The sequence below is a fragment of the Trichomycterus rosablanca genome, chromosome 1 (genome assembly GCF_030014385.1).
Source record: "Trichomycterus rosablanca isolate fTriRos1 chromosome 1, fTriRos1.hap1, whole genome shotgun sequence".
Lineage (NCBI taxonomy): Eukaryota > Metazoa > Chordata > Actinopteri > Siluriformes > Trichomycteridae > Trichomycterus > Trichomycterus rosablanca.
In genome coordinates this window covers 21,115,351-21,176,298 of record NC_085988.1, presented here as the reverse complement: position 1 = coordinate 21,176,298, position 60,948 = coordinate 21,115,351, and the positions used below count along the sequence as shown (strand labels likewise).

General features: G+C 38.9%; 1 protein-coding gene across 1 annotated transcript; it reads left to right on the top strand.

Annotated features, from left to right (window-relative positions):
• The first annotated feature begins 2,559 nt into the window (after positions 1-2,559).
• Positions 2,560-26,502, top strand: kif3a (kinesin family member 3A). Its single transcript, XM_062990105.1, has 17 exons — positions 2,560-2,721; positions 5,605-5,887; positions 6,649-6,793; positions 8,567-8,651; positions 8,981-9,086; positions 10,412-10,551; positions 10,637-10,834; positions 11,954-12,128; positions 12,623-12,721; positions 16,340-16,496; positions 17,763-17,943; positions 18,141-18,251; positions 18,608-18,733; positions 21,716-21,769; positions 21,860-21,928; positions 22,019-22,146; positions 25,853-26,502. The coding sequence occupies exons 1-17, from the start codon at positions 2,716-2,718 to the stop codon at positions 25,899-25,901; spliced, it is 2,112 nt and encodes a 703-aa protein (XP_062846175.1). The 5' UTR covers positions 2,560-2,715; the 3' UTR covers positions 25,902-26,502.
• Positions 26,503-60,948: the final 34,446 nt, after the last annotated feature.

The following is a 60,948-nucleotide window of genomic DNA, read 5'->3' as shown; positions in this document are numbered from 1 at the left end:
AGGTGAGGCGGTCCGGGTCCTTTCTGTGTGGAGTTTGCATGTTCTCCCCGTGTCTGCGTGGGTTTCTTCCGGGTGCTCCGGTTTCCTCCCACAGTCCAAAATTGTCCATGACTGAGTTCGATATAACCTTGTGAACTGATAAACCTTGTGTAATGAGTGACTACCATTTCCTGTCATGAATGTAACCAAAGAGTTTAAAACATGACGTTTAAATCCAAATGACCAAACAAAACAAAAATAGGGACTCCTCATAACTGATGCAATTACAACTTCTGCTGGGATAATGCGTTGATCAGAGTGTGGCTCTCCATACACAAAGCTGATCCGCATATGAACTTGCATCATGCAGGGGAAAAGATGCAGTCGGCTACTGCATGCGTGTCGGAGGGGGCGTGTTTCAGTCTCGCTCTCCTCAATCAGGACGGGGATCGGCAGCAGTAGAGAAGAAGTATAATGCAATTGGGTAATTGGATGCACTAAAAGTCGGGAGAAAAAGGAAGAGAATGCATAAAACAAACAAAAAATATATATATATACTGTATATACAGTGTATCACAAAAGTGAGTACACCCCTCACATTTCTGCAAATATTTTATTATATCTTTTCATGGGACAACACTATAGACATGAAACTTGGATATAACTTAGAGTAGTCAGTGTACAGCTTGTATAGCAGTGTAGATTTACTGTCTTCTGAAAATAACTCTAAATAGCTGGCAACATAAGTGAGTACACCCCACAGTGAACATGTCCAAATTGTGCCCAAATGTGTCGTTGTCCCTCCCTGGTGTCATGTGTCAAGATCCCAGGTGTAAATGGGGAGCAGGGCTGTTAAATTTGGTGTTTTGGGTACAATTCTCTCATACTGGCCACTGGATATTCAACATGGCACCTCATGGCAAAGAACTCTCTGAGGATGTGAGAAATAGAATTGTTGCTCTCCACAAAGATGGCCTGGGCTATAAGAAGATTGCTAACACCCTGAAACTGAGCTACAGCATGGTGGCCAAGGTCATACAGCGGTTTTCCAGGACAGGTTCCACTCGGAACAGGCTTCGCCAGGGTCGACCAAAGAAGTCGAGTCCACGTGTTCGGCGTCATATCCAGAGGTTGGCTTTAAAAAATAGACACATGAGTGCTGCCAGCATTGCTGCAGAGGTTGAAGACGTGGGAGGTCAGCCTGTCAGTGCTCAGACCATACACCGCACACTGCATCAACTCGGTCTGCATGGTCGTCATCCCAGAAGGAAGCTGATGCACAAGAAAGCCAGCAAACAGTTTGCTGAAAACAAGCAGTCCAAGAACATGGATTACTGGAATGCCCTGTGGTCTGACGAGACCAAGATAAACTTGTTTGGCTCAGATGGTGTCCAGCATGTGTGGCGGCGCCCTGGTGAGAAGTACCAAGACAACTGTATCTTGCCTACAGTCAAGCATGGTGGTGGTAGCATCATGGTCTTGGGCTGCATGAGTGTTTCTGGCACTGGGGAGCTGCAGTTCATTGAGGGAAACATGAATTCCAACATGTACTGTGACATTCTGAAACAGAGCATGATCCCCTCCCTTCGAAAACTGGGCCTCATGGCAGTTTTCCAACAGGATAACGACCCCAAACACAACCTCCAAGATGACAACTGCCTTGCTGAGGAAGCTGAAGGTAAAGGTGATGGACTAAACCCAATTGAGCACCTGTGGCGCATCCTCAAGTGGAAGGTGGAGGAGTTCAAGGTGTCTAACATCCACCAGCTCCGTGATGTCATCATGGAGGAGTGGAAGAGGATTCCAGTAGCAACCTGTGCAGCTCTGGTGAATTCCATGCCCAGGAGGGTTAAGGCAGTGCTGGATAATAATGGTGGTCACACAAAATATTGACACTTTGGGCACAATTTGGGCATGTTCACTGTGGGGTGTACTCACTTATGTTGCCAGCCATTTAGACATTAATGGCTGTGTGTTGAGTTATTTTCAGAAGACAGTAAATCTACACTGCTATACAAGCTGTACACTGACTACTCTAAGTTATATCCAAGTTTCATGTCTATAGTGTTGTCCCATGAAAAGATATAATGAAATATTTGCAGAAATGTGAGGGGTGTACTCACTTTTGTGATACACTGTATATATATATATATATGTTTACTATATTGCCAAAAGTATTCACTCATCTGCCTTCACACGCATATGACCTTGAGTGACATTCCATTCTTAATCCATAGGGTTTAATATGATGTCGGCCCACCCTTTGCAGCTATGCAGCTATATAATTTGGATGGATGAGTGATGAGGCAATATATATATTGTGTATATTGAATATATATTATGTATGTTGAATCTGTTTCAAACAATCAGTATTAAACAGAGCAGAAATATGTAAAATGTGCTACTATTTATGTTTATTTCAGAATAGGGTGCCCTTTTTTCGTCCTAAAATGCCTGTTTTAAACTGCCATACGAATGTGCCATACTGACACATTAAACTACCAGATGCTGGTAGTTGTATCGGATGCTGAGAGTGCTGGCATTTCTCCCATGGCGATACGGTCATACTGCGCAGGCGCAGTTCATCCCGGCGAGGGAATCCTAAAGGGTGTACCAGTGTTTGGGATGGGCGTCTGAACATGGACACATAATAACGGTGTAGACATAACTATATACAGTACACATGCTTCTTAACTGGTGCTTTTTATATTAAGGACGTCCTATAAAAGAATAAAAATGCCGGTGAGTAATAATTATACTTGTTTGTTTTTGTCTCTGTATGCTGAGGTTCCTCCCTTGGATATGCGGTTGCCAGTTAGCTGCTAGCAGGCAGGCTAGCTGCCCGTTTGACTAAAAAACGCTTAGCATATACTTGTTTGTTTTTAATGACACCCTTTACTTTATGTGCTTCTTGTTTTTCTTATTATATTATTGATATTTTAAATGAGCATTTACAATGTTATTAAATTGTAGAAGCATAACGCAGGGTAGTGTTTTCAATTAGCCAGTTAGCACAAATACCAGTGGTTGTCTAGACAACTAACCGTAACAGCTAGCTCACTGCTTAGCGCACTGCTAGTCAAGCAGCTTTGAACGCTACTTTTATTACAAAAGAATTACAATATTTAGTAGTTTATTCTATTCATATTATATCAATGTTTAGATAGTTAAAATGACAGTCTGTGATGCTAGCAGCTTGTTATCGTATTTGTTGCAGATTTACAGTTGTATTTAAAAGTATTACCCCCCTGGTCAAATTACACATACACTGTATATTTGTATATATGCAGCAAACATTTTAAATAATATACATGTTAAATCTTACTCCAAATGCTTCTGTCAGTGAGTGGTGTGAGCAAGTTTGGACACCCTACTTAGTACCTAGTAGCAGCCTTTTTGGCACATATCACATTTTGTAAATGTAGCCAGTTGGAAGTACTTTTTCCCTTTACATTCATTTAATGTTAATGTTTTACCACCGCTTTTTTATCCTGGTCATGGTGGCGGTGGGTCAGGCTTTTCCAGAATCACTGGGCACAATACGGTAATACGCCCCAGACAGGATGCCAATCCATCACGAGGTGTCGGCCTAAATGTCTGTATGTAAGCCACTCAGATTCTTGTCCAGTTACTTGTAATCTCACGGATGGACTACTGCAACTCCCTCCTGGCAGGTGCTCTTATGTTCACCATTAAACCCTTGCAACTCATTCAAAATGCAGCTTCTCGTCTGGTTTTTAACCAACCTAAACACTGCTACATCACCCCTCTTCTGCGTTCTTCTCACTGGCTTCCTTTAGCTGCTCGCATTTAGTTTAAAACACAAAGCCAAAAATGGACCAGCCCCAAGCTACCATCAAACCCCGCTCTGTACCACGCAACCTTTGAGCCACTAGTCTCGCTCGACTTGATTCTCCACCCAGAACTTGAGGAAGACAAGCATCAAGGCTTTTCTCTGTACTAGCACCCGAATGGTGGAACGTGCTTCCCTTGTCTGTCCAAACATCTGAGTCTCTTGCTGTCTTCAAAAGACAATTAAAAACCCACCTCTTTACTAAGCACTTAAGCTGACTTGTACTTACTTACTAACGCCCGCCTGAGATGGGATGTTTTGGTCTGTTTGGCATACACAGCATGTTAAAGATTTGCACACACATTATTAATGATTCAGTCTAGGACTGGAAAGGTTATTTGTAAACTTAAATAAATAAAGGTATACCCATACACTTATACTATTGTATAACATGCTAAAATAATTGAAGTTGTTGTGAGTGAGTTTAAATGTATAGTTTTTTTGTGATTACGGCTGCTTTAGCTTAGTGCTTAAGATACTGGACTAGAGATTCTGATTCAAGCCCTGCCACTCCTAAGCTGCCAATGTTGGACTTTGGATAAAAGTAGAGATGGGACGATCGATCGGCTATGAATCGGTATCGGACGATTTTTAATAAAAATATGCTATCGGCGATCAGCGATATTACCTAAAAGTAGCCGATCCGATCGTGTGATATATAAAGACCATGTTAAGTTAACAGCTCAGTGGATTGATCCAGACTTTGAGCTACGATGCGCCAACCATCACATCACCATTCATCAACCATCGTACAGAAACCACAGTGAAAGCTCTTCATGACCTAAAATAACATCATTAACGTTGTGCATCATACATACGATGTAATTTTGCTGATTGTAATATTTACTTTAAAAAGATAATTCAACCCGGTCACATCTGAGTCGATTCTATCAGCACGTTATATAAACTCCTGGTTCACTTTGGTAAATCGTAAGCGGTTCTTACTTGTGATGTAGATGAGAACAGAAGACGTTACAGAGCCAATCAGAGGCAAAAGTTTATTCATTACCAAATTCGTTAGTTCAGGATCATCTGCTGAACTTTTAGCTCCTTAGACGGAACGAGTCTGACTCGGTTACAGATCTGTGGTAATAGCAGTTTAATTAAGCTTTTTAATGAAGCTTTTTAATGTAAGAGAGTCACACAAAATGTTCTGTAGTAGCTGGTGTTTATTTAAAACCACGACATTTAATTAATAACAGTAAACACGGAGAGATAACTGAGAAGAGAAACTTACGCTTCGCGAAAAATGACTCGTGAATCAATGAATCACTTATAGCGATACAGTGATCAAAGCGTCTCTTCTAAAGGCACAAACACACGCGAGCGCTGCTCCGGTTTATCTTCACTGTAAGGCTCTTTTTAAGTTTATTTATTTTATTTACTGCTAACACCCCCCGATCGCAATCGGCTATCGGCCGATGTCCCTGAAAGGAGATCGGAGATCGGAATCGGTGCCAAAAACCCCGATCGTCCCATCTCTAGATAAAAGCATATAAATCAATATAAATGTATCAAATACACTCTTTGCTGATAACCCTCTGACTTTCCTCTGATGATATATATATATATACTGTATATATAACATGGAAACGATCAATACATTTACGGATTGATCTGGCTTTGCTCTGAAAGGTAGCAGCACAAGATACGCATATCTTACTGTTCTTAAGTCTATGCAGGCAATATGGCCCTCTGAAAGTCAATATGAGTTGAAGTGTGACATATATAATTGAACTGTAGTATAATCTGCCCTGTTGTTCCTTTTCCAGAGCAACAAGCTTGATAAGTCTGAAAAGCCTGAGGTCAGCGATAATGTTAAAGTGGTGGTGCGATGTCGACCTCTCAACCAAAAAGAAAAGATGATGGCATACAAGCAGTCAGTCAATGTGGACGAAATACGAGGAACCATAACAGTGAACAAACAGGAGACGGGCAATGAACCACCAAAGACCTTCACATTCGACACTGTGTTTTGCCCTGACAGCAAGCAGCTAGATGTCTACAATTTAACAGCTCGGCCTATTGTTGATTCTGTTTTAGAGGGATACAATGGTAATATTTCAGTGTAATATCTCAAACAACACAAACATTTGTGTAATTTATTCACTTGATTAAATGGTGTTTTCTATTTAATTTTTAAGTTTGAACATGAACAAAAATGCATAAATCCATTTCAAACCTGATTAAACATTTTTTGCACCTACAGGCACCAAAACAAATCAAACCCTTCTGATAGTGGACTGTCACCAATGGCACTATGAATAGAAACATAAGCCCCACATTAGAAAACTAAGGAATTCATGTTCAATGCATTTTTGCTGATGTAGAAATGTATATAATATTGTTTAACTTTGGTACTTTGTTAGTGAGTGTAATTGCATGTAGGTGGTGGTCTCCCTATGCACTTATAAAAAGGATTGGTTTGACTAACTGGTTAAAAAAAAGTACACAAAGCAGTAGTTTTTTTTGGCCAGAATAAGGAAGAAGACCTTTCACCTTAAGCTGATCCAGATGTTATGTCAAATGTAATCACAGAACCACCAAAACCTCTATGCTATGAATTAGAAGCTGCTGGAACATGGGTGACACTGTCATCTTTAAGCAAGTAAAAATCATCCCATGCACCTAATTTTTTAAATTATTGATAAGTCATTGGATATAAACATGCTGGGACAAAAAAACAATTTAGACATTGTCCTTTTATTTTTAATTTGTAATTACAAATGCTTACTTAATACCTATATTAACTCTTGTTAAAAATGTCAGTGTAGTACAACTGGAGTACCAAAGTACTTTGCATTTTATTATTACAGGAACCATTTTCGCCTATGGTCAAACAGGCACTGGAAAGACCTTCACTATGGAAGGAGTTAGAGCAGTGCCTGAGCTCAGAGGAATCATCCCAAATTCATTTGCTCATATCTTCGGCCACATTGCAAAAGCAGAGGGAGACACTAGGTGAGCGCAACATTATTTTCTTACTTTTGGATCAGGCAGTATAAGCTCATTTTATTATTTAATGCAACCACTTTATACAAATTAAGGCATTTACATGCTAGACAGTTTAGACTGTTTTCCGGGTACACAAGAAAACATGATTCAAGTCGGTATGTATAATACATTTAGAACACCTAAAGCCGGGTTATTTCTGACAGTCATTAGTTTTTAATCTGCTTGGAAGTCTTATCATTCTGGCAGTCGAAAGCAGTTAGTAAGCAGAATATGAGCAACAATTGGTCAGAGTGCAATCGTGGGCAGCATTTGCTTAGTGTTAAAGATACTGGACTAGTAATCAGAAGGTTAACAGTTCAAATTTTAATGCTGCCAAGTTGCCCCTGTTTGGCCCTTGAATAAGGCCCTTAACCCTCAGTTGCTTAAATTGTATTTGGTATTTGGTCATCGTTGTTAGGTAGCTTTGGATAAAACCATCCGCTAAATGCTGTAAATGTAAATGTAAAATGTGCAATAGGGAAATAAATAGAGTCATAATATTGTTTCCATTTGAATGAACCAAAAAGCCCCACCAGGTTGTGCTAATATTACATTTCCATTTTAATAATCCATTTCCAACATTACATTTCAGTTATATTGTATTTTAGAATATTACCCAAATTGATCCTATTGATGCATCGGCATGTCCATAAAGGGTACCTGCAGTGCTCTTTCAGATTTGTCATGTATATGGAAATGTATTCAGGGCACAAGTTATCCAATAACTATGGCAAAATACACTTGACAGATGCAGAGAAGCAGGCTCTGTCTTTTTCACCCACACAGAAAATACCTTTTTACATCTTTACCTTCTGTACTTTTGTCATTGGGCACAGATAATATATACAGTTGCATTCAGAAATATTTAACCCCCTCACCTCAAAAGATATTATAGTGATGTGGATGAAAGATAATGACAATAAATTACAAAAAAAACCTAATTAAACTAAAAATATTTATTGATACATATTCAAGTTATTTTGACAACCGAAGTTGACTTAACTTTGAAGTCCAAATGAAAAATGTAAATCTTTTAACACATGTGGATGTGCACTATTATTCAACCCCCAGCTTCAGTACTTTGTGGAGCATCCTTTAGCTTTTATAACTTCTAACAAACGTTTTCGGTAAGTTCTAACAAGCTTCTTACACCTCTCGATTGGAATCTTTGCCCATTCTTCACGTGCAACAGCCTGTAGCTCAGTGATGTTTGATGGCTTCCGTGCTGTAACTGCCTTCTTTGAAACCCACCAAAGATTTTCAATCGGATTCAAATCGTCTGACATTTTGCATTATGATTATTCATGCCATTATATGCCATATCAACCACTTGAGATTCACAGTGATTTCCACACTTGGCTCACATCCACTCCCAGTTCTCATTCAAAGGCTTTACACTAATGCTTATCTCAGGTCCTTTCTTGTATGAGCTGCTTTACATGTTTCTTTCTTTTTTCCGCTGCCAAGTCCAAACACACTAACTAAATGTAGTAAACTGATAAAAATGTTATATTATGATGGTAAGATTTTACCAGCACTTTATTAAGAAAGTAGAACGTACAGGCTAGCATTAAGATAATTTTGAGCTTGCCTGTTCTCTCTCTCTCTCTCTCTCTCTCTCTCTCTCTCTCTCTCTCTCTCTCTCTCTCTGTGTGTGTGTTTTTGTAGAAGTTTCTGATGTTTTTAAAGATAAACTGGAGATTAAATGTTGACTAAATGTGCTGCTTTATTTTATTTCAGGTTTTTAGTTAGAGTTTCATACCTGGAGATTTACAATGAAGAAGTTCGGGACCTGTTAGGCAAGGACCAGTTGCAGAGATTGGAGGTGAGAAACAAAAAATTCACATATTTTGAAACGTTCAGCAGTGCATGGTGTTTTTTTTCTAGACCAACATGTTTCATCAGCTTATAAGTGATGCTAATCAAACAGCCTAACCACAGTTTTGCTTCAGATAAAGAGAACTTCTAGTAACTGATTTACTGGTTATTTGTATTAGCTATGGTTTCAGTTAGCAAAAATAGAAGTGATAAATTGATAAACAGTACACCAATCAGTCTATTAGATCAGCTGTCCCCCTCCCTCCTCAGTGTATAAATCATAGGTTATTTGTAAGTTTACTAACCTTGCATGTGTTTTGTAAATCCCCAAAACAGGTGAAAGAGAGGCCAGACGTGGGAGTCTACATTAAAGACCTGTCTGGTTATGTTGTGAACAATGCAGATGACATGGATAGAATAATGACTCTTGGGCATAAAAACCGTAAGCATATATTTCTGTTTGCATGTATTAAAGAGCATTTCTTTGATTTAAAATGTACAAGATTAGGGTACTGGGCTGCTAATGAGAAGGTTGTTGGTTCAAGTCCCATCGCAGCTAGGTTGGCATTGCCAACTGTAAACAATTACTAAAGTGGCTACACTAACCCTATAAACATACATTTTTTTTTTTTATTTATTTACAGCTTTTTAATTTTATGCTACTTAGTAGCTCATCCTTCCAATGGCCTCCTAGTGGCTGAATTAAGTTCTAATCTTAATAAAGATCAAGTGACCACAGAATTTGGTTACAAACCTTGTCTGGAAATACTTAGAAAATACCCAAAGCACTGCCTATATGACAGTGGCTATTTTTACACAGTTAATATAGATTTACTAATGTAATGCATTGATTCATGTTTCATGATTAATATTTAATGGCACTTTTGATTTTGGTACCACGTTAGGTAAAACGTTACTGGAATTGTGATACTGTGATATCTCTAATCCAAGCACAATATTTTATTTTGCCAAAAAGGACTTGAAGGACCTTGAAAGCACTTTAGCTTAATATAAAGAAGGCTAAAATCATGACAACAGTAAGAATCACCAAGTTTATGGTTGATGGAGAAGATGTCAAAGTGATGGACAGCTTTTGGCTACTTGAATCAGTTATAACTAGCAGAAGGGGTCCAGCAGTCAAGAAATACAACACAGACTGGCACTGGCAGAACAAGAATGAAGGAACTGAAAAATATACTCAGATGTAAGATCTGTCTCTCCAAACAAAAGAGGTGAGATATAAAAGCTGGACAATAAAAAAAAAAAACATGAAGAATATCAGTGCCTTTGCATTTTGGTTTTGGCGAAGACTTTCAGAATATCTGGGGTGGCAAAGCCAAACAGATGGATCCTTGATCAAATCAAACTTAACCACTCACTTGAAGCCCAGATAACCAAACTGAAGCTCTTTTATTTTGGACACATTTTGAGAAGATCCAATTTATTGAAACATACACTTACGGTTGGACGTGTTGAAGGTAAAAGAGGAAAAGGACAGGCAGCAAGAAAATGAAAAAGTGGAACAAAGCCATTAAGTGGTTTAAAAAGCCAAAGAGGAGACAGGATGTTCTGGAGAAACCATATGGTCCATATCTGTATGGATGCCACGAGACAGAATAGATATGACAGCACTTAATAATAATAATAATAATAATAAAACACCGGATTCACATAGCTATATGTTTTTTAATTAGATGAAGGCTGATGACTTTAAATTTAGTAGCCTGCTGTAATGTGCACTAACAGGCTTGGTTCTTGTTTCTACAGGCTCTGTTGGTGCCACTAATATGAATGAGCACAGTTCCCGCTCTCATGCTATCTTCACTATTACCATTGAATGCAGTGAGAAGGGCATTGATGGTAACCAGCATGTGCGCATGGGCAAACTGCACTTGGTGGATCTTGCGGTGAGAAGATGTAGCCAAAGGCCATTATGATGTTGATGTCTTTATTGAAATGCAGATGCTCTTATGTATTTTCTTTGCTTTACAGGGATCTGAAAGGCAGGGTAAAACAGGAGCCACTGGGCAGCGTCTTAAAGAGGCCACAAAGATCAACCTGTCCCTCTCCACACTGGGAAACGTAATCTCTGCTTTAGTGGATGGCAAGAGCACCCACGTGCCCTATAGGAACTCCAAATTGACGCGTTTACTGCAGGACTCTCTGGGAGGAAATTCCAAAACCATGATGGTATACACACACACACACACACACACACACACACACAAACGTTATCAGTCATGTCTTGATAACAGGCACATACCTATTTGGTTTGCATTATGCTAGCCCACCACCACTGTCATCAGCTGCCAGACACCTACTCAAACATGATTGGCTATGTCTTGGGGGGGGGGGGGGGGGGGGGGGGGGGGGGTAATTCCTGTCTTGCACCAAGTATTAACCAGTGAAACTGGACTTGCCGTGACCCTGACGTGGTTGTTGGAATGAAATGAAATTTCCATCACACAGATCATTTAATAAATTTTTATGCAGTTCAGTCTCTCAACTGCGAACCAAGTAATTACATTTTATTGACTGATTTGTATTCAGTTTGGAGGAAATTGAAGTAAACTTTAGCATGTTCTCTGCTATAGCTCTTGCTTCAGCCTTTTGAAATAATCATGTATGAGTGTGAAGCACTGCTCCTTTAAAGAGCAATACATTCAGTCCTCTGGTACTTTATCTTTCTTTACATCTTTTTACTTTTTACTTACATCACAAGACTAAATGCACGTTGATTCTCATTTAAGTGATGATGAACAAACAATACATAACAATGGGCAGCTTTTTTAAATCTAATGTTATATAATTAATGTAAAATTGGTGTAGGTTAATAATGTATAGTGCAGATGGGCACTGACCACTGTAAAGTAATTCTGGGCATTACATGTACAACATAGTTCCACTTCACACTAGTAACTATTTAAACAGATTATCCATGCAGAAAATGTTACTTTAAAAATTATGTTGGGCCAGACACACTACCAGTTGTAGGTGTAGGGCACTATGATCTGACTGATAAACTATATTTGTGGTAGAAAGCAAATTATCTAAATTTGAAACCCTCATAGAACAAAGTATGCCCCAACATAGTGATGATGTAAAACACAACCTGTGTTTGGTCTTGTCATGTGTCATATGTGGGAGCAGGGCTAAACACAAACATTGGTGCTCCTTGCACCCAGTGCTCACAGTGGGTCCAGTTTCCATTTCTGACCATTATGTGGTTGATTAAAAAGAAAAAAATGAAATAGGACAAAAAGTTTGTTTTTTATTACAGCTCAGTCTTAATTGTTGTTTCTTTCTTAGTGTGCAAACATTGGACCAGCAGACTACAATTATGATGAGACAATTAGCACCTTGCGCTATGCTAACCGTGCAAAGAACATCAAGAATAAAGCTAGAATCAACGAGGACCCTAAAGATGCCCTTTTACGCCAGTTTCAGAAGGAGATTGAGGAGCTCAAGAAAAAATTGGAAGAAGGTATTCAATATATTCGGAAGTCTTTTTTTTAGTTTGAAATAGTTTGCATTGTTAAATACTTTTAAATGAAAATATATCAATTTAAATGTTTAAATCGGGTGTGTTGGTCAGGTGTACCAGACTAGCCTAAACAGTGTACAGTACACTGTGGAGCCAGCCAAAAATTATGTTTCCTAGTAAAATTACATCTAAAATCAGCAAGGTTTTCAGTGTGTTTTTATAATGCTCTCACAGTTTATTTAATAACAAGTGGTTGAACATGTGGTCTATGACTATCATAATATAGAGATTCCACAAATCCCATCCATGTCTGTTAAGGTCAAGGGACCAGTGGAGTTTCTTTAAACCAAACTCATCAAACCATGTCTTTATGGACCTTGCTTTGTACACATCTGTTGTCACATTTGATTTGATATATGCTAGTGGCATATTTCCGCTCATATAGAGTAAATGCAACGATTGAATGGTTACATGTGTTTGTTGCTTGTGTGCAGGAGAGGAGATCTCAGGATCAGAGGGAAGTGGATCTGAAGATATGGATGAAGGGGAGGATGAAGCTGGAGATGGTGGAGGAAGACGCAGGAGACGGCGAGGTTAGAGGCTTGCTCTTTATTTCTTTTTATAGCTGGAAACCTTAAAGCATACTCTCATTCTTTGACTGAATAATTTGAAAGAAACATAAAGGGGTTATAATAAGAATCACAAATCCCACTCCTCAAGATCGTATCTATTCATCATGGTCATTAAGAGAATTAATTAGAGCTCCCTACTGTGTTTTTTTTTTTTACCTAAAAGGGCATTAAATTCAGGCGCTCAGGTTGTGCAGCAGTAAAAATTACGACCTCTGCTGCTGATTGATGGCGCCTTTAAGAGACGAGGGATAATGTGTGATCAGAATGTGTCTCTTCATACACAAAGCTGATCCACATATGAACTCGCGTGCAAAAAGTGCAAAAAGGGGCATCAAAGTGACAGTTTGTCTGCTGCAAGTATTTTTGCAGATTAGTTTTAAATTGTTATAAATGTGTAACACTGGCCTCCTGATCAAAGTTTTAGAATGATCTTAAACCCTTCTGAAACATCCCAAAGGCAGTCTGAAATATGGAAGTGGATTTTGTTTTAGTTATGATAAGAGTAAAAACCATGTAGACCAGGGGTGTCAAACTCATTTTCACCGAGGGCCACATTAGCATCATTGTGGCCCTCAAAGGGCCGATTGTAACGTATCCTGCTGTGATTGCAGTCTGTTGTTTTTCTTGGAGGCTGAATTCTGCATTTATATTGTCCTCCTTTACCACAGACACGGCCTCATAACACAGACACTCCAGTTTCTCTTCCTGAGGCACAAACTTGTTTTCATTTTCATTAAATTTCCTCCTTCTGCTTAATTTTCTTACTTATCTTCTTGTACATTTTGGGATTATGTGTAAATATTTCTTAACATCATCTACTGGTGGGATGTGTCACTTTGCAGGTCACAAAATCAGCCTGCATTTTGAGAGATGCAGTTAATGTAGGATTCTACAGTGTATTTTAAGACAATTGTTCTGCCCTCACTAATAGTTTATCCCCCTTTATCAGCTAGACAGACAGACAGACAGACAGACAGCTCTCTTCAGAATACAGTCGGTTTTATTTGCTTCCCAGCTATGTGATACACTGTGTGCACCAGAATGAAGTAAAAATACAAACAATAAAAACAATAAAGAACTTAATACAGTACAAGCACACAGCTGTAATCAAGTGTTACATCTGGTACAATATGAGATTTAACCAAATGTAAAATAGAGGTAACGAGTTAGCATTTTGTGTAAAGATACTAATTGCTATAGTAACGGTAACAATTGTATTTAATTACGGTAAATTTGTAACTAAAACGCTGTGATATACTCACTAAACATTTACAAACAACTGAGAATATAAACGCCACTACTTACAGACGATGCTTTTGTATTATACTGCAAGATAATTATTTATGTTTATTATTATTGTTTACATTACTACCCACGTTCTTTTGCTGTAAAAGTCACATGGCTTCTCAGCGAAGGGCAAAGTTAGTTGCCATGACTACGATGTCACGGTTGCCGTTTAAAGGCGCAGGTGTCCCATTAAATTATAAGTGCGTCTCTGTAACGACTCGAACCATCACAACAATCGTACAGTCGTTTAAGCTCTCGCGGCCCACATAAAATGACGTGGCGGGCCGGATCTGTAGACAATGTGGTTTTGTGTGGGCAATGTGTGACCACACACTTGCAGAGGCCTACATTTAAATGCTGTTTTACATCACATTGACAAACTTCAAAGGAAATTGGAAAATGCTGACTAATCCTTTACTTCAAGGGTACACTCTGCGCTCAGTTCACAATCAGTGTTCCTTATTAATATTTCTCATGAGCAATATTTCTCTGTGTATTTCACTAATTTAAAATGATATATATTATTAAATATTGTTATTAGCAATTATTACATATTATCTTACTATTCAGCATTTTGCCAGTTGTGTATTTCTTATTTCAGAAGAGGCAAAAAAGCAAAAACTGTTTGCATGCAGACTGAGCTTGCAAGGTTAATTTCTTTTGAACTCAAACGTTGAGGATGAGACAGTAAAACAGGGATGATGGCTTATTAATTGGACATGGGAGCGTAAAGTAAGGCTATATTCCTGTAGCTGTCATTATAATCAAGTTAAAGTTTGAAATAGACTCTTTGGTCAGTCTATAAGATCGATAAGGACATAAATGAAAAATGATAAAACATTAACAGCAAAGCTTTAAATATATGTCACTACTAGGCTTTCAAACCGGATTTTCAAATTTGGTTTGTCTCTAATCAAATGCATCTGACTGATCATGTTCGGCACATAACATCACACACTCTCTCTTTGACTTTTGACTTGTGTGTTACTTCCTTTCCTGCTGACTCAAACAAACTTAATGATCAGATCTCCTGTCTGATTACCCCCCTGTCCACTTTAAGCCATTTTTTAAATGTTATAGTCAGTAGTAAATTTATTCATGATAACATAAAAGTGCTGTACAATCAGCATAGCAACACCCATACAACTGGCAATAAAACACAGAAAGCAGTTTACACAAAAGATGAACAGCTTTCATACTGAATCAAAAGCCAAATAAAAAAAAAATTGTTTTGAGACGGGATTTAAGAGCAGACACTGCAGGAGCCAGCCTAACATACAGGGGCAATTCATTCCAGAGGTTGGGTGATATAACTGAAAAAGTAAAGTATCTTCCCTGTGTTTTAATCTCAATTTTGGGACAGTCAGGAGGAGCTGGTCAGCAGACCTAAGTGATCTTCATGGAATGTGTGTTTGTAATAGGCCTGAAAGATTGGTTGCTAGCCCACTTAGTGATTTATAAACATACAACAATCTTAAAGTCAATGCAAAAATGAAGAGAGGCCACTATGGGCGGAAATACACCGATTAGGCATAACATTATGACAAACTGTGATGCACTGTGTATTCTGACACCTTTCTATCAGAACCAGCATTAACTTCTTCAGCAATTTGAGCTACAGTAGCTCGTCTGTTGGATCGGACCACACGGGTCAGCCTTCGCTCCCCACGTGCATCAGTAACCCTTGGCTGCCCATGACCCTGTCGCTGGTTTACCACTGTTTCTTCCTTGGACCACTTTTGATAGATACTGACCACTGCAGACCAGGAACACCCCACAAGAGCTGCAGTTTTGGAGATGCTTTTGCTGTCCATTCAAACCAATGGGCTGAGGTGGCACAACCCACTAGCCTGATAGCTAGCATCTCCCTCTGTGTACTGAAACAGTTAAATTCTAGCTGACCAGTACAAATTTGCAAATAAATGACACTTGTACACCATTATACAAATTAAAAATGAATGGGAATTTATTTACATTTACGTTTGCTATATTTGTATTTTTTGTGAGAAAAGTTGTGCCACACTGAATGCTGGGATTGTCTTCACCACTAAGAATGCATCTGATGCTTCCTGTTTTTCAGTCACATTATAGCTTAGAATTAAGGCACCTCAGTGGGCAGCATTTTAAGGCATCCTAGAATATAGACAGCTTTCCTTTTGGAAGAGTGTGTAGGATGACTTAAAATGCTGTCTATGTAGAGAGATCACTAGGTTTTCAGACAGACCAATTGTCCGAAGTGTTGTTGGTAGTGAGTGTTTTCATTCTGACATGATGCTGTTTTACTAATGGCAGGGAGGAAGAAGGTGTCCCCAGACAAGATGGCAGAGATGCAGGCAAAGATTGAGGAGGAGCGAAAGGCCCTGGAGGCCAAGCTGGACATGGAGGAAGAGGAGAGGAACAAAGCACGGGCAGAACTGGAGAAGAGGGAGAAAGACCTGCTCAAAGCACAGTAAGTCAGATTTCACATCAGTGAAATTAAGTTTGCTAATACAGATTATTTGGAATTGCCTTGTCACAAAAGTGAGTTTAAAAAACCTGGCCCATGTTTTATACCCTAGTTACCCTAGTGGTTATTTCCATTTTTAATAATTTACTGATGTTAAAGCTTTAAGTTTAGCTTGACAGACATCCTTACAATAACTGTGTTAGTAGGCTGTAGAACAGTTTGTGTTTTGTGTTTATGTATAGGATTTGGACAGAGTAAAATTACCCCAACCCAGCTCCATCTACAGTGCAGAAGCCCATGCCATACTTATGGCACTAAAATATGCAAAACAAAAACACAAAATCCTAATATGCACAGACTCATAATCATGCCTTAAAGCCCTGGAATCATGCACATCAGACCACCCTATAATTAACAATGTACAAAGAACAATCAACAAGCTAACAGAACTGGAATATGACATAAAGCTATGCTGGATACCAGGACACAGTGGAATAGAAGGGAACGAAAAAGCAGATCAGCTAGCTAGAGAAAAAACAAACCAAAATACGGCAAACATCAAAATCCCATCAACAGACTTAAAACCACTAATACACTCCTACATCAAGGAAAAATGGCAAAATGAATGGAACACTCAGACCATCAACAAACTCTGAGAAATACATCCAAACATCAATGCTAAACCAAGAATTCACCAGGGACGACGCACAGACCAAGCCATATACACAAGATGCAGAATTGGCCACACCAGAGTAACCCACCAATACCTGGTAAAAGGAGAAAACCCACCAACATGTGAAACCTGCCAAACACATTTTGACAGAATGCCCTAAATACACAAAGGAAAGACAACAAGTGCACATGCCTGAAACCATAAAAGAAATCAACACAAGAACAGTATTAACCTACCGTGCAGCCATAAAAATATAAAATGGACCAAAGGATAAAGACAAGATAAAAAAAGACAGATATATAATATCCAGTTCTGCCATTAAATGACACACGTGTTTAACATGGTGTAAAAAAAACCCAAATAAATAAATAAAATGTGTAGATTTGTGTTGTCGGTATTCTCCATGTCCTAATTCTTAGTGTCAGTTGGTGCAGAGCTCCAATGCTGACTATATGACTTGTTACAAAAAACATTGTATTAAATTTGAGAAAATGCAGAATTTTTATTAGTGTTCTCAGACGTTTTGCTCCCAGGACATGTCAATTATGCATCAGTTTTATTAAATCTTATCTATTTCTATCTCATTTATCTTTCAGGCAGGAACATCACCTGTTACTTGAGAAGTTATCAGCTCTGGAAAAGAAGGTTATTGTCGGAGGAGTTGATCTGTTAGCCAAAGCAGAAGAGCAAGAAAAGCTTTTAGAAGAATCTAACAATGAACTAGAGGAGAGACGGAAAAGAGCTGAGCAGCTCCGCAAAGAACTTGAAGAGAAAGAGGTAGCATTTCGTAATTTGGGCTTGTTTTGAATACTTTACTACATAATATCTAGCTAAAATCATGGCAGCTTGTATATTATGTATTCGTATAAGACTTAATTTAATTATGTGGATTTTGTTAAAAACAAACTATTTATAAAGGTTAGATTCTATTTTTCCGTCTGTCTTTACATATATTTATTTGTCTTTTAATATAGCAAGAGCGCTTGGACATCGAAGAGAAATACACAAGTTTGCAGGAGGAAGCTCAGGGAAAGACCAAGAAATTGAAGAAAGTCTGGACTATGTTGATGGCAGCAAAGTCGGAGGTATGTGTAAAAAGTGTGTTGGATAAGGTTAAATGTCCTGATCTTATATTACAGTTTTAATCCCGATGCCAGTACCAAAGTTCTGATTTTAATTTTATTCAAAATACACCTTGTCTATCACAGGGTAACACGTGCTCCTCAGGGCAATTAAGAGCAGCCATTTCCCCATTCTCATTGTTTTAAGAGGTGGTATGTTAGGGCGGAGAAAACTCTTCACAGATCACAGAACAAAGTTGCTATGTTGTGCCCATTCAGTTTAAATATATAAATAAATAAAAAACAATCAAATAATAAAATAGTTTTGCATCACATTTCTGTCGTAGCTACAGATTTAAAGGTGTTCGTTCTTTCTCTAGATGGCAGATTTGCAACAGGAACACCATAGGGAGATTGAGGGTTTGCTGGAGAACATCCGCCAGCTCAGCAGAGAACTCCGCCTGCAGATGCTTATCATCGACAATTTTATCCCTCAGGAATACCAGGTAAGTGTGTGTGAGAGTGAGATACTGTCAGGGGAAAAATATTGTTAAGCTCCAAATCTTTAATGCAAGTTTGACTGTCCACCTTCAGTGTTCATGAGTTTACCTACTACTAGGGTTGGGCGGTATGACGGTATTGCGGTATGCCGCGGTATTTAAAAATGTTGACGGTATTTTCAAAATGGTGACAGGTCTACCTTGAAAACTGAGACTTTAAGACATTCGCGCATCCACAGTAAGGGAGGGGTGGGAGGGGTAGGCGGTTGGAGCTCATGAATGGTTGTAGTGATGGGAATTATGGCTCCTTGAAGGGAGCTGGATCTTTTGGCTCGGCTCCTTTTAAAGAGCCGTTCAAAAAAATGCCTCTTCGTTCTTCGAGAGGCGCTACTGGGTAAACTATAAGACAGCCCCGATATTAATATCAGTGATAAACAATCAGGCAAATTTTGCTACCTTGCCTTAAATGTAGGCCTAATTCAAACAGTTACATGAGAAAAAAAGATTTATTTCAAAAGGGAAAAAAAAACTACAGAGAAGAGACATGCTGTGGTTGCATTGCATTAAGTTTCAGAACAATCCTCTCTTGTGCAGAGATGTGCCTGTGTTTGTTTCTGCTTTAAAACATACGCGCCATGAAAGAATCAGATTTAACTAGGGATGTCCCGATCACGTTTTTTTGTTCCCGATCCCGATCATTAATTTTGATCCCGATCCGATACCGAGTCTCAAACCGATACTTGTATTTTCTAGATATTGTCTAGATAAGAACTAGATAATACTGTTCACATAGTGCACACTTGAAGTACTTTACAGTTATTCAAATTAATCCAGTGTATATGTTTAACTACTGAATAGCTCTGCAGTGCTGAAGGGAAAAAATTGCCTGCATCCAAGCTATTGCTTAATGTTCTTTTATTTTTACGAAATAAAAGTAAACAAACTTAGTGCAGCATTGTAGTAGTAAAACTAGAACACTCAAAATAAAGTGTGTTTTGACCCTTTGGGGCTTCCATAGTGCATGGAATAGCGTGCTTGGCTAACGCGATGACTCTAGCTGTCTGCTATTCGGTACCGTAACAGAAGAAGTTAATAAAGTGTTATATAAAGAGGCCAGCTGTAGCCAAGTGGTTAAGGTACTGGACCAGTGATCAGAGGGTCCCTGGTTCAAGCCCCACCACTGCCAGGTTGCTGCTGTTGGGCCCTTGAGCAAGGCCCTCAATTGCTCAGACTGTATAAAGTAACTGTAATGTAAGTCGCTTTGAATAAAGGCGTCTGCTAAATGCTGAAAATGTAAATGTTCTGCTCCCGACAATTTGTGAATATATCGTGTATTTATTTCTTTATTAAGCAAGTGCATCACTACGACGCTCGGTTACATAACTACGCCAATCAGAGTGCTTGATACTGAGATGTCTTGTAACACGTGAAAGTGTAAAAGTTATTGTTTTTTAAACCGGTGTGATCCTTGACTCACCCACCATATAAATAGTAAAATTGTACAGTAATGAACGCAGCTCTGCTCCTACCGCCTCGTGAAACGCTCGCATTACAGACATTACACTTCACTGCTGGATTTGTTTCACTTTCCAATTTAAAGTATTTCCACACAGCGGACATGATCGGCTTAGGATCGGCTTTAGTGAAGCCGATACCGATCAGTTAAAAAAAGCCTTGATCGGCCCCGATTCCGATCTTTGAGATCGGATCGGGACATCCCTAGATTTAACATAATTAAACAAGTTTTTTTCTCAATTATTTGTCATTATACTACTAGCACTGCTTGTTTTTTTGCATGTTCTCTCTGTAGCTCGGTTACAGCTCTCTCTCTCTCTCTCTCTCTCTCTCTCTCACTGTGTGTGTGTGTCTCACTCGCTCTCTCCGCGATACTAAAAGTGTTTTCAGATTTGAATTTTGACAATAAACAGTTCTTATTATGACTGATTAATTCCCTCTACTGATGCAAAGCTGAATGGGTGGATTACAGCCGATAAGAACTGCGCAGAAATAAAAATATATATAACAGCTCCCAGAGACGCATTTACACTTTTGCGTACAATATTTATTATAGATCAGATAGGATAAGCAATGTTTGACGTTCTGATTGTTTTATTTTTTGTAATAAAACATTTGAATACTGTGATTACACTGTAAAGGTTGTCCGCCCACCGCCACATTTTACAGCAGTCATTAAATAACGGAATAAATGGAAGCTATAATACACAGCACAGCCTACCTTAATAGTTGAATGTAAACCTAGAACATCCAGCGACAGTGCGAGCAAGACTCGAAGATAAAAATTCTCATCTGTGTTTTGACATCCCCCAGTACCCCTGTCTACAGAATTGGTTGGGAGTTTTCCAAACTCAGTTTCCCGACTCTCATGTTTTAGCTGCTCTGCACCTCGATATCTTGGACATTTTGACTAACCAATTGCTAACTGAATTGTCATAGGATTGCTAAGACCGGCTCATAGTGCAAATTAACCAGTAAACGTGAGGCACTTGAACTCTACTTGAATGAAAAATGTTAAATCACTAAACACAAACTTTACATTTTGCAAATTGCATATTACACAGAAACCGGCTCATTTCACGGTTTGTAACGCGATTTTCACGGATGTGAATTAGGAAGGGCCTTTATATACAGTATATTTCTGTAACTCATGAGGAATTAGGATGTCTTGCTATCTTTACCAGCAGATTTCAGGAATTTAGAAATTATTGAAAGAGAGGCAGTGGTTGCTCAGGAGGTACAGCAAGTCCCTTAACCCTCAGCTGACTAGATTGTATTCATCACAATTGTAATTTGCTTTGGAAATAACTAGCTGCAGATGTTGAAAGTGTACAAAGTATATTGACTCTGTATAGGTTTTTTTTTTTCATGACTAACACATTTACATGCCACTAAGTGGTATTTACTATATTAAATTAAATTATAAAGCTTTTTTAAAGCTAAAGTAGAATTTTTCCAATTGTTGTGCTCTAGGAAATGATCGAGAATTATGTGCACTGGAATGAAGACATTGGGGAATGGCAGCTGGTAAATGTGTTTCTTATTTTAAAAAATACTTTTATGGTGTGTGGCCTGAGACAGTATTAATTTATTCTGTTAAACTCCTTTCCTCCCCAGAAATGTGTGGCCTACACCGGCAACAACATGAGAAAACAAACCCCTGTGCCAGACAAGAAGGAAAAAGATGTAAATGTTGCTTCTGCACTCATTCTGCACTCTGTACAAAACATTGCTATGAATTAGTTTTCATTAATGCCATGTTTGTGTTTTCTTTAGCCATTTGAGGTGGATCTGTCCCATGTGTATCTTGCATATACAGAGGAGAGCATGCGCCAGTCACTGATGAAACTAGAGAGGCCCAGGACCTCAAAGGGTGGCAAGGCACGGCCCAAGACTGGGCGCAGGTAAGATTTTGCTATGCTGCTTATACAGTGCTACTTATCTATAATCAACAATAAAAAAAACTACATAATGATATACACTGATCAACCATAACATTAAAACCACCTCCTTGTTTCTACACTCACTGTTTATTTTATCAGCTCCACTTACCACATAGAAGCACTTTGAAGTTCTACAATTACTGACTGTAGTCCATCTGTTTCTCTGCATATTTTTTAACCTGCTTTCACCCTGTTCTTCAATGGTCAGGACCCCCACAGGACCACCACAAAGCAGGTATTATTTGGGTGGTGGATTATTCTCAGCACTGCAGTGACACTGACATGGTGGTGGTGTGTTAGTGTGTGTTGTGCTGGTATGAGTGGATCAGACACAGCAGCGCTGCTGGAGTTTTTAAATGCCGTGTCCACTCACTGTCCACTCTATTAGACACTCCTACCTAGTTGGTCCACCTTGTAGATGTAAAGTCAGAGACGATCGCTCATCTATTGCTGTTGTTTGAGTTGGTCATCTTCTAGACCTTCATCAGTGGTCACAGGACGCTGCCCACAGGGCACTGTTGGCTGGATATTTTTGGTTGGTGGACTATGCTCAGTCCAGCAGGGACAGTGAGGTGTTTCAAAACTCCATCAGTGCTGCTGTGTTTGATCCACTCATACCAGCACAACACACACTAACACACCACCACCATGTCAGTGTCACTGCAGTGCTGAGAATGACCCACCACCCAAATAATACCTGCTCTGTAGTGGTCCTGGGAGAGTCCTGACCATTAAAGAACAGCATGAAAGGGGGCTAACAAAGCATGCAGAGAAACAGATGGACTACAGTCAGTAATTGTAGAACTACAAAGTGCTTCTATATGGTCAGTGGAGCTGATAACATGGACAATGAGTGTAGAAACAAGGAGGTGGTTTTAATGTTTATTGTTGAAAGGTATCAGTCAGGAGAAGAATACAAACTTCTTCAGTCTGAGCTGGTGGTGAATACCCCAACCTTATATGCAGACGATTTGCATAACGAGAACTACATGTTTTTTTTTTTTTCATTTAAACTCAAATGTCTACTTGTGTTCTGAACAGACTCAGCTGTAATTGTGTTGTTGTTTTAACAAGATGAAATGATACTGTGCTATAAAACAGTTTAGTCACTTAATTCATTTGTTGAGATATGGATTTAATAATCTGTTTAAAAGCTTCAGATGGATTAAAACTCAGCTGCTTGACTACTTACTAGCACTCTTTTTAGACAACACTTTGTTCTGTCTTGTGTTACATCCTCTTTACCCTTTTTCTTATGTACAAAGCACTTAAAACCTTACCCCCATCATATCTGTTCTTTCTTATTGAGTCATACTTTACTGGTTTGCTTATAATTTACCCATTTAATCTACCATCTGATTACAATCTCTTATCTAGCAGAAGATCACTTTTTCTTTATTTAACTACCACCTCAAAACATGCCTGTTATCCCAAGTTTACAAATTGTCCTAGACATGAAACCACAATAGATGTAATTTACTGCTCTGCTTGCATCACCTCTTCTCTTGCTTATCTTTGTAATCATCAAATATGTTGCAATGCTAATTAACTGTCTCTCTGTGCTATTTTTGTTCATTGTTTTTATGATTCTTTGTGAACGTCATGTGTAAGAGTATTAGGTTAGTAGATTGAATGTAAACATGTATTATTATTATTATTATTACTTACAGGGGTTGGACAAAATAACTGAAACACCTGTCATTTTAGTGTGGTAGGTTTCATGGCTAAATTGAACCAGTCTGGTGGCCAATCTTCATTAATTGCACATTGCACCAGTAAGAGCAGAGTGTGAAGGTTCAATTAGAAGGGTAAGAGCACAGTTTTGCTCAAAATATTGCAATGCACACAACATTATGGGTGACATACCAGAGTTCAAAAGAGGACAAATTGTTGGTGCACGTCTTGCTGGCGCATCTGTGACCAAGACAGCAAGTCTTTGTGATGTATCAAGAGCCACGGTATCCAGGGTAATGTCAGCATACCACCAAGAAGGACAAACCACATCCAACAGGATTAACTGTGGACGCAAGAGGAAGCTGTCTGAAAGGGATGTTCGGGTGCTAACCCGGATTGTATCCAAAAAACATAAAACCACGGCTGCCCAAATCACGGCAGAATTAAATGTGCACCTCAACTCTCCTGTTTCCACCAGAACTGTCCGTCGGGAGCTCCACAGGGTCAATATACACGGCCGGGCTGCTATAGCCAAACCTTTGGTCACTCGTGCCAATGCCAAACGTCGGTTTCAATGGTGCAAGGAGCGCAAATCTTGGGCTGTGGACAATGTGAAACATGTATTGTTCTCTGATGAGTCCACCTTTACTGTTTTCCCCACATCCGAGAGAGTTACGGTGTGGAGAAGCCCCAAAGAAGCATACCACCCAGACTGTTGCATGCCCAGAGTGAAGCATGGGGGTGGATCAGTGATGGTTTGGGCTGCCATATCATGGCATTCCCTTGGCCCAATACTTGTGCTAGATGGGCGCGTCACTGCCAAGGACTACCGAACCATTCTGGAGGACCATGTGCATCCAATGGCGGTGCCGTGTATCAGGATGACAATGCACCAATACACACAGCAAGACTGGTGAAAGATTGGTTTGATGAACATGAAAGTGAAGTTGAACATCTCCCATGGCCTGCACAGTCACCAGATCTAAATATTATTGAGCCACTTTGGGGTGTTTTGGAGAAGCGAGTCAGGAAACGTTTTCCTCCACCAGCATCACGTAGTGACCTGGCCACTATCCTGCAAGAAGAATGGCTTAAAATCCCTCTGACCACTGTGCAGGACTTGTATATGTCATTTCCAAGACGAATTGACGCTGTATTGGCCGCAAAACGAGGCCCTACACCATACTAATAAATTATTGTGGTCTAAAACCAGGTGTTTCAGTTATTTTGTCCAACCCCTGTAAGTATTAAGTAAAATTACTGCAACTATAACTTGACTGAAGTATATTTATAGAAAGTGAAAGCACAGGATTACTGTTACAGTTTGTTAAATCGCTTAGTCTATTTTAAGATGTTTACATGTGGAGTTGAGCAGGTTACTTTGTCAAATAAATGTTACAACTTATGTATGTGCTTTCCCATTAACTGAGAAGATTACAAATATAAAACAGTCAACATTTCACGTTTTATGCCACTCAGGTGGCGCAGCGGTAAAACACGCTAGCACACCAGAGCTAACATTTTGAACTCGTCGGGTCGAAACTCAGCTCGGCCATCCGGCTGGGCTGGGAGGCTATATGAACAATGATTGGCTTGTTGTTCATACAGGGAGGGAGCTGTATATGGACATCATAACTGCTGGCTGATTGATGGTGTCTGCACAGAGTTGAGGAATAATGAGGGTGTGGCTCTCCATACACAAAGATGATCCGCATGTGAACTCACCTTGTGCAGGTGAAAAGATGCAGTCGGTTACTGCACACGTGTCGGAGTGGGCGTGTGTCAGTTCACTCTAATCAATTGGGGCGGGGGTCAGCACCAGTAGAGAGGAAGCATAATGCAATTGGGTAGAAATTTGACACGTTAAAGATCGGGAGATAAAGGGGAGAAAATGCATTAAAAAATGTATCATGATTTTTTATGAAAAAATATGAAACTGGAGTTCTTATTATACGCTTAAGATGTACTAAAAACATTTGCTCATTGTTTACAGGAAGCGTTCGTCCAAGCCAGAGGTGGGGAGCGAGTCTTTTATGCAGTGAGCACCTGTGATCCCTCACTGCAGGAATCAGGCCAGTCAACTTTTGAATGAAAGAATGATATTGATATTAGTTGACTAAAGGCACAAACATTTAGATGTAAGTATATTAAATCTGTGGTAAAGATACAAGTATTCAATGTACATATGTCGGAATAATGTCACCCTGTTCTTTACTGTTGTTAAACACTGATTTATTCAAACCGCTCATTCAGCAAATGACATATTTCCTGTTTAATCATAGAGGAGTAAAAGTGTTACTTGGGGGTTTTAAGCTTCTGTTACATGTCAGTACTCCCCCTGATGCCCTCACTGATTAGCTTGTCTTGAACAACCTACTTTAGATATGAATCACTTGCTTGAAGCTTGACGTCTGCAGTTGTGTTTAGGTCTTTATTTGATGTATATGCTGTATGTATTGTGTGTTCCTGACCTCGTTTGGTGGGAACGTTTGAGAATGTCTGCATGCGGTTTCATTCATTGTAGCATCATTTATCAGTAGTACACACAAATGCACTGTAGTCAACTTTATTTAATTTCAAAATGTTTACAATACTCTGCTGTTATATGTATAACCCCTAATTTAATAAATTATTTAAAGGTTATTTCATATTTGCATGTTTAATTGCTTAATCTTAAGTATAACTAAAGAGGGGGTAAAAGAAAAACATGTTCAAGACATGTTAAAATGGAGACGAATGATCCGCTGTGGTGACTTCTAACAGGGGCATCTGAAAGAAAAAGACAACAAAGAAATAAAAAGCATAGTTCAACAGTTTTTAAATACCTGGCCGTTGTATACACACTCCATTTAGCACACCGTTGATTTAATGAGCTTAATTTAGTCCCTCATTGGCTAGCAGTGGTCTTGGGCGCCAGCCGAGGTTGCCAATTCAAGAAGAAAAATTCCAACAGTGAAACAGTGGGTCATAAAAAAGCCCAAAATGACATTAAATGCTTAGAAACTTACTAACTAGTCTAAAGTCTATGTTTATATTGGCACAGAGAAGTGTTAATGCAGTATTGCAAATAATTTGGGTCTTTTACTGTCAAACCTAATACATACTGTAAAAAGTTTCAAGGAAATCAGTGAAATCTCAGTTCATATCCTTCATGATCTCTCTGCACAGTGTAAGAACTGTGATTCTACCGTGATTAATATACTTCAGAAAACTGTTGTCAATTAACACAGTCTATGCCTGCATTAAGAAATGAAACTTTTACACAAAGAAAGAGCCCTGCATCAGTTCTTTGCTGAAACACCACACCATGGAGTTTTCTGGTTCTCATCTCACATGGACCAACAGACAGTGGAGACGTGCTTTGATCATTTGAGTCCATGTTTCAGTTTGTTTTTTGGACAAATGGACATTGACTGAGCAGTGAAATATTCAAAAGCCAACAACTGGCATGATTTCTGAGGGTATGGGTGACTTGCGTATGATTAAAGGTGCCATTAAGACAGAGGTGTATATTGCAATTTTAGAGAGACATCAAGGTAACATCTTTTCCTGGAAAGACCTCATTTTGTACATGCTACAACAACATGTAACAAGCAGTCCAGATCTCTCTTTAAAACTGTATTGTGCATTAGAGGAGAATCAGACATTGGTCACCATATTTAGCAGCTGTCAAAATTCCACTTGCAAAACTGCAACAATTAGTGTCTAAACAATCATGAAAGTGTAAATAATGGGAACGGTAATGTAACAGTGGTAAACATGCCTAACTTATTGCAGGCATAAAAGTCTGAATAAACATATATTTGCTTAACAACATTTATAAAATCAATGGTACTTATATTTTTGTACTGTTTATATGCAATACACCTCATAGACGATGCTGTTTTTAGTAGCATTTCACATACTGTCCCAACTTTTTAAAAGATCAGATTTGTGTAATCTGGTGCCCTGTCAAATCAGCACACATGCATGGATGGTAAATATTTTCTAACTGATTGTTTCTTTAATTCAACATATTAATTAACCCTTTACTTACATCTATATTTACAAAACGTTTTCATTATCTTTATATAGAAGCACAAATCACTACATTATAAATTATAAATTTTTTAACTATTACAGATTTCATAAACAAATGATATCACATTATGGTCATCTTCTGATGCATTTTTTCTAGCATTGTACCAACTTTTTAATGCCATCAGCAAAAAATGGTTTTGGTTGAGCGTGTAGCCACTGATGCACCGCTGCTTCCACATCATCATCAAATGAAAATCTTCTTCCCCTTAAAGCTTCTTTGAGCGTTCAAAAAGGTAGAAATCAGATGGAGCTAAATCTGGACTACAAGCTCTCTCTCAGTCTCTCAGACATGACCAATAAGTACTCCTCCCACCCTCACCGTTTCCAACCAAAATATAAACGTGCAGAAACTTTTTGAAGATCCCTCGTACATTCTAGTCAATGTAGTAAACTTATGCTTTGGAAATATGTATTCTGATTTATCCAGATTTGATAAATTTGTAATGCTATTTCACATGAAAAGTGGTATTAGTTTTCCCAGTAAGCTACTATCTAGACCGATTTGCTCCTATTAAGTCTACCATTTGTGTTTAAATGGAGCGCTCTTTAAAATCAAACCCTGTTCTAAGCATTTCCAGATACTGTATATAGTAAGTCATGGTGCACTTTTAACTAGTGTTGGCTGATCAAGGAACAAAAATGGTAGGTAAACCATTTTTTTATTGTGGCGCCACACATTGCTTTGTAAATAAAAACACGTTACATTTTCTTTATAAATATTTTATTAATAAATATGTCAATAAATTATCAATAAATAAAAGCATCTTTAATAAATAAACACTAATACAATGCTACTATGCATATCAGGTAGAGAAAATTATAGTTAATCTTGAAGGGTAGTGGAAAATCAAATCAGCGGGGCTTTGCGAACTCCTTCTGGGCACATTTCTTTATTCCATCCAGAAGTTGAGAAAGTGGAACTATGTGTGGAACTTTGACTTTCTTAGATTCGCTGCAGGCAGTGAGGTGCTAAGGAGACATGAATTAGGAAGCATTAGAGAAACAGTATTGTCATGCAGTCACATCTTCAGAGGTTAATGCAAGTAGAACACTGTATAATAACGACTGCCCATTTAAGACATGCATACACTTAAATTGGGCGGCACCTTGGCTAAGTACGTAGCACTGTCGCCTCACAGCAAGAAGGTCCTGGGTTTCATCCCCAGGTGGGGCGGTCCAGGTCCTTTCTGTGTGGAGTTTGCATGTTCTCCCCATGTCAGTGTGGGTTTACTCCGGGGGCTCCGGTTTCCTCCCACAGTCCAAAGACATGCAAGTGAGGTGAATTGGAGATACAAAATTGTCCATGACTGTGTTCGATATAAACTTGTGTGAGTAACTACCGTTCCTGTCATGAATGTGACCAAAGTGTAAAACATGACGTTATAATCCTAATAAACAAACATACACTTAAATTATTATTAATGCAACATAAAAGTAAAAAGTTGATGAAAACTTGAAAGATGAATTAAAGCCATGATTTAAAAGCTATTTGTTATGATTTAGGTGGTAAACAATGGTTCCAAATGTCACCCACCATTCAATTATTATTTGAATGGACCATTCTCAGCAGTGCAGTGACACTAACGTGGTAATGATAGTAGTTCGTCTTATACTAGTATGTGAGTATTAGGTGCAGCAGTGTTGTTGGGAGATAAAACACCTCAATGCCAGAATAATAAAGCTAACTTCATTGTAACAGAACCTGTTCAAACTATTTATTGGTTACATGAGGGTTCATACACATTGAACATAGCTTGTGTGCACCTACAGTATGTGCTAAAAGTGTGTACTAGTATGGAATTTACAAACCTGAGATATTCTGCTGCTTTTAATACACTCACTACCATGTTTGTATTACTGCAGTGCTAAGAATGGTCCACCACCCAACCAGTTGTCCCTTTTCATTGGATAAATACTTTGACAAAGTGTACAGTGCAACAGACAGGTGACATATTTAATGGTATTTACATTTACATGTTCAGTATTTATCAGATGCATTTATCCAAAGCGACTTACAGTACTGTGACAGTATATTGTCTAAGCAATTGAGGGTTAAGGGCCTTGCTCAAGAGCCCAACAGTGGCAACCTAGAATTGGGGGGACCTGAACCAGCGTCTCTTTAATTACTAGTCCAGTACCTTAACTGCTATGGCATAGAATGGTATAGAATACTTTATAATACAAGTAAAGTGTGATGTATAAATAAGCAGCCTGCACCCTACCCTGCTCTGTGGTTAGTATAAAACAATTCTAAGTAAGTCTGGCTGTCCTGGATTTTGGATGGAGGTGGTAAGAAGAAAACTTTGAAATCTGAAATATACTTTGCTTTGGTGCACAGACCGCAGTGAATAAAAAGGTTGTATATAACCACCTCTTAAATTAAATATTAAAACCACCTCCTTGTTTCTACATTCACTGTCCATTTAATCAGCTCCACTTACCATATAGAAGCACTTTGTAGTTCTACAATTACTGACTGTAGTCCATCTGTTTCTCTGCATGCTTTGTCAGCCACAGGACCACTACAGAGTAGGCATTATTTGGGTGGTGGATCATTCTCGACACTGCAGTGACACTGACATGGTGGTGGTGTGTTAGTGTGTGTTGTGCTGGTATGAGTGGATAAGACACAGCAGCACAGATGGAGTTTTTAAACACCTCACTGTCACTGCTGGACTAAGCATAGTCCACCAACCGAAAATATCCAGCCAACAGCACCCTGTGGGCAGCGTCCTGTGATCACTGATGAAGGTCTAGAAGATGACCAACTCAAACAGCACCAATAGATGAGCGATCGTCTCTGACTTTACATCTACAAGGTGGACCAACTAGGTAGGAGTGTCTAATAGAGTGGACAGTGAGTGGAGACGGTGTTTTAAAACTCCAGCAGCGCTGCTGTGTCTGATCCACTCATACCAGCACAACACACACTAACACACCACCACCATGTCAGTGTCACTGCAGTGCTGAGAATGATCCACCACCTAAATAATACCTGCTCTGTGGTGGTCCTGTAGGGGTCCTGACCATTGAAGAACAGGGTGAAAGCAGGTTAAAAAAGTGGATAATAAGGAGGTGGTTTTAATGTTATGGTTAATCAGTGTGTATATATACATCTTTACACTGACGCGCTTCTTTTAGCTTGTAGTGACCCAGCAACTAACTGGCGCCCTTTGTTTGTGTGTGTATCTATGTACTTGTATGTGCACGTACCTTAGTGTAGGCATTCAGTTGCCTGTGTAGTTTCCAGTTCCAACCTTTCTTCTGTACTTCACCTGACAGAACTTTTCCTGCTTGACAGAGCCTTTCATGCTAGAATAGCCAACATAAACACAAAAGATCTTTATAAGAATTTGTAAGTGCTGCCTGAAGTGATTGGAATAGTCATGATAATACAATGATGATAAAGGTGATGATGATGTTACTTACAGTGCATATTTGATTTTTAAAAATATCTTGGACTGGTGTCTGAAGAACCTAAGAGAATAAAACATTTACATTAGATCAATATTTTGTCATTCTGATATTAGATATGTCCAAATGTAATTTTATAAAACTAAGCAATTAGCTAATCTAAAGATCTGCAAGGCTTTCTATAATTAATTAAAATAATTAAAATCTTACGTTATCTGTGAGGTCCTCTATCAGGAATTGTGCATTTCTGATGATTTCTCTTAAAATAAACAGGTCTGTTCTTTCCTTGCTCTTAACACTGGCATCTTTGATAATCCTGTGGAGAAGACTGTGTCCTGTAGATGCTGATGCTGCATTAGGAGATGTAGTATGAGCTGCCATATTGACAGCACTGATGGTCAGAAAAAAAAGCACAAAGGCCTTCATGGTTTGGCTGGTTCTTGTCTGGTTGTCAGGTTGTTGCGCTAGATGCTGACACTGTTCTTATAGCGCTGAGAGAGGATGTGCATGACTTACTGGTTGTGTCTGAAAATCCCTTCTCATAATCTTGATTGCAGTGTCATTTGTTCCGCAAAAGATAACCTCTGTGATGTAAACCACCCACCATATATGGTGGTTTTTGGGGTGTCTATGACAAACATCCAAAATAAATCTATATGGTGAAAAGTATGTGGACACACCACACACCTATTTAATTATTATATACTGTACATGTGTTAGCCATAATATACTGTATATGTAAACAATAATATACATACTATATATAAGGTTTATACACCAACTAGGCATAACATTATGACCACTGACAGGTGAAGTGAATAACACTGATTATCTCTTCATCACGGCACCTGTTAGTTGGTGGGATATATTAGGCAGCAAGTGAACATTTCATCCTCAAAGTTGATGTTAGAAGCAGGAAAAATGGGTGCGGTAAGGATTTGATAGAGTTTGACAAGGACCAAATTGTGATGGCTAGACGAACGGGTCAGAGCATCTCCAAAACTGCAGCTCTTGTGGGGTGTTCCCGGTCTGCAGTGGTCAGTATCTATCAAAAGTGTTCCAAGGAAGTGGTAAACCAGCGACAGGGTCATGGGCAGCCAAGGCTCATTGATGCACGTGGGGAGCGAAGGCTCGCCCCTGACGAGCTACTGTAGCTCAAACTGCTGAAGAAGTTAATGCTGGTTCTGATAGAAAGATGTTAGAATACACAGTGCATCACAGTTTGTTGCATATGGGGCTGCATAACCGCAGACCAGTCAGGGTGGCCATGTTGACCACTGTCGTCGAAAGTGCCAACAATGGGCACGTGAGCATCGGAACTGAACCACGGAGCAATTAATGAAGTTGGCCTGGTCTGATAAATCACGTTTTCTTTTACATCACGTGGATGGCCGGGTGCGTGTGTGTTGCTTACCTGGGGAACACATGGCACCAGGATGCACTAAGCCGGCGGAGGCAGTATGGTGCTTTGGGCAATGTTCTGCTGGGAAACCTTGTGTCCTGCCATCCATCTGGATGTTACTTTGACACGTACCACCTACCTAAGCATTGTTGCAGACCATGTACACTCTTTCATGGAAACGGTATTCCCTGATGGCTGTGACCTCTTTCAGCAGGATAATGCGCCCTGCCACAAAGCAAAAATGCTTCAGGAATGATTCGAGGAGCACAACAATGAGTTTGAGGTGTTGACTTAGCCTCCAAATTCCCCAGCTCTCAATCCAATCGAGCATCTGTGGGATGTGCTGGACAAACAAGTCCGATCCATGGAGGCCCCACCTTACAACTTACAGGAGTTAAAGGATCTGCTGCTAATATCTTGGTGCCAGATACCACAGCACACCTTCAGGGGTCTAGTGGAGTCCATGCCAAGATGAGTCAGGGCTGGAGGGCTGTTATGGCGGCAAAAGGGGGACCAACACAATATTAGCAAGGTGGTCATAATGTTATGCCTCATAAACTTTTGTAATAATAATGTATTCATGGTTTGGTACAAAAGCAGTATTCATGAAAATCTAGGATCAAAGATGGTCAGAGGATCTCTAGTTTGTCAACAACTATATGAGAAAAGTATTAAAATGTGTAAAAAAAACTATATTTTTCAAAGAAAGATTGGAAGGGATTTGCATATTTCTCCCTCTACAGTGCATAATATCATTATGATTCAAGGAATCGGGAGGAATTTCAGTGCGTAAAGGCCAAGGGTGCAAGCTTAAGCTGATCCCTAAGACGGCACTGCATTAAGAACCGCCACTCAACAATAGCTGATATAACCACATGGGTGAGGGATTACTTTGGCAAACCTTTATCAAGCACGACAATACAGAGTTACATGCACAAATGCCACTTAAAACTTTACTATGCAAAAAAGAAGCCTTATGTTAACCATGTCCAGAAGCGGCGTCGGCTTCTCTGGGCTTGGAGGCATATAGGATGGACCATCACACAGTGGAAATGTGTATTGTGGTCAGATGAATCAGCATTCCAGGTCTTTTTTTGGAAAAAATGGACGCCATGTGCTCCGAACCACAGACGAAAAGGACCATCCAGACTGTTATCAGCAAAAAGTTCAAAAGCCAGGGTCTGTCATGGTATGGGGCTGTGTCAGTGCCCTTGGTAAAAGTCATTAACACTTCTGTGATGGCAGCATTAATGCAGAAAAGTACATTGAGATCTTAGGGCAACATATGCTGCCTTCAAGACGTCATCTTTTCCAGGGACGTCCATGCATTTTTCAACAAGACAATGCAAAACCACATGCTGCACACATTAAAGTAAGAGAGTACAGGTACATGAAAATGTGAATAGAGAATGTGTGGAGACCAATCGACAAATCTCACTTTTTATTAGCTTCTCTGATCAATATCGTCCTGGCTTGGTCATTCAGTTTGGAGGGATTGCCCGATATTGGCAAGGTGTTGATGGTACCATACACCTTCAACTTCTTCAAAATGCTCTGAGCATTCTTAGCGGAATAGTTAAATCAGTTGAAATTTTTTGTACCCTTTTTTAACTAGTGCCCTTTTAAAAGCACCTTTCCAAACCTGGTGAACTTTTGTGTTCCCATGCACTACTAGTAGTGGAATCCTCAAGAAACAGCTGTTTTTATTCTGAAATTTACAGTGTTGATGTTTTTTGTTGTCTTTGGCATGGAAAACTCAAGGTCTTTTTTTATGAAAACAAGCTGAAGTGTGGACTCAACTGACCAGAACATTTCCACTGTCTTTTGGTCTATTTGAAATGAATTTGACTTTGGGGTCCTGTTGAGTCTTAAGGTTTCTTTAATTTAATTTAAAGAGAGTTTCTCCATGCCACTGTTGCCCTTGGCTTGCTCAACAGGGGGTGTTTGGTTTTCGCTCCCGGAGTCTGTAAAATTGCTTTGAGACAATGTCTATTGTAAATAATGCTACAAAAAAAAAAAAAAAGCGCTGGAGATTTCAGAAGTGGGCAGCAATGAGTCCAGATCCATGTAATTGAACACTCGTGGAGAGATCTTAAAATAGAAAATGGGGGAAGTCACCCTTTAAATACAGGTAGAGATTGATTAAAGTTAACTAAGGCTGTGCAATCAAATATTATAAAACGGATAGTTCCGGTCCTAAAATCTGGTTGGCTGAGCCGCGTTCGAAGCCGTTGTAAAATCCCCGATATACACACACCTATGACCACCTCACATCATTCCATATTAATACGCCACTGAAAAGAAAAAGTACAAACTTGGTTGAACACTATTTTAAGTCATGTACTATACATGGAAATGTCCAGATTAATATAAACAGTAATCCTAATCATTAAACCATGTTTCATCCAAGAAATAGAGTAATAGTGTTTGTGGAGAAATGTTTATTGCGACTGTTATGTTTGCCCTCATGTTGCCTAGAAACACTGTTAACGTACTACCTGATTTTGCAGAAGAATGCTTTTTTTAAGTGTTTTTGTAAATAAAACATTTGTAAATTGAACATTGTTGTATTTTATTACATTTTATGTTGACCGACGCTTCGCGTCGTGCCAACACATCCTTCCCCGTGATAAAATCTCTCGTGGCTTATTGCTTTATTAAGTTAAGGGTGCCAGTAATCGTGTCCAGTCCATTTCTGGAGTTCTGTGTGGCTCGATGGGTAGCCTCAGAGCAAGAAGGTCCTGGGTTTGATCCCCAGGCGGGGTGGTCTGGGTCCTTTCTGTGCGGAGTTTGCATGTTCTCCCCATATCTGCGTGGGTTTCCTCCGGGAGCTTTGGTTTCCTCCCACAGTCCAAAAACATGTAGTCAGGTTAAATGGAGACACTGAACTGCCATATGGGTGAATGGGTGTGTGTATGTGTGTGTATGTGTGTCTGCCCTGCAATGGACTGGCTGTCCACCTGTCCAGGGTGTTACTGTGTGCCTTGCGCCCATTGAAAAAAAGCTGGGATAGGCTTCAGCACCCCCCGCGACCCTAATTGGATAAGCGGTTAAGAAAGTCAGTGAGTGTGTGGAATATCAGACTTGACTTTTTTCATGTTGTTTTAATGCAAACAAAATAAATAAACGTGTAAATATCAATGTGGTTTAGTAGCTTAGTGGAAAGACTTAAAAAGGGACGTGACAAGACGAATGCATATAGAAACATTTTAGTGTCGTCATCAATGAGCACAGAGCGAAAGTGTGTGATATTGTGCAAGTATAGCAGGAAGTCCTAGTGAAAACTTGATGTGAGGCTCAAAGGAAAGTGACGAGTCAAAAATTACACTTAAGTTTTTAATTATTTTTACAGGTACATTACTCACATTCACAGAAACCAAGAAAAGTTAGAGACCAGTGCTTTGGGACCAAAAACAATTGCCTTTTACAATGGTTGAGTAATAGGCAGAATGGACTTTATTTAGGCCATCCATGTACAAGCAAATTTACATTACATTTTCATCATACACTTTTATCCAAAGTGACTTACAGTCTAAGCAATTGAGAGTTAAGGGCCTTGCTCAAGGGCCCAACAGTTGCAACCTGACAGTGGTGGGGTTCTGCGACCTTCTGCTTACTAGTCCAGTACCTTAACCGCTAGGCTACAACTGCCACTTTGTGCTCCATAAAGAGAGAATCATGAATAGCAAGTCCAGTTTTTTTTTTAATTTATTATTATTACAGTGGACCCTTGACTTACGAATTTAATTGGTTCCGAAGGGCTGTTCTTAAGTCAAAATGTTTGTTATTTTATATTTTTAAATTCCTATTTTTCCCACAAGAAATAATGTAAATAGAATTAATCCGTGCCAGACCTCCCAAACCACCCCCTTACCTAACCTTTCTAATGTCTTTAATTGTCTTTTTTGTTATAAGTACAAGTATATTTACCCTTAAATCTTAAATTATAGAATAAACATTTCTGTAATAAACAATAATAAACAACAATACACGTAGTACTGTACATAAAACACACCACATTACAGTACAGTATGTGTGCTGTATTATACTCTGTAATACATTTCCTTCTTTTTTATAAAATGTATCTACCAGAAACAACAATAACTCTCATATTTCTCTATTATTTCCTTCTTTATTTCAATAGTATTGTATTTTGTAGGTGTAATTGCACGAAAGAAAGTATACTTTACTGAGCCGAATTCAAGATACACCGTGACACCTACTGACAGGAGTAATTATACAACACAACAACGCTTTCTTTGCAGCTTCGTTTTGGCCATTGTAATATAGAATTTTACGAAATATAAAGAAAACACCGAAAAAAACACTGTCCGCTGTCCGAATGTTCGCTCACTGTATATATGTAGAGAGACGATCGAAGTCAACTTGTTCATGACGTCACGTGTTTCGTAATCCGAAATTTGTTCGTACGTCAAGTTGAAAAAGATTGCTTGTAACCCAAAATGTTCATATGGTAAACAGTTCATAACTCAAGGGTCTACTGTAGTATTATTAATATTTTGAAAATCCTGACCTGACCTTTGTCCAGGTCAGGGTTGTGGCTAGGTCAGATTCACCTGTAAACACAAGGCACCACTCAATCACAGTACTTCAGCCATCCCGCCTTAGACATTGCCAGTCATGTCTGTGTTGATGCCTGGTTAGCCAACAGCATTGCTCACATTTGAAGTCAGATCTCAGTGGTGGTGGGTTAGCATAATAGGCCGCTGTGCCACCCAATAACCCCACTATTATTATTATTATTAATAATATATTTTATGCATTTTTCTCCCATTTCTCCCAATTTAGCATAGTCAATCTGTCTTCCGCTGCTGGGGGATCCCTGATTTTTGCAGTTGAGGAGGGTATATTGCTGCTCACACCTCCTCTAACTTGCGTGCAGCCCTTAACAGAACCCTTTTCCACCACTCTGCACAGGCACCTCTATCCGCTAATCAGGGTCCTTACACAGCGTTTGAAGATCCCGCCCACATATTCCATAATCCCTCCCTGCAGGCACTGCCAATTATGCCCACTAGATGGTGTCCAGCCGACCGGTGGCAATGCCGAGTTTTGAACCAAGGAGTTCAGAATCTCTGTGCTGGTGTGCTAGCACCTGGGCACTTATTATTATTATTATTATTATTAAAAGTGACACCAGGTATAAACACAAAATATCTCAAAATGAGGCAAATTGGACTTGTTTGTAGAACGTATTTGTGTCACACAAGTAAAACATACACACTTTAATGATGAGCAATATGAAATACATACAGGAATATATAATGGTAGACACCAAATAAAAAGTAATGTGGAAGAATTGTGGTTTTCAGTGCAGATCATCTTAGCATCCTCTTTTTAAGATGGTGCAAGATTAAATCCCTATAAGAGACTAGATTTGAGCTGCTAGAGATCCAGGCTGATGAGACACCAAAGTCTCTGAAGTTCCCCTTGGTCATTTTGTGATAGTGGGAGATTAAATACAGAATCAGCCAGAGGTTGAGTCAAAAGAAAATGGTGATCAGAGGTCCTGGGTGGACTGTCTGATGCTCAAATTAAAGATTTTTTCTTTTTAAATTTTACTCCATGGTGATAGGGAGTTGGTTTCTCTTCCCTAGAGAGCAGAGGGTGCTGATGGATCACAGGGGTATTTTGGATGGAATTCCACACCCCTGTACACTTCTTACACAGGGCAGATACAAGCAAAATTAATAATTGCATCTACGTATGTTATAACTGCAGCATGGTGTACACTTATACAACCTGTTTTAAAGTTATAAGCTTGGTCTTAGAGTGCATTTTAGAACAAACATGACACATTCAACAATTATAAGCAGAGGTGGAAAGTAACAAATTACATTTACTCACGTTACTGTAATTGAGTAGTTTTTTTTGTGTACTTACAACCACTAATTTTACTTTTACTTAAGTATGTTTTGTATTAAGAATTGTAATTTGCTACATTTTAAATAACATCCGTTACTGAGTAAAAAAAACCCGCTGAGATTTTTAAAAGTTTAACATGTTTGGAGTTTGATGTTTCGTTATTTGACAACATAGTCTGATGCCAAAGAATGGCAAAGTTTTGTCTTACATCTTGAAGGTTTTCTTTGGGTCATTTAGTGGAAGTCACAACACCTGTAACCTTGACTTGTTTTGAGTTATGAGATTTGCAGTATGACTGTTTGGTATTTGTTAGTGATGAAAAGAAGGCTGATCTATAGAATCCACAGATAATGCCAACTTCAGTGTTTATACAGTTTGAAAACGTTTTATGGGATGGTCTGTACTAAAATAACACATTACACATCCCACATGTTTTAAATGTTGTATCAACATGTTTTTTTCTATTATATTTAAATTAAAAACAACTATTGTGAGATATATCCACTTGTCCTGTTTGTATTACACAGAAGAGACACGCCCTCCTTCTGTTAAAAAAGTAACTAAGTAACGTTTACTCTGAGTACATTTTAAATGAGTTACTTTTTACTTTTTACTTGAGTAGATTTTTAGACTAGTAATTTTACTCGTACTTAAGTAAAAAATCATTAAAGTAATAGTAATTTTACTTGAGTACAATATTTTAGTACTCTTTCCACCTCTGATTATAAGCATATATAAGCATATTATGACTGTCCTGTAAAGTTCTTAGATTAAGAATAACATACATTTCTTATAATATAATAATAATAATATACATTTCTTATAATATAATAATAATATACAGTACATTTCTTTTAGGTGATATTCCTTGTAACACATTGGCTTTGTCTTTATCATAGAAATAAAAACTTTGATGCATAGCTTCTTCTAAAACGCTAAAGATAATTATCATTATGACAGGAAATGTGTAAGATGAGATGATCATAAAGTCTAGGACATCTGGAGTAGTAAATAAAATTGGATTTTAACATCATGTTTTACACTTTGGTTACATTCATGACAGAAACCATCATGACCATAGTTACTGGTCACACAAGATTCATCAGTTTACAAGTTTAATGTCAAACACAGTTATGGACAATTTTATATCTCCAATTCACCTCACTTTAAGGTTTTTGGACTGTGGGAGGAAACCGGAGCTCCTGGAGGAAACAGATGCAGACACGGGGAGAACATGCAAACTCCACACAGAAAGACCCGAACCGCCCCACCTGGGGATCGAACCCTGTACCTTCTTGCTGTGAGGCGACAGTGCTACCCACTGAGCCACTGTGCCACCCCATTCATCTTGTACCACTGAAAATACAATTTTAACATTAAGCACTTGTGACCTCATACAAAGGACCAACAATGGCAACCTGGGTGATATAGAGTTTGAACCAGCATCTTTCAAATGACCACTTCAGAACAAAATTAGTTATATTTACAAAATACAATCACATTGGTCAGATAAAACATTGACAGTAATGTGTTTGTACTTTTGTCAGTTAATAAAGATGTTAAGAAATTACTGATTCTTTTCTTGTTGCATTTTCCAAATTTGCATGCACAGCATTTCTAAAAATAAGGTGTGTATTTTGAAATGTATTTCTATAATGCTTTTTTACAGTAACATATTTTTCTGTAAATATTTAACAAAATACAAAAGGAAGGAACATTTTAGATAAAATTTCAGAGTAAATTAATTATTTGTTGACATGACATTAAAGGATGTTTAAAAAATACACTCGCTTCTGTCCATGTGAGTAGCAATTAACTTTAATCTGGTTTTAAGCTGCTGATTTTGAAGTATCTTCTAAATCTATGTTTTTAATTAGTTATGATTACCTCACATCATAGGTTAAGACCTTGGTGAAAGACTACTGTTCTCTGTACTTTTGTGTGTAGTCGAACAAGCTGTGAATGTTTACCAGCTACACCGATCAGCCATAACATTAAAACCATCTCCTTGTTTCTACACTCACTGTCCATTTTATCAGCTCCACTTACTATATAGAAGCACTGTGTAGTTCTACAATTACTGACTGTAGTTCATCTATTTCTCTACATACTTCTTTAACTTGCTTTCACCCTGTTCTTCAATGGTCATGACCACTAAAGAGCAGGTATTATTTAGGTGGTGGATGATTCTCAGCACTGCAGTGAGTGTAAAAAACAAGTGTAGAAACAAGGAGGTGGTTTTATTGTTATGTAGTAATTGTTATTGTAGTAATTGTAAGTAGTCGTGTCTGAGAGACTGAGATAGAGCTTACAGTCTGGATTTAGTGCCACCTTATTTTTATTTTATTCTACTCTATTTTATTTACTCTATTTACTGTACCTACACTGTACTGGAGCTGCTGTAACGCTTGAATTTCCCCATGGGGATCAATAAAGGAATCTTATCTTTTCTTATCTGATTTCCACCTTTTTGGACGCTCAAAGAAGCTTTAAGGAGAAGAAGATTTTCATGCGATGATGATGTGAAAGCAGCAGTGCATCAATGGCTACGCACTCAACCAATGCTGATGCCATTAAAAAGTACGACACTGGGAAAATGCATGGGAAGGTGACCATGTAGAAAAGTGATGTCATTTATTTTTGAAGTACTTAATATAGAGAGCTTAAAAAAGTGTGGAATCTTTTTGAAGAAACCTCGTATTTTCAACCCAATTTTTTTCAGAAAACCCACAATAAAGATGTGAAAAAACTTTAATTCATAAAAAATGTTTGGACATTTGTTTTAATTATTCATTTAATACAAAAAACATCTTTGAAATATGAAGACTGCCATAACATAGAGCTACCGTAAAAAGGTTCGTAACTGTTAACATCTGAACATAAAATTGTCTAAACTGTCAAATGATGACCAGTAAATCGTAGTACATTTAAATGCCATTTTTAGCATACACCTGCTTAGCACAGTTATCTATGTTATGCAGAAGTTGCTTTATTTCAACTTTGATGTCAGCTGATGAGTCCTCACAGTGAATGTTCTGCAGATAAAACATGTGTATGGTAAGTTGTGTATATGTAAATACAATATAGTAACATACAGGGTTGCATGCCATTTAAAACATTTAAAAATACACCAACCAGGCATAACATCATGACCACTGGCAGCAAGTGAACATTTTATCCTCAGTTAGAAACAGTTGTTAGAAGCAGAAAAAATGGGCAAGCGTGAGGACTGAGCGAGTTTGACAAGGGCCAAATTGTGATGGCTAGACGACTGGGTCAGAGCATTTCCAAAACTGCAGCTCTTGTGCGGTGTTCCCAGTCTGCAGTGGTCAGTATCTATCAAAAGTGGTCCAAGGAAGGAACAGTGGTAAACCAGCGACAGGGTCATGGGTGGCCAAGGCTCATTGATGCACGTGGGGAGCGAAGGCTGGCCCGTGTGGTCCGATCCAACAGACGAGCTACTGTAGCTCAAACTGCTGAAGAAGTTAATGCTGGTTCTGATAGAAAGGTGTCAGAATACACAGTGCATCACAGTTGCAGGACCAACACAATATTATGAAGGTGGTCATAATGTTATGCCTTATTGATGTAAGTTCTTTTTAGTCATCATATGTAAATAATTCTGAAGGCTTTCCTCAATCCAAATGTTACAATATGAGAGGCAAAAATGCAGTAATGCGTATAGTTTCTTATAAGGCTTTTTAGTGTCAGTAGGCTGTAATGTATAACAATTTAAGGGGATTATGCTAATTATTAAAGAAAGGGTTTATTTATACAGTATATTAACTTACCCGGGTGTAGGCAATCACCTGTCTGGGCAGCAACCACTGTTCTTCCTTTAATCCGAGTTCTGCTGCACCATAAGCTGATATAACATTTCCTGCTTTGCAGAAGTGTTTAGGCTGGAATTGGGTACAACATAGTGTTATATTTAGTACTAAATCAGTGATGTGAAATTTTACAAAAGTGATGCGTTTTTCTGACACTTACAGTGCAGTGTGCAGTTGTTATCACTTCTGGAACGAAGATCTAAAAGAATATGCCATTAATTGGACTTGAGTTGAAATCTTTCATTGAATGAACGAAAGCAATAATTATTATATCTTACCTTTGCTTTTAGATGGGATTCCACATTCTTCACACTTGTTATGATTTCTTGTAAGATCATTTGCTCCATGTTATTTTTCTTTGTGGAATCTGCATGAGGTGCAGCATTGACCACAGTGATGGTTAGAAGAAAGAGCATGAAATTCTTCATGATTTGGCTGCTGGTTCAGTTGTCAGCTCTCCACGTTCAATGGTCTATGACTTTGAGAAAGGATGTGAATGCAACAACAACTTATCACCTTGGTCTGTGTGCCTCCCATTATCTTGATTGAGATGTAAAGATTACACGTCAAATATAATTTAACCACATGCCACCAATTATGGAGTTCCACCAGAAGCTTTGCAGAAGATTAAAAAATAAATGTCATTAAAACATTCTTACTAAAACATCTGCTTATATAATGCATTCAGAACTTGTGAATATACACCGATCAGGCATAACATCATTATACCTTCATAATATTGTGTCAGTCCCCCTTTTGCAACTGCAATGCACTGTGTATTCTGACACCTTTCTATCAGAACCATCATTAACTTCGTCAGCAATTTAAGCTACAGTAACTCGTCTGTTGGATTGGACCACACGGGCCAGCCTTCTCTACCCTCATGCATCAGTGAGCCTTGGCCGCCCATGACCTTGTCGCCGGTTTACCACTGTTCCTTCCTTGGACCACTTTTGATAGATACTGACCACTGCAGACCGGGAACACCCCACAAGAGCTGCAGTTTGGAAATGCCCTGACCCAGTCGTCTAGTCATCACAATTTGGCCCTTGTCAAACTCGCTCAAATCCTCAAACCATTTTTCCTGCTTCTAACACATCAAGTTTGAGGATAAAATGTTCACTTGCTGCCTGATATATCCCACCCACTAACAGGTGCCGTGATGAAGAGATAATCAGTGTTATTCACCTCGCCTGTCAGTGGTCATAATGTTATGCCTGGTTGGTGTAGTAACGGTGGTCTATAAAACTATGTAGTACAATTATGTAGAAAAGGTATTTGTACTATGTTTGACTGTCTCTGTTATTGCATTTTATTCCATTTAATATTTAGGATCATAACACAACTGCTTCATTCTGGTAGGGATTGTGGTGGGCCTGGCTTCATTGGAAACTTGACACAAGGAATCAATACCCTGGACAGAACACTAATCCATTGCAGGGTTTTAGCCCTCTCCTCTTGAGACATATCTAATTATGTCTGTGTAGAAGCTTGGCTGTTCGATAGCATCGCTGACAGTAAAATGTGGTGGTGGGCTAGCATACACATAACAAAATGTGTATAAGGTAATTTAATTCTCACTAACTTTAGGGCAGTTGTAGTCTAGAGTTACTGGACTAGCAATCGAAAAGTCGCTGGTTCAAGCCCCACCACTGCCGGGTTGCCACTGCTGGGCCCTTGAGCAAGGCCTTTAGCCCTCAATTGCTCAGACTGTACACTGTCACAGGATTATAAGTCGCTTTGGATAAAAGTGTCTACTAAATGCTGTAAAAGTAGATGTACATTTTGTTTTCAGAAACAAAGTTATCTGGCTTGCATATCAGTCAAAGTAATTGCCCATTTTATCTCATATAAAGGGCGGCATGGTCGCTTAGTGGGTAGTGCTGTCTCACAGTGACAAGGTCCTGGGTTTGATTCCCAGGTGGGGAGGTCCGGATCCTTTCTGTGTGGAGTTTGCATGTTCTTCCCGTGTCTGCGTGGGTTTACTCCGGGTGCTCCGGTTTCCTCCCACAGTCCAAAGACATGCAGGTGAGGTGAATTGGAGACACTAAATTGTCCATGACTGTGTTCGATACAACCTTGTGAACTGATGAACCTTGTGTAATGAGTAACTACCGTTCCTGTCATGAATATAACCAAAGTGTAAAACATGACGTTAAAATCCTAATAAACAAACAAACAAACAAAAAGGGTGGAATGGTGGCTTAGTGGGTAGTGCTGATGTCTCACAGTGACAAGGTCCTGGGTTTGATTCCCAGGTGGGGCAATTCAGGTTCTTTCTGTGTAGTGTTTGCGTATTGTTCTTGTGTCTGCATAATCCAAAGAAATGTAAGTTAGGTAAAGTGGAGATACAAAATGTATGCTGCAAAGTAAATATGCTCTCAAAATAGAAGTGTTAATAGTTTCTTTGTCAATTAACAAAATACAAAGTGAATTAACAAAAAAGAGATCTAAATTAATCAATTATTTAGGCATAATTTAGGGCATAATTGGCAGTGCCTGCAGCAGACACGTCTCTGCTAGGGTGGGATGACCAGACTATGTGGGTGAGGTCTTCAAAAGCTGTGTAAGGACCCTGATTGGCAGATAGAGAGACGCCTGTGCAGAGTGGATTGGTAAAGAAGGGTTCCACTAAGAGCTGCGCATGGGTCGGAGGAGGTGTGAGCAGCAATATGTCCACCTCGACTGCAATCAGGGATCCCCCAGCAGCGGAAGACAAATTGTCTACACTAAATTGGAAGAAAATGCATAAATAAAAATAGAAAAAACAATAAATAAATTAGCTTAGACTAGTTTTTATCACTCATGCTCATCTCTTACCTCATTTATCTGATTTACTGTGCTATAATGATAAAGATGTAATATGATTGTCTGTTGTGCTTATTACTGGTTGCATGTAACATTGGTAAAATAAGCTGAAAAAATGTAAAAAATTGATGAGTCTTGTAGTAATAATGCTGACTTATCATGCGTGAGGTTGTGCATTGCGGTCCAGCGCATTACTGCATCTGATGCAAAGCCCTGGTGTGGCTCTTCCAGTAACAGCTCAGCGAAATACCAAAACCCTAACTTTGCTATCTAGCATATTTGCACAGCATACAAGTCAGGCATGGTGGCATGCTTGGTTTGTAACACATGAACCACAAGAGTAAGAATCCAAGGATAGGCAATGGCCAGAGGAAAAAGTATACATGTGACCTGTTGAGCTGAACAGCATTTATTATGATGATAAAATTGTGTATATTGTTTTAATGGCCATCTCTGAGAATTCTCTAATCAGTGCTGATCTAGAAAACCCTATCTTAATCCATGATCTAGCATGTGAGTTGTGGAACGATAACCTTTAAAGTAAGGACACGCAGATGTAATTTTAAAGACAAATATAAAGATAAAAATATAAAAGAAAAAAAATATATACAGAAATATATGCATGATGCCCGTCCAACAGATTTTGCCCTAGTCAATATACACCAATCAGGCATAACATTATGACCACCTTCCTCATATTGTGTCCCCCTTTTGCAGCCCTGACTCATTCAAGCATGGACTCCACTAGACCCCTGAAGGTGTGCTGTGGTATCTGGACCCAAGATGTTAGCAGCAGATACTTAAACTCCTGTAAGTTGTGAGGTGGGGCCTCCATGGATCTAACTTGTTTGTCCAACACATCCCACAGATGCTCGATTGGATTGAGATCTGGGGAATTTGGAGGCCAAGTCAACACCTCAAACTCGTTGTTGTGCTCCTCAAACCATTCCTGAACCATTTTTGCTTTTTGGCAGGGTGCATTATCCTGCTGAAAGAGGGCACAGCCAGGTAGGTGGTACGTGTCCACAAGAATGGCAGGACCCAAGGTTTCTCAGCAGAACATTGCCCAACGCATCACACTGCCTCTGCCGGCTTGCCTTCTTCCCATAGTGCATCCTGGTGCCATGTGTTCCCCAGGTAAGCGACGCACACACACCCGGCCATCCACGTGATGTCACATTCTGACACCTTTCTATCAGAACCAGCATTAACTTCTTCAGCAATTTGAGCTACAGTAGCTCGTCTGTTCGATCAGACCACACGGGCCAGCCTTCGCTCCCCATATGCATCAGTGAGCCTTGGCCGCCCATGACCCTGTCGCTGGTTTACCACTGTTCCTTCCTTGGACCACTTTTGATAGATGCTGAAGACCCCACAAGAGCTGCAGTTTTGGAGATGCTCTGACCCAGTCGTCTAGCCATCACAATTTGGCCCTTGTCAAACTAGCTGAAATCCTTACGCTTGCCCATTTTCCTGCTTCTAACACATCAATTTTGAGGATAAAATGTTCACTTGCTGCCAAATATATCCCACCTACTAACAGGTGCCGTGAATAAGAGATAATCAGTGTTATTCACTTCACCTGTCAGTGGTAATAATGTTATGCCTGGTCAGTGTATATTACCATGTTAACATTGTATAAACGTTGTTTTAATACATTTCTATCTAAGACAGTCAAGGCTACTCCTGACAACCAGAATACTAATGCATTAGAGTTTTATTTTGAATTGCCCATCTAAGGTTGTTTGGGCTTCTGAAAATGTACATTAATCCAAATCAGTGGCCTCTTTCATTGTATAGATCCCTGAACACAGACTTTAATGCAAAATGTCTGTGAAGTGAATATAGTCCTATGTATTGTATATTCACAAATTAAAAACAAAAGTAATTTAATTGACTATTTACTGTGTTCAGCTCTAAGCAATAAAGGAAGCCTCTGCAATAAATCTTTTTGAGGATGTATTTCCTCAGGAAATCCAAAGCTGAGGTTGGATTCACAGAAGTTTGTCATTGACGTGCTATCAATAACATCTCAATCAAGATGAGTGGTCTGATTCTCAGACAATGGGCAAGTCCCATTCAATCACAACACTATAAAAATACAAAGACAGAAAGACACAAACACTGCACTAAACCCTCTACACTTTGAGAGCTGACAGTCAGATTGAAACTAGGAAGACAATGAATCCTATCCTGCTTCTCGCTGTGATTCATGTTGTTACTGCAGCAGGTTGTGTAGAATCCACAAAGAAACTAGACAAGCTTCAGCTAACGATTTTAGGTGAAATCATAGATGGTGTAAACGTCACTGTAAGAGCAAAGGTACCTTTTGTTGTTTATTAGTTTATTAATTCAGGTGTTAACACCTAATGCTAAATAATTGTATAATAGAGAATTAAATCATTCATGTCACTTATGTTGTTGTTTTTCTTTTCCAGATGTTTGTTCCGAAAGTGATATCAGCTCAAATATGCACTGTACGTTTTATCCATTTATCAACTTTCTAACAAATACAATACATTTTCAAATTGTACTTAACATTTTCATCATAACATGCATGTATCTAATTCTACAATATGCTATTATTCTAGTGTGAAACATTTTGCAAAGCAGGAGAAGTTCTGTCAGCATATAACGCAGAAGAACTTGGTCTAAGCGAAGAACAGTGGCTGCTGCCCAGGAGGCTGGTGGCCTACACCAGAGTGAGTGACTACACTGCACAGCTAATGACTTTAGTTTATCTATTTAATGGGGTATGTCACAATCTGACATTAATGCTGGCTGTCAAATTTTGATAGAAAACAGTCCGTCTAATAACCTTTAAAGCTCTTAATGATTTAGCTTTTGCAGAACTTCCGTTAATCCTTAGAATTACTTAGGTTATTACTTAGTTATTAGAACACTTACGTCTTTAAGCAAAAAAACCTTTACAAATGTGTACAAGTACTTCATACATTTATTGTGTTATTATTATATCTATTATTCAGACTTGGACGAGTGACAAAACTCTCCACACCAAAGTTTGTGTCCAGATGAACTAATTCAACTTTGTGGGCATTATTATTATTATTATTATTATTATTATTGTTATTATTATTATTATTATTATTATTATTATTATTATTATTATTATTATTATTATTATTATTATTATTATTATTAGTAGTAGTAGTAGTAGTAGTAGTAGTAGTAGAAGTAGTAGAAGTAGTATTATTAATATTATTATTAGTAGTAGTATTAATATTATTATTAGTAGTAGTAGTATTAATATTATTATTATTATTATTATTAGTAGTAGTATTATTAGTAGTATTAATATTATTATTATTATTATTATTATTAGTAGTAGTAGTAGTAGTAGTAGTATTAATATTATTAGTATTATTATTATTAGTAGTAGTATTATTATTATTAGTAGTAGTATTAGTATTATTATTATTAGTATTAGTATTATTATTATTATTATTAGTGTTGTTATTATTATTATTATTAGTAGTATTAGTATTATTATTATTATTATTAGTGTTGTTATTATTATTATTATTATTAGTAGTAGTTTTAATATTATTATTATTATTATTATTATTGGTAGTAGTAGTAGTAGTAGTAGTAGTAGTAGTAATATTAATACTGTTATTGTTATTATTATTAGTAGTAATAGTATTAATATTATTATTATTAGTAGTAGTAGTAGTAGTAGTAGCAGTAGTATTAATGTAATTATTATTAGTAGTATTAGTAGTACCATTAGAAGTAGTATTCATATTATTATTAGTATTATTAGTATTAGTAGTAGTAGTATTAATATTATTATTATTTAAAAAAATGTGATGTAAAAGGTGATATACTGGCACAGGCTATGAATGCACCTATTAAACTGAGTATTACTGCCTGTATTACACTGGTGTAGTCAGATGTCAGAAATGTCATGCAAAACAACTTAAAAATAAGTTTAAGTCCTACACAAAGTCAGCTGCACAAACAAGCGCCCATAAGTAAAAAGTACATGAGAAAGCAATCTATTTTACAAGGTACAGTATGTGCAGTAAAATTCAAGAACCATCAAAAACAGGATTAATCACATATTTGTGGAGTACAGGTGACACAAAAATGAAAAAGTTATTACTTGTTTAATAATATCTTTAGTTAAGTAATTTGTTCCATTATTTATTGATTGATTGGTTGATTTAAACATGTAGTGTTTTAACTACAGGCACAGTAAGATTAAACATTCTTTTTAAAATATTGAAAATGGAACACTGAAATATTTAAACTCAATTTTTACATACCAGTCATTCCAGTAAATACTTTTAATAATTTTAGGTTATCTCATCTAACTGTTGAACATTACTGTATATTTCATTTGCAGAACATCAGATGCAGTGTCTCAGCATCGGCTGAAAGAGTTGAACTTCACTATCTTCTGAGGAACATACGTGAATGTGCTCAAAAGCTGTACTCAAGCCATACTTAAAATATAATAGTTTTATACAATTTTAATATAGTATAATCAATATCCAGGTGTTTTTGTTGTCTATCATTTCTGTAATTCAGTTACAAACTGTGTGAAAATGTTATTCAGAAATTGTTTGCATATTTAAACTTTTATGACAAAACACTGAATTTTCAATATTCATAAATCTCATATTTATTTTCTTTTAAAAATGTTTCTGTTTAATGTTACTAAATTTGTCAATTATTAAATTATTTGCAGTTTGAAGTATCAGATGTTTGTGATAAATTATCGAGTACAAATCCTTAGTGACTGCTTTATCCAGGTTTGGGTTGCAGTGTGTTCAGAGATACGGGATGAAAGACAAATACAAAAATACAGGGTGCCAGTTCATTCGAGAGCAGTGCACATTACACTGATCAGCCATAACATTAAAACCACCTCCTTGTTTCTACACTCACTGTCCATTTTATCAGCTCCACTTACCATATAGAAGCACTTTGTAGTTCTACAATTACTGACTGTAGTCCATCTGTTTCTCTACATGCTTTGTTAGCCCCCTTTCATGCTGTTCTTCAATGGTCAGGACCCCCACAGGACCACCACAGAGCAGGTATTACTTGGGTGGTGGATCATTCTCAGCACTACAGTGACACTGACATGGTGGTGGTGTGTTAGTGTGTGTTGTGCTGGTATGAGTGGATAAGACACAGCAGTGCTGCTGGAGTTTTTAAACACCTCACTGTCCCTGCTGAACTGAGAATAGTCCACCAACCAAAAAAATATTCAGCCAACAGCGCCCCATGGGCAGCGTCCTGTGACCACTGATGAAGGTCTAGAAGATGACCAACTCAAACAGCAGCAATAGATGAGTGATCGTCTCTGACTTTACATCTACAAGTTGGACCAACTAGGTAGGAGTGTCTAATGAAAACAGTGAGTGGACACGGTATTTAAAAATTCCAGCAGCGCTGCTGTGTCTGATCCACTCATACCAGCACAACACACACTAACACACCACCACCATATCATTGTCACTGCAGTGCTGAGAATGATCCACCACCCAAATAATACCTGCTCTGTAGTGGTCCTGGGAGAGTCCTGACCATTGAAGAACAGCATGAAAGGGGGCTAACAAAGCATGCAGAGAAACAGGTGAACTACAGTAAGTAATTGTAGAACTACAAAGTGTTTCTATATGGTAAGTAGAGCTGATAAAATGGACAGTAAGGGTGTGTTCGAAAAGCTAGGGAGCTCTCTACATAGACAGCATTTTACGTCATCCTGTGCGCGCTCCCGAGAAGGAGGCTGTTTGAAATCCTAGATGCCTTAAAATCCTCACTACTGAGGCATCTTAATATTTCAATGTTATTTTGGCTTAAGAACGAGTGAGCATCAGACGCTGCCTTGGTGATCAAGGCAATCCCAGCATTCATTGCGGGTCGGGTGCTCTTCTCTCACCGAAAAATAAACATGGCTGACAGGGCGGAGAAACAAATGGAGTTATTATCAAACGTAAATAAAATATTACTTATTTTTAACTTGTATAAACTTGTACCGAGTGTTTTTATTTGCAAGTTCGGGCTTGTCAGGAAATTTAACCATTATCGGTACATGAAGGAAGATGTTATATTGACGTTAGCGTGCTGTGCTACCTCAGTTTATTGGTTTTAGTGGCAAGATGCTAAATGCTAAACGCGAAATGCAAAACCTGATGGAATCGCTATCTAAGTAGTGCGTTCGAATAACCTGACTTATAAGTCATTGACTTATTAGAATCCTCTTTACTGAGGCAGCTGCCTATGTAGACAGTAAGACAGCAAGGCAGCTCCCTAGGTTTTCGAACACACCGTAAGTGTAGAAACAAGGTGGTGGTTTTAATGTTATGGCTGATCGGTGTATATAAAGAGGCAATTTAGAGCCCTCCCCTTTTTGTATGTGAGTAAGTAACTGAGTAAGCAAGTAAGTAAGGAAAGGTTCACACCCAGGACCCATGTTGCAGTGTGCCACCCTGCTGGTGTGCACATTTGATTGTGTGTACTTCAGTACAATATTTTAGTAAAAATGCAGCAACTTCAAAAATGGAAAAAGCCAAAGAAAACAGGACCAGCAATGTGATGACGACATTCCACAACATGAACTTAACCCCCCACCACACTGCCCACCCATTGGCTGCACTCGCCAGGTCATTATTATATTACAATATTTTCATTAAGTAAAAGAAACGCCACTGGTGTGAAGGGGAAGATCAAAACCAATATTAAATATATGTTTCCTTATATTCTTAATCATTAAAAACAAGGTAAGAAGCTCCACTATTCAAAGAATAAACCGTTTCATCAACAACATTCAGAAATCTCTCTGACGTCCTTGGGCTCAGGCTTATCTACATGAAATTTGTTGAGGGGGCCCAATTTTTTTTTTTGCACTGGGGCCCATGAGCTCTTAGTTAAGCCACTGTGTGTGAGACATGGTCACCCACTGTCCCTTACCTGGTGGCAGGTGTGTGTGTAGAGTGCTGCTAGTGTGCAGCTCTCTCTGTGCTCCCCCAGTAGGTGGGGCAGTTTGTCAGGGTCTGGGAGGGAGTTAAAGTTGGGAATGATGGTGGTACTTGGTACATTGAGTGAGGAAGTGCAGCTCTGTCTCTACTGTCTCTTTACTCCTTATGACTTTGAACATTACGGTATTAGGTCAAGTGATCGGTTATTAAATGTCTTTATTAACTATACACCAAATCAAGTGCGTATATCGGCCCAAGAGTCCTTTTACTGAGTATACTTGTCTACCACATCGATATGAACTCAAGCACAGTTTTACATCTGCTACTGTAGCTGCTCGATTAAAAAACTTTCTTTAAAAGGTAAAACGCATCTGGATATTTTTATCTGTCATGTTAATATTAAGTGCTGTCACAAGGTAACTAGGCCCCACCCATCGCATTAGGAACTACTGCCTGGATGACAATAGAAAGTCTCTTTTTGCTCACGAGTAATTTTTACGAGTCCGAGTCGACTCGGGAGTCATTGGGGCGAATTGCCGAATATGTATTGCTGCTATGTATTGTAGTTCCGCAGATTATTTATTAGAAGCCAATTAAAACTGTTCCTTGTGGCAAGCTTTTTGAGGTTCTTTGTATAGATAAATATAAGAGAAAGGTCTGTCTGTTTTGTATGCCTAATTAAAGTAAAGAAAATCATTATAATGGGAATTAAATAAAGTAATAAGAGCAGTGGTGTAACTAGGAGCTCATGGGCCCCAGTGCAAAAAAATTTGCCCCAAATTCCATTCAAGTCCAAATTCCTGGCTCTGGTATTTTCAGTGAAAGTTTAAATTTTAGTTATTTTAATTTTACTTAACGAAAATATTGTAATATAATAATAGCAACAACTTGGTGAGTACAGCCAATGGGGGGGCAGTGAGGTGGCTGGTTGAGTTCATGTCATGGATGAACTCTAGGGCCTTTCCTATAAAACACAAAAATAACTATTAACTAATATAACTATTAACTAATAACTATTAACTATTCTTTTTAAGGCATGTTTGTCTTCTGCCTCATGCTCTTCCTCATCAACCTCTGTGTGCTTTTCCACACACACACACACACACACACACATATATATATTTGGGGCCCAAATTTTTTTTTGCACTGGGGCCCATGAGCTCCTAGTTACGCCACTGGTGTGAAGGGGAAGATCAATATATACAGTGTATCACAAAAGTGAGTACACCCCTCACATTTCTGCAAATATTTTATTATATCTTTTCATGGGACAACACTATAGAAATAAAACTTGGATATAACTTAGAGTAGTCAGTGTACAACTTGTATAGCAGTGTAGATTTACTGTCTTCTGAAAATAACTCAACACACAGCCATTAATGTCTAAATGGCTGGCAACATAAGTGAGTACACCCCACAGTGAACATGTCCAAATTGTGCCCAAAGTGTCAATATTTTGTGTGACCACCATTATTATCCAGCACTGCCTTAAACCTCCTGGGCATGGAATTCACCAGAGCTGCACAGGTTGCTACTGGAATCCTCTTCCACTCCTCCATGATGACATCACGGAGCTGGTGGATGTTAGACACCTTGAACTCCTCCACCTTCCACTTGAGGATGCGCCACAGGTGCATTTTCGAAGGCAGGGGATCATGCTCTGTTTCAGAATGTCACAGTACATGTTGGAATTCATGTTTCCCTCAATGAACCGCAGCTCCCCAGTGCCAGCAACACTCATGCAGCCCAAGACCATGATGCTACCACCACCATGCTTGACTGTAGGCAAGATACAGTTGTCTTGGTACTTCTCACCAGGGCGCCGCCACACATGCTGGACACCATCTGAGCCAAAAAAGTTTATCTTGGTCTCGTCAGACCCCAGGGCATTCCAGTAATCCATGTTCTTGGACTGCTTGTCTTTAGCAAACTGTTTGCGGGCTTTCTTGTGCGTCATCTTCCTTCTGGGATGACGACCATGCAGACCGAGTTGATGCAGTGTGCGGCGTATGGTCTGAGCACTGACAGGCTGACCTCCCACGTCTTCAACCTCTGCAGCAATGCTGGCAGCACTCATGTGTCTATTTTTTAAAGCCAACCTCTGGATATGACGCCGAACACATGGACTCAACTTCTTTGGTCGACTCTGGCGAAGCCTGTTCCGAGTGGAACCTGTCCTGGAAAAACGCTGTATGACCTTGGCCACCATGCTGTAGCTCAGTTTCCGGGTGTTAGCAATCTTCTTATAGCCCAGGCCATCTTTGTGGAGAGCAACAATTCTATTTCTCACATCCTCAGAGAGTTCTTTGCCATGAGGTGCCATGTTGAATATCCAGTGGCCAGTATGAGATAATTGTACCCAAAACACCAAATTTAACAGCCCTGCTCCCCATTTACACCTGGGACCTTGACACATGACACCAGGGAGGGACAACGACACATTTGGGCACAATTTGGACATGTTCACTGTGGGGTGTACTCACTTATGTTGCCAGCTATTTAGACATTAATGGCTGTGTGTTGAGTTATTTTCAGAAGACAGTAAATCCACACTGCTATACAAGCTGTACACTGACTACTCTAAGTTATGTCCAAGTTTCATGTCTATAGTGTTGTCCCATGAAAAGATATAATGAAATATTTGCAGAAATGTGAGGGGTGTACTCACTTTTGTGATACACTGTATATATATAAATATATGTTCCCTTATATCCTTAATCATTAAACACAAGGTAAGAAGCTCCACTATGCAAAGAATAAACCGTTTCATCAACAACATTCAGAAATCTCTCTGATGTCCTTGGGCTCAGGCTTATCTGAGCCAAAGAAGAAAAGGACCATCACAATTATTACCAAAGGCCAGAATCTGTATTTGGTATATGGACATGTTAGAATTAATAGTATGGGTGACTTGCACCTGTAGTTGCATCTGTAGAGGCATTAATGATGCTGTGGTACTCAGTGGCGGCTCCTGCCAAATCTCTCAGGGGGGGCAATTATTGCGATGATGGCCAAGGTGACCCGTTCAATGGGTAAATTAAAGCTTAAATAATTAACATCTTAAGTCATCTGTCAGTTTGCCCTCACAAATAACTTTGAAAATGGAGAGAGACCAGCTTTACCATTAATCATAAAATTAAGTAAAGCCTTCACCCTAACAATTTAATTCAGTTTTCATCAGATAGCATTTTATCTTAGATGCAGCAGATCCAGAATAAAGATTGGGGGCATCGGGGCTGATGTGCAATGAATAAAGAAGTACAATTAAACAATTGGGGAGATACAATAAGTGCAATCACAATTCACTATTTAGAAATTACATTACTTACTTGTAATTTACTTGTAACTTATATGATTTCCCCCCCTTTGTAGATACTTGCTTGATGTTTAAATTTGGTCTGGGTGGCCCTAATTCTCAAGTTGCAAATTTATCCTGATTACTATGATGACTGCATGGCATTTCCCTTAATGACACAATGAAGTTGCTCCGAACTGAGGTAGTGGTTGTCATGGTGACGAGATCGCGACACCAGGATACGTGTGACGCAAGCACGTAAGTGCGAGCCCTCCCGGAACCCATTCAGATTGTATTGCAGTGCAATAAAACTTTTTTTTTTAAAAAGTGCCTTAATATGAGAGTCTATCAGAGCAGTCCGGGTGATTTTTAATCAGACTGAAATCGACCAAAAAGGGGCGGTACTGTACAGAACACATTTTGACGCTGATTGGACTACGATATTCAGAGGCAAGACAGACTGTCCAGAACAGTCACAGCTAGTTTAACACTGGTTGAATGTGATAGAAAAATTTCTTCCCTTTCGCCCTTTGGTGGTGCGTCGCCCGATCGCCCTAAGAACCGAGCCGCCCATGGTGGTACTGCATGTCTAGGCATAGTTTTTTTTTTCATCAAGCAATGCTGTACAACATTTTGCATATGTTACAACAGTGTGGCTTCTGCAGTCCAGATCTGTCTTCATTCAAAAGTAGCTCCAGAAATTATTTTAATTTAATTTGTTAAATACCTTTGGATAAGTTTAGAGTAATTATTATAAACTTGCTCAGATGCATCCACTCACATTCTACTGTCACAATATAAATTCTACAAGGAAGTATGAGCAAATATTTTCCAGTCTAGGTATGCAAAGCTGGTAGGGACATATCCAAACAGGTGGCTGTGCAAAGTACTAAACAATAGACTGATCACTTTTCTAATCCTGTTATTCTAGTTTTTGTTTTTATATTAAATTTCAAAACTGAAGCCGCTCAGGTGGTGCAGCAGTAAAGTACGCTAGCGCACCAGAGTTGGGGTTTCGAATACATTATATTGAATCTTAGCTCTGCCTTTCCGACTGGGCTGGGCGGCAGCATGAACAACGATTGGCTGTTGTTCAGGGTTAGAGGGTAAGAAAGTCGATTCATAGGTCCTCATAACTGGTGCAACTGCGGCCCCTGCTGGCTGACTGATGGCTCCTGCACAGGGCTGAGGAATAATGCTGGTGGGGGTGTGGTCCTCCATACACAGTGCCCGTCAGTGTATGAACTCGACTCGTGCAGGTGAAAAATGCAGTCTGTACTGACTGTACGTGCCAGAGGGGGCATATGTCAGTTGAGAGGCGTCCTCAGTCAGCGGTGAGAGGTCGAATCAGTATAGAGGACACAATCAGGGTAATTGGACACAAGGAAAATTGAGGGAAAAAAAGTGGGGAAAAAATAGAAAAAAAAAAAAAAAAAAAAAAAAAAAAAAACTGGAGAAAGATAGTTTTGAGTTCTGAGTGATTTCAAGACGATGATTTTCTGCAGAGGCCATTTATTGCATGTTATTAATAAACGGTTCATGCTAGATATTTATCTTATCTGTAAGACCTACCTCATTACAGATTTTATAAAACAACACTGTCATTTCTGTCCATAATTTCAAATAAATAAAATTCTTTAAAAAAAAAAAGAGTTCCGAATTTGGTGACCATTAAGTGTTTTTTCACCAACATTTTTATTCAATTATTATTTCTTAAATTATTTTTAAAAATGAGTACAAATTTTGGATATAAATAACTTATATTATTTAATTTATTTTGTTGATATGTAGTGTATAGTTGACTGGTGCAATACAGAAATAGTTAGTCCATTTTATGTTTTTTAATTAACTACTTAAATACATTTTTAACAATGGTTTTGATCGCTGGTATTTTCTGCAATTTTTTAAAAACATCCGTTGCACACACAACATCTTACCACTAGATGGCACTAGAGTTTGTTTGAAATTATTGCATTAGCACCTATGAATAGCCTATCAACAGGTAAATCCCTAAAGGTTGGAATTCCTGTTCCGCCAAGTTGGATTATTCAGCATGATCATTAACCCTCTCTGCTCCAGGGGCCATGACCATGAGCTTGTTTGACATACCATTTCAAAAACAAATGGTATTAAAATAGACTTACCCTTGAGATCTTTTCAGCTATAACAACAGCCATTCTTCTAGAAGGCTTCTCACAAGATTTTGAACTATGCTTGTTGGAATTTGTGCCCATTCATTGTAAATAAAATAATAATAATTTAAATGACTGGGCACTGATGTTGGTTCAGAAAGTTTCAATTGATGTTCCAGTTCATTCCAAAGCTGTTCAGTGCGACTGAGTAGTCTACAGAACAGAGCAAAATGTTTAAATGTTTACTAAAACATTTATTTATTCATTCATGGTTTTACCACTGCTTTATCCTACTCAGGGTTGTCGTGGCTATGATTCACCAGACGAAAAGTAGGAAACACCTCAGACAGTTTGTCAGTCTATCACCACACACACACAAACACATACACACACAGCATGTGTAGCTCCAGTTAACCAAACTGCATGTCTTTGGAATGTGGGAGGAAACCGAAGAACCCAGAAGAAATCCACGCAGACATAAGGATAACAGTTAGTGGACAGTGGTGGCCTAGTGGGTAGAGCTTTGGGCTATCAACCGGAAGATTGGCGGTTCAAATCCAGGCTCTGCTATGCAGTCACTGTTGGGTCCTTGAGCAAGACCCTTAACCCTGTCTGCTCCAGGGGCGCCGTAAGGTGGCTGACCCTGCGCTCTGACCCCAGTTTCCAAACAAGCTGGGATATGTGTAGAAAGAATTTCATTGTACTGTACAACTGTAAATGTACAGTGTATCACAAAAGTGAGTACACCCCTCACATTTCTGCAAATATTTCATTATATCTTTTCATGGGACAACACTATAGACATGAAACTTGGATATAACTTAGAGTAGTCAGTGTACAGCTTGTATAGCAGTGTAGATTTACTGTCTTCTGAAAATAACTCAACACACAGCCATTAATGTCTAAATAGCTGGCAACATAAGTGAGTACACCCCACAGTGAACATGTCCAAATTGTGCCCAAATGTGTCGTTGTCCCTCCCTGGTGTCATGTGTCAAGGTCCCAGGTGTAAATGGGGAGCAGGGCTGTTAAATTTGGTGTTTTGGGTACAATTCTCTCATACTGGATACTGGATATTCAACATGGCACCTCTTGGCAAAGAACTCTCTGAGGATGTGAGAAATAGAATTGTTGCTCCCCACAAAGATGGCCTGGGCTATAAGAAGATTGCTAACACCCTGAAACTGAGCTACAGCATGGTGGCCAAGGTCATACTGCGGTTTTCCAGGACAGGTTCCACTCGGAACAGGCTTCGCCAGGGTCGACCAAAGAAGTTGAGTCCACGTGTTCGGCGTCATATCCAGAGATTGGCTTTAAAAAATAGACACATGAGTGCTGCCAGCATTGCTGCAGAGGTTGAAGACGTGGGAGGTCAGCCTGTCAGTGCTCAGACCATACGCCGCACACTGCATCAACTCGGTCTGCATGGTCGTCATCCCAGAAGGAAGCTGACGCACAAGAAAGCCCGCAAACAGTTTGCTGAGGACAAGCAGTCCAAGAACATGGATTACTGGAATGTCCTGTGGTCTGACGAGACCAAGATAAACTTGTTTGGCTCAGATGGTGTCCAGCATGTGTGGCGGCGCCCTGGTGAGAAGTACCAAGACAACTGTATCTTGCCTACAGTCAAGCATGGTGGTGGTAGCATCATGGTCTTGGGCTGCATGAGTGTTGCTGGCACTGGGGAGCTGCAGTTCATTGAGGGAAACATGAATTCCAACATAAACTGTGACATTCTAAAACAGAGCATGATCCCCTCCCTTCGAAAACTGGGCCTCATGGCAGTTTTCCAACAGGATAACGACCCCAAACACAACCTCCAAGATGACAACTGCCTTGCTGAGGAAGCTGAAGGTAAAGGTGATGGACTAAACCCAATTGAGCACCTGTGGCGCATCCTCAAGTGGAAGGTGGAGGAGTTCAAGGTGTCTAACATCCACCAGCTCTGTGATGTCATCATGGAGGAGTGGAAGAGGATTCCAGTAGCAACCTGTGCAGCTCTGGTGAATTCCATGCCCAGGAGGGTTAAGGCAGTGATAATAATGGTGGTCACACAAAATATTGACACTTTGGGCACAATTTGGACATGTTCACTGTGGGGTGTACTCACTTATGTTGCCAGCCATTTAGACATTAATGGCTGTGTGTTGAGTTATTTTCAGAAGACAGTAAATCTACACTGCTATACAAGCTGTACACTGACTACTCTAAGTTATATCCAAGTTTCATGTCTATAGTGTTGTCCCATGAAAAGATATAATGAAATATTTGCAGAAATGTGAGGGGTGTACTCACTTTTGTGATACACTGTATATATGACAAATATAGTATATCTTCTAACATACAAACTCCACACAGAAAGGACCCAGAATGCTCCACCAAGGAATAATGTGCTACCCACAAAGCCACTGTGCCGCCCTTTTTCACACAAATAAAAGTGTTTGTTTCAATTTAAATGCACTATTTAAAAAATAAAGTTATAATAGCAGCTTAAGGTTGTAAATACTGTAAGTAGAGCACTACAGTTGGTGCTCGGGTGGCATAGCAGTAAAACACTAGCACACCAATGCTGACATCTCAAACTCACAAATTTATATCTCAGCCCTGCTACCTGCAGGCCATGAGCTGGCTGATCGATAGTGCCTGTGGACAAAAACAGGGGATAAAAGGGATTGTGTGTGATTCTATGTGCGTGATATGGATCTCCATATGAACCAGGCTTGTGCAGGTGAAAAGAAGAGGTCGCTACTGCACACGTGTCAGAGTTGGTGTGTGTTAGTCATGGCCCTCCTGGGTCAGGAGCAGCAGTAGATGAAGCAAAATGTGTTTGGGTAATTGGATATGACTAGATGGGGGGAAATGCAAGGAGAGCACTTCAGATGCAGGGTTATCATAGATTTGTCTATTTACCACATTCAAACTTTTTCATACTTGCACTGTAGCAAAGTACTGTGGCATTAAAATAACAAAAATACACAAGACATGTTATGAATTTTTCAAAAGCAGTGCATATATTACTTTACAGTGCATTTATAAACAACATGTATGTTTTAAAGCACAACTCAAGCACTTTTAGTTGTACTTAAATTGACATCTGCACAAAATGTGCTATGCTAAAATGCAGCAGACAGCATGTGTCAGCATCTGTTAATAAGCATATGCCGTGACATTTTCCTTGATGTGGCATTGTCATGTGTTGAAGAGATTCTTATCTCACTGTGCAGCTTCCTGCATCATCAAAACAGTCAAATCATGACTGTCTTCAACAAGAAATCATTATTTGCTTAGA

What these genes read in the sequence shown, in the direction of transcription:
- kif3a (XM_062990105.1), top strand. An exon ending in CAAGAAAAAATTGGAAGAAG is followed by an intron (nt 12,129 to 12,622) that starts GTATTCAATATA and finishes GCTTGTGTGCAG; the next exon opens with GAGAGGAGATCTCAGGATCA. An exon ending in AAAGACCTGCTCAAAGCACA is followed by an intron (nt 16,497 to 17,762) that starts GTAAGTCAGATT and finishes TTTATCTTTCAG; the next exon opens with GCAGGAACATCACCTGTTAC.